This window comes from Cottoperca gobio, chromosome 2, assembly GCF_900634415.1.
Source record: "Cottoperca gobio chromosome 2, fCotGob3.1, whole genome shotgun sequence".
Lineage (NCBI taxonomy): Eukaryota > Metazoa > Chordata > Actinopteri > Perciformes > Bovichtidae > Cottoperca > Cottoperca gobio.
The window spans coordinates 6,482,618-6,553,158 of NC_041356.1; the positions used below are offsets into that span (position 1 = coordinate 6,482,618).

Consider the following 70,541-nt stretch of genomic DNA (forward strand, 5'->3'; position numbering starts at 1 on the left):
CATTCAATTCAATACATTAAGAGCTGCTATGAACAACGGGAAAACATTTGCTCAGTGTTTAATGTCAGGTCAGGCTTTAAGTTGTTGTCGGGGTATAAAAGGAGGAGTGTGGGGCTCGGCCATGTTCTTCTTTGAAAGTTGCTCTAACTAGGCCTTGCGAATTAGGTCCCTTGAAACTGTGTCAGGCTGTACAATATTTGGGGGCAATCAAATATCTCATATAGGACAGAATTTACTTTCTGAAGATTTCACATACAGAATGTGTTACACAGCGTGACAGTAAAAGACATATCAAAAGTCTAAAGTCCTGCTAGCTGCCCTATTTATTCAAACCATTTAGATAACACTCTGTATAGATCTCAAGACAAGAATCATCATAGCTCCTTATATTTAAGGGAAGGATCCTCCACTGAGCCAGTATTCATTTTGTTAGAGGTTCATTGACTGTTTGGGCACCAAGCTCATCTGGTGCTGCAGCGGTCGCTACTGTACAACGTGTCTGTGAGAAGAGAAGGGTCTCGTGTTAAAGAGCAGCTTTAACATTTTGTCTAAACATGCCAAGAAAAACTCTTCCGTCAAATATGGTCTGTTATACTGTACAATTCTGATATCAGAGAGCAAATCAGGAAAACATTTGATTTGATTTCGTTAAAAAATACATTTCCCTGGCAGTGTGCTTTTGGATAGGAAGGAACACTTACTGGTAGAAATTGTCAAATAAATAAATTGATTTGAAGTCTATTCTCTTCATTTATGTCAAAGAAAACGATTGATTCTTTTGTGGATTGTAACATTTTGTGGCATTAGAAAGGATATATCCAGTGAAAGGCTTTCATTTCAATATTCAGGACGTTGTCCTTCTCATCGAACAAACACACACTGCCAGGAGAACACATGAATCAGAGGACACACTTTACTCAGTTTTTCTCCCTTTTAAAAATCTACGGAAACCACAGGCATCCAAAAAGCAACATTACTGTATTATATCTCCACCGTACAAATTGTTCACATAACAAATTATGTTGTTGTGGCTTCTGTCATTACTATATTTTTGTCCTGCTAAGATAACAACTTAACTATCTCATTGTTTTAAGATAACAAATGTTGCTTACTCGCTTTTTTTTTTTTTAATGTTCTATTTATCCTGTTTTCAGGCTTACAATTGGCTAGCTAGAACTGTTTGTAATTATCTCATCTGTAGATGAGATAATTAAGTCGTAATCACAATTTGATATCTTAAAAGGAATAAGATATGTACAGTATATTGTGATAATGAAAACAAACCTTAAAACATTCTCAGCAACCACAGCAGTTCTCTGCTTCCATACAAAGTACCATGTGGGTACGGTAAACTCCTGTCCATGTTATCTTTAATTAACCTTGTTGTGAGGGCTGTTAGACAGTTCAGGTCACCTTCTACCTGCTAACATAATTCTGAATCAATAGAAACTTTTGTCATTATGGCGCCTCCACTTTTGAGTCATGCAATCCACTTTAAAACTCTCAGAATGACATAAACCAGTACTTAAAGTTTTCTGTTGAACTGTTTCAGTTTATAGAGTTACAGGGATCCAGAGATTATCATTTATCTGTAACTTGGGCCATCTTTTCCTTATCTTTTTTACTTTATTTTCTTTCTTTTTTTGGGAGAAATGTGCCCTATACTTCTACAAACATCAACTTGCTTACAGTAAGGTTCTATTTTACGTTTGGAGGGAACATGCTCTGCAGTCAGGACAACATGCCAGCTACACAGAGAATGAGCACGATGCAACCGATCCTGCCATGTCACATTATTAATGCTTTAATCCCCTAAAAACCACAGGAAGGAACCTCGATGGCTGTTAACCAATCGCGCGACTTAACCACCATTTGAACCTTTGTTTTAACGCTGTACGACTTTGATTTCAATGCTAATAAATGCAAATCAACCTGTAGTTTCGGCAGCAGATACTCTTTTAGGTCTATCAAGCAAAAACAAAAAAAACTGTTCCAAGTCCTATTCTTCACGCTGGCACGGCCAAAAATATCAGAGAACTTCCCAAACAGAATAGTTTTTTATGCTGGTCCACATCTCAACAACATCAAACGGCATCTCAAGTAGTATTTTGCTATTTAGTTTTACTTTACTATCGACAGACTGTCACAGCTATTGCCTTCTCCAGCTCTCTAAGTGCTAGCTGTTAACCACAGAAGCAGATTTGTCTTCTCTTACAGTGTAACTGAGATCTGATCCCAGCACCATCAGAATCTGCTCCGCTTGTGACGGTGAGGGTCTTCACCCAAATGAAATCCTAAAGCTATGCTACAGAAAAGCTGGCCTTGCTCAAAGTGACTTTCAAATAGCAAAATAGTTTGGGAATGTGAAGCACCAGTTTTCAAAACTAGCAGCCATATATCATCTGCACACCCCCACACAAACCCACCACCTCACACCTGTCCACACAATCAGGTGATTTAGAAAATTGGACCTCCGTATCTACACCTCATTATAAGAGAATCCAGAATGCTAGGTACAAAATATCAATGAAGTGGAAGCGGAGGTTGATCATCTATCAGCATGCAATAAGCTAAATGGTGAGAGGATTTATACACGGCCCAGGGTATGGGTCAGCATCCTTCAGCAGTCTGTGTGCAGTGGACTTCCCTCCGACCCGGTGCCATGTCCCAGGCACGTCGGAGCCCAAACACCATCACCATCTGACCACTATCCATAATTAGCTTGCTGACACAGGCAACAAGCACAATCTGCGCTGCATGTCTGCTGAGCTTTGTGTACAATCCCAAAAGGTCCCAGTAACATAAATGAAAGGAATTAATTTTACAGCATTAGTAAATGTTGGCATCCTGAAACTCTTGACTACTCGCGCTGTTGATTGACGGGGGTTGCCCTGGCAGCTTGATTAAAAACAAACACCTGATTCTGTTGGACTTTTAAAGAGAAAAATAGCCAGGTAGACAAAACAAATTAACACAAAACCGTACAATTTGGGACCGTCTTGGTTCTGTTGCAGCGTTTATTTTGGAATCTGGGCCATTTGGACCCTGGTGATGATAGAAGCCATGACTCAGAGCCGGTGCCGGGAGTCATGGCTGTAGCTGCCCGGAGAACTGCGATTGCGATGTGGCTTGTATGCATCCTGATAGGGGTCCTGGTAGTCCTGGTAGGGGTCCTGCTGTTCTCGGCTATGCTGTGAGCCAGACGACATGCGGTTGCGTCCCTTGTGCGCCCGCTCGTTGTGGTAATTTTCGTCTGACGTCATCAGGTTGCGTCGTTCGTTCGGGGTAGAGTGGTCTCCCGTGTGGTTGCTCTGTCGCATTCTTTGGCTCTGCTAATCACATGAACATACCAAGGACACGGGTGAGGCTGGAGACAACACGACTTAACAGACAAAGAAAGGACTGGACATCAATGTAAAGTATCTTTATGCCTCTATGTCTCTTACCTTTATCATCTCCTCACACAGTGTGGAGATAAGTATTAAATAACAAAACATTCCCATAAGGGACCCTGGGACTGGTGGATGTGTACCTGCAGTCCAGAGATGCTGGTGGGGTAGGGGGTGAGGGTGGTGGGGCCCAGGTTGCGTCCCAGCAGGGGGTTCAGGGGCGTTGCCATCGAGGTATGGGTTGCTTTCCAGTAGGCCTCGAGGTATTCAGCGAGATGCTCACAGGCGTCCTCCAGCTGGTTCTCGTCCAGGATGATGTCAAACATTTCCTGTTAGCAGCAGATGGTCAGAGGGAGGAAGGCAGGTATGCAGCTACTGATCTTCACACTGACCTTGTGTGTGAGGTCCTGTTGTGTTACTGTGTAAAGACTTATCATTCTATATTAGTATTGTGAATACAGTGAAACTCAAATAAAATACAACATTTAGGCTCATTGGTTGGACTGAACGACCAGATACCTGCCATGATCGGTTGTAACAATGTGAACGTCAAATCTTTACTGGAGTAGATTTTGTGAGCGGGAAACTGTGAATACATTTGGCTAGTTTGCTGTAATAATTCCGATAAGCAGATAGTGTAGCAGGGTAAAATAATCAAATCAATAATAATGAAAGTAGGTAAAAACAACAATAAAAAGAGGGAGGGGTTAAATTGATACAAGATAAGATAAAAACAGTAAAAGTATGAGGCGGTGTATATACGGATGGCCACTTACTGGAGGACACTGGGCCAATTTGTCAGCTGCCACAAGCTGGACATTCAGGTGTTTGCTCTGGGACTTCCCTCTGGACTTGACTAGCCTCTGCAGAACCTGGATGACCGAGTAGGAAAGTACATGATGCTCCAGTTACACTGAAGCAAAAGTATCGCAGCTCTGGGTGCACTCATTTCAGGTCACCCAGTACTCTCCTCATCACGTGATTTCAACATTGAAGGGATTCTAGTTCATAATGAGCAAGGAGAGACATTCTTTTTCAAAGTGACACAGAAAACAACTGAGGATGTCATTGTGAGTTCAGAGCTTTGATGGTGCTCGTTTGTCAGCACAAATATAGATGCAGAAATAAGAAACCGTTTGGGTTTATTATCTAGTCTTTATCTTTTATAGGTCTGAAATAAAGTGACCCGATTGATTTATGCACAAATTCCTTTACTCCCTAAGTTATTGCATTTTGTTTAAATAACCTGACTTAATTTATGTTTGTGTTGACAAATTATTAAATTTGACTACTTTTAAGCCAAAATTAATGACCCAAATATATTGAAAAAAGATCCTTTCTCCAGGTTTTACAGGCGATATTGCTGCTTCCTGTTTTGTCTGTAGACTGTGTAGCAAAACGAGCATTTTGCATGCTAGGAGAGGTGTGGTGTGAAAGTCACCTGACCAGGATGTGACTGCATTTAAACGGGTGCACCGTGTCAAACTTTGAAGACTGATCTGTGATAGTATTTGGGAGCAGCAGACGTACGCTTCCATGCAAAGGTGCAGATTATCGGTGCAGATTTCAGCTCTACTGACTAAATTAAAAGACCTTGCATGTTAGTCCGTGGCTTTACAGTACAGTATGTCATGCTGGTTTGTAGGGAACATTGTGCTTGCGCTAAGCTGCTACACCAGTGGAGGGTAAATAACATCCTAACACAGAGACCGTTACCTTTAACACGTCTAGCTGTTCTTCTTGTTTGTCTCCACCAACTGAATGACTCTGTGGGACAGTAGCTGTGGAGGTTATATCACATGCTTAATTTTCTAATGCTAAGTTTTGTTTTGTCCAGGCTTAACACTATGAGTACCCACTAAATAAAAAGGGATGGGAACCAGATAGCTCAATTAAACCAGCGGTTCCTTTAGTATTTGCCATCAAAAATCTATTTCAGGTAAATCTGCTAATGTCACAGAGAGTTAAACTGATGTTTGACTGTTTGGCGATGTCCTCCCAACCCTCAGTACCTTTGGCGAGGAGACTTTAACATGAACAATTATGGGGGCCAGGGAGGTCTTAAGGAGCTGTGCTGGATGGTTGATGGTGTCAGCGTCCAGCACCACCAGCTGCAGGGAGCGAGCCAACTCAAAGATCCTCTCAATCTCACTTTGCACCTCAGCTGAAGAGACAAGATACAATTCAAATACATGACACAACTTTAGACTTTATCTGCACAGTTCTGTGTAAACAATAAAAATAATTCGGTACTCATTATGGAAATACTCAAAGCTTTCTAGAAGTTATTTCCACGTCACTGTGAAAGACTACTGTATACTTGATTTATTTTCCTTTGCTCCTATTATCACTTTCTAATATGTAGACACATTTGGTTGAATTAGCTCTAGTAGTAAATAAACTGATACACTGAGCACAGTGGAACAGAGTTTTCTTACCTAAACTGGAGCGAGTGTTGGATCGTTCAATGATGGCCCTCTTACTGGGGTTGTTGAGGACAGACCTCTTGGCTAATGATATATCTGCCGTGACTCGTGTGATGGATATCCTGTTAAATGGTGAGAAAGAATAAGCATTTCTGAACCTTATATCACATTTACTAAGATGATATTTGCACACACAGTCATTACAGGGCCTAATCAGCTGTCACATTTGTCTTACCTGCCATCAAATCTGTGCTTGAGGAAGTCGAACAGTGCTTTCTGCATCATGTCTGTAACCTGCATAGAAAAGAAAGTTTGCTGAAGACCGTAAAAAAGTAGTTTTTTCTGTGGTTACTGGGTTTGTTTTGGGATTAAGATGACTGTATTAGAAATGTTAGTCATGATTTTATAATCACATTTTTGTTTGATTTGGATTTTGTAATTTCAAACAATGTAATTCGTTTAGCTCATTGTTTTGGTTTTAATAGCCCACGACTCTTCCAAAGATCAAAGATTTATTGTCTCCCAAGTTTAAAAATCCAGAATCTAACCTGTCCGCATCTAAACTTCCACCAACGAGGATTAATAGCTCTCTCGTATTCCCCTCATCATCTGTGTATACTGAGACAATTATAGAGCTGGATATTGTTCCTTTTGTGCATCCCTTGTACACGACACATTTAGAAACGGTAATGGAAGCAATGACAGTTAAAAGCCAAAAAGCTGCCAATTACACAACATATTTTCATCTGACCTCTTAGTCTCCTTGTTAGTCTCGCTGCAATCTGGATGTTACGTGGGCGCTGACACTCACAATTAACTGCGCCAACAGCGAGCTATTTTAGGGGACTCAGGGAAAGAGGAACACGACTCATCTCCTTTCAGTAATCTTGTGCTTTTTGCACCACAAAGGCCCTTAAATCAGTGACAAAAGTAAAAGGACATTTTTGATTTTCTGTTCAATCATAAGGATGGGCAGCTCACCTCATAACCCTTGAGCGAGGGTCCCACCAGCACCACAGGCCTCATGGAGGGCACCACGTCATACGGGGGGATGTGCTCCGTCTATTAACAGACACATATTAATCAGCAGCCTTAGATTCTTCACAAACCAAAATAACTTGAAACATAAAACCACAATATTCAGAGCAGACAGTAATGGACTGCTGAGTCAGCTGACCTTGAATAAAAAACGTAGCAAATGATAATGTACCTTGTCAAAATGTAATACAAACTAAATGATAATGTAGCACATAATTACAGGCCTATTATTTATATGGTAAATGAGTGACTTGATTTTGTTATATTTGAATAAATGTAAAGGAACATTTTGACAACACATTGTGTATCCTTTACTACATGGATGAATGGATATGACGGCTACTTGTAACATAGTCACAAGCCTAACCAATCAACACAATATTCTTTATGCTGATTGGTATTTCAGGTTCAACATTAAGTATTTAGTAGTGGTTACATTTCACTATTAGGTATTCAGTTGCTTTCTTTGCTTCCAAAGCGGCTGAAGGTATCTTCCTTGTCATTAAATTATTCTAAGGGGAAATAATCCATTTAGATTTTAAAAAGCCATGGCCTTTCTATTAGCACCTTCCTCAGGACACATATTTCCACCGCTGGCAAGGCTCAAAGAATAGAGAACATGTCGCTTGTTCTGCCCAGCACACCGCTGTCCTTAAAACTCTCAGTATTGTTTGTATTTATTAAGGTTTCCTTTGACTTATAAGAAACAGTTTGACATTTTGGGAAATACTTGTTCATACTTGTTGTTAAGCTAAGCTAACAAGATGCTGGCTGTAACTTAGCGTACAGATTTGAGAGCATTGATCTTCTCCTCACTGTTGGCAAGAAAGTGAATAAGCATGTTTCCCACAATGTCGAAACAGTCCTTTAACATCACATAGGTCTGGTATCCTCTACACTTGGGCTGAAAACACCATCTAATATGTGGAATGTATGAAACTAATAGTTAAATACCTACTGCTTTCCCTAAAACTTTATCCAAAGTAGCATTTGGAAAGGAAGTTGCAGTTATAACACTTGGCACTGAAGTACTTTGGCATCACAGAAATGATGACTTGGCACTGAATACTTCAGTAGGGCTGAAGTATTATGTGATATGAGGTTGTGACTTCCTGCCAGTGCTACTGGGTCCTGTCATTTTATGATGGCGGCAACTAGTCTAGTGGATGGTGAATGAGTGGGTTTTACCGTCACCAACTTACCACTTTCTGTTTCTGCTTTCCTGTAAGAGGGGAGAGAAGACAGTCGTCAGTAGCTGCTGCTCGAGGGGGCGTCACCATAAAATCTCAAAAACATGCTTCACATAAGCAACTTTTTATCAAAATTCTTAGAAAATGAAACCTAACAAGTATAACCGACATGATAAACATATACAAAGTATTTCTATTGTCCTAAGGTTATATTCACAAAGTCACATGAGTGCAGTTCAGGGGGGTTCATAGTCTTGTCGTTGGGTGGTTAGCCCCAGTCTCAGAACGCCTGCAGTCCTCAACTGGAGGAAGAGGAGGATCATGGGAAAATGTACCAACACCTCTATGCAGTGAAACGTATACTCTATGCAGGGACATGGGAAGGGTTTAGAGTCTTATTCTCTCTATGTTGTTGTGGTTGGCTCTAAGCTGGCGGCTGGCTATTAACAGCCCTCTCCCCTGACCGACGTCCTCACCTGCTGAGGATATGAGGGGTCGGATAGAGGCAGAAACCTCATCCTCTACACTTGAAGAAGAGTTCCCTCCAGACTTACTGGAAAAGACAAGAGGGGATAAAGAAAGACAGAAACACACCATGGTATTAATGTGGAAAATGTAAAAAAGGCTTAAACTGATCCAGAAGTGTGCATAATGTAATGCACATTTGTAATGAAAACATAAGTAATGCATTGCAATAATAATTAGTAAGCTAAAATGTCAGTCTAGTAGAGCTGTGGTACCGGCTGCATCTTTGAATACAGCATTTGCAATCACTATCGAATGCTTCAGTAATGGTTAAACGGTTTGGGGTTTGACTGTGAGCAGAAAACGTGGCTCTCAAACCAAACTGGCTGCATTTGAATTAGTTTTCCTTCTTTAATGACAGGTAACAGAATAACTTCAAACAGAGAGAAGATTGGAGAAGAAAATTAAAAATTAAAAAAGAAAATAATAATACATTTTATTCACCACTTTTCAAGAAGTAAAGATGCTTAACATGACAAATTAGGTAACAAAAAGCAGAATACAATAAAAACACTGATTTTAACAGTAAGGATAATCAGGCAGAATTTCCAACACCTCTGGAAGGCAGCATGAAACATGTAGGCCTACTGTGATTCAGTTTTACAGTGCAAATGTAGTCCTGGTTAACGGGGTTCAAATGCCTCTCCTCGTCTGTGAGGCTTGGTGACAAAAAGCCACAGAGGCCAAGCTAGTAAGTGAAGCGCTGAAGCCCTCCAGTCTGGTAATATTAGTATTAAACTCAACAACAGGGCTTGAGGAAGTGAATGTGAGTTACTGTACCAACTCTGGATGACAGAACCTTCAAGACACATTACACACACATGGAAACTAAGAGGCTGATAGGACCGCTAGTTACAGCTATTGAAACCGTTTCACTGGTACAGCCGGCATGAGTAGAAGTGATGGAGTAAATAGTCACGAGCCGACCTGGGTCAAAGTAGAATTCAAAATAAATCATACAGAGATTGAGAGAATCTGTGATCAGTGTCAGGAAATAGTGACTGACACAATTAATTGATTGTCAAAAACGTTGTTTTTATTTTTGGTTGCTCGACTAACTGATTAATCGACTAATTGTTTAAGAACTAGTTCAATGTCATTTTATTTGTAAATGGAATCCCTCCAATGACAGACAATAAGAAGTTGTTTGAACATAAAGGTGATACATAAAGCTTCAGCATGGAGATGAAAATAAAGGCAATGAATGGATAATATTTTTATATTTTTGACCAACTTCAGAAGGTCAAGTTCAGCCAGCGAGAAGCAAATAATAAATGCGTCTCTTTTTTTACAGAAAATAAAACAGATTTAGCCAGGGTAATCGATTCCTTTTCTTTCATTGAACTTTATTTGATTATTTTCACATATAAAACTGAAGACCAATTCCTTTTTATGGAACATTTTAAAGTTTTTATATAGCTTATGTGTCTTTTATAGTTTGTTGTACAGTTGTCAGTATACCACATTCCCAATTATTTCAAATAATAATATAAAGCAATTACCTCTAATACAATTTGAGTTAACATTAATTGTTGTGTGACCATATAATGCTTACTTTAAGGGACAAACAGTGAGACGATGTGTTTATCTGCTTACCCTTGGACTCGTCCTCTCTTTTGCTCCTGCTGGAGCCGGATGTTCTCGAGCTTCAGAGGGCTGGGGATGAAGCCGATCTCACAGCCCTCTTTCACTAACCGACCGATCCACCAGTCGTTGTTGAACTTCTGAACACCATAACATAAGAGAAACAAAAACACAAGGAAAATCTTTAAGCCAGTAACTTCAGGTTTCACATATGTTTGTATCACATAGCAGTGTAGACAGCAGGAGTCATGTTTAATACTTGTACCTCTTTTATGTGGAGGAAATCCTTGCCGTCAAAGGAGATGGCTGTGGCTGGAACTGGAACATCCTCATCCAGTGCGCCACAATAGCTGACGTTGGTCCTTACAGCAAATGCCACAGGTTTGGTCTGGAGGATGGAAACACACTCAGTGAGTGAGAGAGAGAACACACAATGCACAGGCACAGTTTCAGAAATCGAGGGTTACCATCTAGTCACAACTCTATATAGTGGAGTCAAAGTATCCCACAATGCATTGTAAAAAGTAGTGTACAACAGATGGTCACGAACCAAGCACTATATACCATCATGTACAAATGTATGAAGACACACAGCTGTTTTATAAAGAGTATTAAGAAGTATTTTCAATGTGAGTATAGTTTGTTTTTCCTTATGACGACGGCACGAAACAAATCCATAATATGCGAGCAGAGCAGCACGTCACAACATTAATGGTGACAAAGTGCTTTGTATTTATTCATTTGGGAAAATGTGGTCTTTATATCATGTATTTATCATGCATGTTGTTATTTATTAGGGATGGCCCACACGGATCCACCAGCTGATTCTGATTGGGCACGTTTTAATTGTGCGCCAGCAATGACATAGCAAACGAGCAGAGAAATTATCCGAGTAACGTCCAAAAAAAACGGTTTTTATTTTGCAGATGAGCTCACTATATGGGAGGATTGAATGTGTGAGTGATTTCGGTCACAGCCATTAACTCCAGTATGGTCAGTAGAAATATTAGTCTGTGTTTTTTAACATAGCAGCAGATTAATTTGGCTAAGTAGTCACAGGTTGACCACCTTGGCTCTCTCCAGTTGAATGGAGGCCTGCTGCTCCTTCTCCTGGCGGCTCTGTCCCGGTCCTTGGCTCTGGCTTGGGCTCTGGCTCTGGACCTGGGCCTGCACCTCCCGCTCCTCCTCCAGAGAGACATCTGAGTCTGATGGTCTGCTAGTATATGAATCAGCTGAGCCCTGCAAAAAGAAATCACACAGTAGGTTACTGGAACTGTATAGTTGGGATTTAAACCCACATTGTTTGAGCAGCAACAATATAGACTTGATTATTTGGAGATATTGTGGGGGATATTGGGAACATTCGCTGACCATCGAAGTCTGTCTCGAGATATTTTTCCATTGTTTCAGAGATCAGATTCAAGTACTACAGCCCTGCTAAAGGCAGTTAAAATAGTCTAAGCATTCATGTCAGCCAGAGTTGCCTTAATGTTCTTCTCCACCAAGTTCAGTGGGCAAAGCTACATTTGCATGTACAGGAAATGGCCACAGTACTGTAAATATGTGATCAAGGCAAGGCTTATGCAGATGAACAATAGCACCCAGCTCCAAATAGTGTCAATTCAGTGAGACCCTTTTCCAATATCAAGGACTTGAAATGAGAAAAACTGGACAGAATGATCTCAAATGTCCATCTGAAAAGACAAAAGCACATAAGCGCTGAGGTTATAAAAGAAGGATGTACTGTAGCTTCATCCAAGAGAAAGCCAAAAGATAGCACTGCAAAGCAAAAGGAGGTCCACTTAAGAAATCTTCTTTATGGGACCATTGACTGTCCAAAGTTTTAGGGTTCACATCAACTTGCATTGCCAAGTCCAGACTGGTGGCTTGGCACTCTGAATGCAGAAGAGGTGAAATGGATGATGTAGAAAAGAGCCGACTGCCAGAAGCATCTCAAACAAAGTGGAATTTCCATTCCCGTGCTGTCAGCAGTTTGTACGACTACACACAGCCAATCTCACACTTCCAGCCAATTCTGGATAGTGACGACTTTGATCACTGCTCCCTAAAGAGGCAGACCGATTTCTGTATCTTTTGGACCAGGAGGTTTCATTTTTCTTTCACTTGTCTGATGCAATCATTCCATATGGTCATGAAACGGGACACTGACACACACAGTGCAGCATATCCACGCCTAGACTAAAGCGTGTGGAAACATCAATGTCCTGGTTAGTCACGGTTATATGGAAGACCAGTTCCGCCAGGAAAAGAAAGAAATGGATGATAAAAATTAAAACTATGCACGGCAAGTCAAAATGATTAGATACCAAGTTAAAATAATGAAATATTTTGGCATAATTACGGCATATTAAGTCAAATCTTTTACTTTGTATCTGACTTTGAGAGTCAAAATATTATCATTTTTATGCCTACGTTTTCATTCTTTTGTTTTTCTTTTCTTGACAGAAGTGGGTTTTAGATGCCTCCTGCTAAACAAAGCCAACACTAATTCCTGGGCTGCAGCATCGAGTAGATGCATGTGTCTGACATCATGCTAAGATACTGTACAGATCAAACATACTGCATATACAGAAGAAATATGCATTTAAAAACACCCTGTGGTGAAACCTTTTATTGTCAGGCCTTTATTCATACATCATTTCTATTTGAATTCTGGCGTTAATTTGAGAGAATTCGCAGTATTTCACCAACAACAGAAGTATATCATGTTCAGCTCGACGGACAAATGTTTCCTCTGCCATTTGAGTTTGATGACACCAAACAACAACATGGAGACAACCCTCCACCCTCTTTATAGGGGAGGACACTAAAGGCTTTATCAGCATAAGTTAAGTTACTTTCAAGTTACTTTAAAAGGCTTTTCATTGCAAATAATGGAAAACTGAAGTCTAGATTGATGCAACTTTTTAAAAATCAGACACTATAAAGTAAAGGGCACAGACACATGATGTCCAGCATGAACAACATAATAGGAGCAGGAATAGTAGAAGGCCAAAAACTGTTAAACTGATACTTTTATCATTCAATTACATATCTCTGCATTTACTCTACGACATTTCATCCAACAAGGGATCCATTTTCTTGAACACTCTCAGGGACTTTTTCCCATTAGTGCCTTGAGACATGCTAGACTTGCAGTATTTAATCCTGCCACACAGTGAGAATTCCAGTAATGCAACCTTTTCTTTTTTTTTTGCTGGGCCATGACTGGACCAAGTGCTTCTTTCAGCTGTGTTAATCTAAACAATCAGCCACTAATGATGATTCAATTAAGGAAGACCATTAGTCTCAAGAAGATCAATCAAGCTAGTCATCCCAGCTAAGCACTTTTTGTTTTTTACAAGCTAGCAGCAGCCAGGTCTGACTTCAGCACACTCCTCGTCTTGATTGTGTGCATCCAATCACAAAGTGGCACCTTTGGGGAACTTAAATTCAGGAAATATCAAGCTTAGTGGGTTTTTGTTCATTCATCACTCTCAAGGTAAACATACAAAATGTTTCTGCTGGACTCTTCATGTTTTTGTTTCTTCTTTTAAAAAAAAGGGACATTTCACCAATTTTACAGATCAGGATCTGTCCACTCGTCATGAGAAGCACTAGTAGAGTCTGTGGAAACTGTTGTATTATGTCTTCTGTGGCTTTGTGAAGTCCTAGAAAATAACCCCTGACGATGTCATAGTGATGTCAACAGGGTTATCTAAGTGTGTGATTCATTTTGAACAAAAAGGCCCGCATAATTTCATTTCAATTGAGTTTGAAAGATGGGTATTTGCCAGACAAGGAGGGTATAATGGAAAATGATAACGAGTTGGATTATGGGAATTGTAGGATCCAATGTTTTTATGGTTTAACCCATACTAGGAACTAAATTGAGGACATGTCGGCCTCTGCTGCTTCAAATGTGACCAGTCTTTTAGTTAAATCTGTCTCTCGTAGGTCTATATTGACTACTACTTTTACAGTCACAAATATAATTTTGATATTGTGATATTACATACACTAGCACACATGCACGGATAAAAAGTGTTGACACCAATTACCCTACAATAGTTTTTTCTCCAGACCATTTTGCCTCCATTTTTAGAAATCCTTCAATCCAACACTAACAAGTAATTCTGAACATCATCTCATGGATCTGAGCGGAAGCTTTAAGGTTGCACCGATAGCATCCGAGCTATTATCCAATGGAGTGGCTTCAGCATGTGACTCATCAGCATCAGAATCCACTTAATGACATCACGATGCATGTTTCTCCAAGCCTTGGCAGAGCCTATACATCACGCAGTCGCAGGGTCAGATAAAAAATACTCTGCTGCATTTTCTTTCTTTTTTCAAAGTGATAAATGCAGAAATGTGATACATGACAATTTATCATGTGACCATGTAATGGGCCTTAGGGGAGAAATGGGTAATTAACATCTTTCCATCTTCCTCCTTGAATCACGGCTCGGTCCATCTCTAAGAGGTACAGAGTGTGATGAACACTAAATGGCTCCTCCTGGTTCTGGTGGTCTCCTGACGTCCGTTCTTACAGGCTTAAAGGCAGATATCAGCCATATATACAGCACAAAAAGAACCACACATCAAACGCACATACAGATATAGATATATATATACATTATTGTGTGAATGTCACACGTCAGTGGCCATCTTCCTAATGTGCACCCCCCTTCACACACACCACCAAAAACCACCCACCCACCCAACCCCCTTCCAGCCAAGCATAGCCCACGATCACGCTACGCTGTACCGTTGGCTAACCCATCAAAGGCCCTGTGTGTGTGTGTGTGTGTGTGTGTGTGTGTGTGTGTGTGTGTGTGTGTGTGTGTGTGTGTGTGTGTGTGTGTGTGTGTGTGTGTGTGTGTGTGTGTGTGTGTGTGTGTGTGTGTGCACAGCTGAGCTACTTTCATCAATAAACACACAGCAAGAGAGCGCAAAAGCAGATTCACACACACATCCAAACACTCACCGCCTCCGAGTCTTCAAATCCATGCAGGTACAAATTGTCATACATGGAGGTTTGATATTCCAACGAGCGCCTCTAGAAGAATGAGGGGGAAATAATGAGAGTGGAGGCGAAGGAGGAAGGAGGGGGCACCACAGAGAAAAAAAAAAGGATGGATGGGGGGATGACGACAATCCCTTCCCTCCACAGCAGAGAAGAATAATTCTTTTTAAAAATCTCCCCTCCTGTTGGATCACGCCTGGTCCTCCGGAGGCCCGTCGCTTGATGGATGCAGCTTCTCCCTGATCTCGCAGTGCTGCTGGCTGGCTCACATTATAGGATGGAGAGGCTCTCCCTGGAGGTAGCCCAATCCTGGCATTTCATTTCATCAGGCTTCCACGCACACACACACACCCACACAGACACACACATATACATATACACAACGAGCAGCAGAGGCGGCAGCAGCAGTAGCGGCAGCAGCAGAGCAGTGGATCCTTCCTCAATATCCAAGCCTGATGACAGAGCCAATGTGCAAGGAGCTGATTGGCTGGCTGGCTGTCCACTCAGCTTGGATGAGCGCTCTCCTTGATTTTTTTTTTTTTTGTGCGGGGAGGTAGCAAGGATGGGGGATGGAGGAGTAAAAGAGGGGAGCAGCATCCTCCATTTCCCTGTTAAAGCTCATCCTCATTCTGCTTATTTATTCTCAAGAGAGAGCAGATAAATACATTCAATCTGGTTCTGATAACTCGAGGAGGTCTAATGAATTTATACACTGGATCCATGTATTTAAAAAATGGCAGTTCATTTTCAAATGAGAATAAAATCATGAGTGACATTTCTATACTCACATTCTCTCGTCTCCATAGAAGTACACAGTATTTATGTTTTAGGGATATTTAGTGTATTTATATTAAGTAAATGGAAGATCTTGGTCCAGGGCAGTAGCCAGGATTTTAGAAAAACTGAGACCAAATTTTCCCCAGTGCACCCCACCTAAATGTTTTATTTGGATTTTCATATTTCATTTGTACAGTTCAATTCTGGTGGAGAAATATTGAAATCATTTATAAAGCTGAGTATCAAACCTCTATACATTATTGACAATTGAAAGCTGGTATTGAACAGTTCACAACCTTTCCAATCTAAATAAAAACATATTTATAATAATTGGCTCGATTTTAATTAGGCAAAGTTCTTTTTACATAATGTGTTGTTAAACTAAGAAAAGTTAAAAAAAAAATGTAATTCTCAAAAATAGGCTTGTAGAGGCACCAATATTAATTCATTAGTTCTTAATTAATTAAGATTGTGTTGGCTGAAAACATATTTAAACATAGTGGGATCAGCCTGTAACATGACCAACATCTGACCACCATGTGACCACCATGTGACCACCATGTGACTACCAAGGTGATGTCAAAATTGCTTTTATAAATCAGACCAACAGTACAAAACTCCAAGACATTTAAATTACAATTATAATAAGTAGAGGAAAGCAGCAAAATCTCACATTTGAGAAGTAATCAGTGTACCCAACGAATACCCAACAAATGCATAAGATATACAAAAATATAGCGTATACAAAATATCGGCAACACGCTGTTTTACGTTGATATAAGGTAAGGCAGTATTCGTTAAGAGCAGGCGGTGTTATGCTGGGGCGCGTTGTTGAACACTGATGTTTTGAGCATGTTCAAAATTACCGGACGTACCCGACGTGTGCTTCATAAGATATGCAGACGTTACGTTACGTTAGACATACGTGAATATAGAATACGTACGTGAATACTTACCTACATAAATACAGTACGTAAATATCTACGTGACTACGTTAGAGGTACGTTAGATATCAGCTACGTCGGCTGACGGTGAACCCTACAGCCAATGTATTGATAACGAGTGGATAACCTGTTCCTACCCGATGTTAAGATGATGCCTGACGACGGAGTCACTTATTAAACGTGTTTCTACAGTACAGCTAGCGTTCAGCATGTTAGCCGTTCTCCAGCATCAGCATGACGTGAACCAGATGGCACTGTTCCAGCTCCGTTGGCCAGACGCTCTGATACATTTTAAATAAGTAAGTGATACGCTATCAATATGTTTGACATACGTATAATAATTTGTTATGTATACGTCAGCTATAACACCGCTGTGGAAAAGTTGGACGTATTTGGACTATTTTGAGCTAGTTGCATATGTTTCTGCCATACGGAACTGTGTGACAGGGCCGTGTGTCTGGCGTGTTCGGCGTATCGTCTGCGTCCTTCAAACGATCACAACTTACCCTTCATTTATATCAACCTATTGCTGATATTTCGTATGCGCCGGCATACGTTTCTGTCATACGGATATGTTTGACAGGGCCTTAACATAGCTAGTATGTTGTTTTTAAAAATGTATGATTTTGGACGACTAAAACAGCATATATTTCATTGTATAGTCATTTTGGCTACATCACTTACCCTGGTTAACATGTTTTACTTTCTGCATTTGAAAAAAAAACATAAACTCTGACGCAAATAAGTTTTCAAACATTTGGTGAATATTCAGCACCATAAAACAGGCAGCCAAAGCAATCACTTTGCTGTTGACCATTACTACCTGGTAAAACGTGTTAAAAGAACTGAAGCTCAATGGAACCCTTCAAAACTCGTATGAACATCAAAAAAGCTCAATACTCAAAAAAAAACAGCATCCTTCAAGGACCTTTTCCAGAGTTAACACTCACTTTCTGTTGACAACTACTTATCAAAACAGAAATGGCCATTAAAACATGTCAAACACTTTTGAAAAAAACTACCATTTAAGTTATTTCCTCCTTTCCCCTCTACACTTGGCAATATGAAGCACTTCACATCAGTGGCAACTTGCAGAGCAAAGGGGGCAGAGTCTGCATATATCTATGCTGACACTACACTCATAATTTGATATAAAAGGAAATAATAAAAGCCCTATCTGTAATGTTTTCAGTTGTTTTGAGGGTTATATAAATTGCTTGTTTTTCAAATTAAAACAGAGAGACAACCTGGCAATAAATGTGGATATAAAATCTTAAAACATATATTGTATGTTTTTGGTCTGTTTTGTATTAACAAAATATGTAATATGTTCTGACACATGTCCTGGTAGAAAATGCATACAGCTGTAAAACACGCTCACCTAAACATTACTGGACAGTTTTAGTCGGCTAAAATAGGTTTTGCTGACGCCCCCGTCAACAGCAGACATTCAACAACATTCAACATTGCTTTTATCCTGTGACGGTTCTCCTGCCTGTTGCTCCAAACATGGGAGCGTGCAGACTGCCATCTACTGTAGGTAATAGTGGCAGACAGATTAATCAGGTCGATGAATGCCATTTTGAGATCATCGGCATCAGCGCTCACAAGTCCGATTATTGATTTATTATAGTATTTCACTGAGCCAACACCAGGGAAGGCCACTACACTGACATTGTATATTTATGTGAGTTTACAAAATGTCTTTGTTTTTTAGAAACAAGCAGCTATCTGCTGATACATGTTGTTGTTAAGTGCACTTAAACTCTATTTTTCATTCAGGTTTTTTTATTTGTTTATTTTTTACCAGTGGTCATTTATTTAAGTGCACTGCATCCTGCAGATTTACTTAAAAAGAGACAATAACAGTGTTAAATAAATGTAAAGGCTTTTCTTTGCATTTCAGTACCTGTCTGAGGATGAAACTGGTGGAGGTGGTGCTGCCATCAGATCTCTTGAGTCGGCTCCTCCTGGAATAAGTCCCTCGATTCACCTGTATGGTGAAAAAAAACAATATCTCAACCAGCAGAAACACTTTTTATCTGCATCTGTTACATCGGCATGTTTGCTATTATGTGAGAGAAGCATTCAATAAAGCCACATCAAGCTTATACACAATGCAAGTTGACATTCATTCACATCTACTTTAGACATTTGGCTGATGCTTTTTCACACACGTATTTAAATGGTTTTGATGTCAACAGTACAATAAGGTTAACTTTACAAGCACACATGTAAGTTTGAATCCCACAGCACCCAGAAGACACATGTAAAACGACCGAATGTGGCTTAAACCGGATGTATTTGCATTAGGGTACATGTTTAACTTGCCTACTTACTTTTCTCTTTCCCTCCTGGCTTTCTCTCTTTCAATCTTTTTCTCTTCCAAAAAGTCTAAATATAACCAGCAGAGTTAATCTCCAGGGATCTAAATTAATTATCTGCCAGTGATTTGCCCCATTTCTGTTCAAGTCTCCAGAGTTAATGACAATGTCACTGTTAAAAAGATAGAACCTACTTCCCTGAATTTATAAAACAGGGCCATTAATCTGGGTCACCATCGCTCTTCTGTCTCTCTCAATGCAAGCCAACAGCCAAGAAGAGATATGAAGGATAAAGTTGGCTAAATCTATGAATACTGTGCTATTAATATCAGCCTGTAGCCTCCAATGATCAATCAAGCTGAAACAAATCATCAGTTATCAGTTATCTATCAGGGTACGATACATTCCCTTCTCTAAACATACAGAAAACACTATTCTAGTATATTTGGTGTAAACTGTGGTATACCTAGCAGTATTTAATAATAAAGAAAAAGCATATTTTTACAACTAATATTTGTTATTAAAGGCCATTATGGTGCTTTATCTGAGGAAAGAGACTGGGACTATTAAATAAATGCTGCATGGTAAGAGAGTTGAGTCTTATAAACAGGAGTATATACATAAGTAAATCTTGCACGGATTAATACTTCAATTTGGTTACAGTATGACTTAAAACATCAGGTGAAATCATGTTGTATTTCAAGAAATACTTTCAAACGGAAGAAAAAATGTAGTCTTAATCAAACTTCTGTGCATATTTGAGTCCTTGAGAATAAGACTGACTGTCTTCTGAGTCATTTATTCAATCGATACCATTATAACACTTATAATAACCTTCATCTGATCCAAATGTTAAGAGGCCTTTTGAATGTCAAAAGGGTAAAATAAAAATAAAGTCTGATGCCTCCATTGTATCCTCTTGCTCCTCTAGACTGCGCTAGAGACTATTAAACAGTTTGGAAAGACTTTATATCACTTTCTCTGTCATATGTAATACTGGATCATACACCTTTATAACAACTGTACATATAACTTTTTATTAGAATATTTACATTTGATCTATAGGGCAAACAACACCTACACTTCTCATGTAACGTTAGTCAGTAAAAGTGACTTTTATGTGAAAGGGAGACATGGCGTATTTTCTGGCTAGCAACTTTTTAATTAAAAAGGTGTTACATCCTCAAAATAAAAAAAAGGTATTAATTCCAAGACTTTATCTTGTTTTAAAGTGTTAATTACACGAGTAAACAGCATTTATAGTATTTTCTAGTGTATTTTCCGCCGATAAACAGGAGAAACTGTCGTATTTTGGAAGTAATTATCCCAGAAGCTTAGCTAGCAAGAAATAACCGACCTGAAAGATGGGCGCTTGGATGCCTTCGCCAATTTTGTTCCGTATGTAGATGTGTCGGGACATTTCGGCCAGGACATCGGTCCAGAGGGCTGGCTGCTCCGGTCCAGTCCAGCGGAGGGGTGGCGGGTTCCGGGCTGCGTGCTCCAGCTTCACGCCACACAGCAGAAAATGAGCGCTCGCGAGCTGCTTCTTTCTCAACGGTCCACTTCGAGACAGGTGTTCCGCTTGTTCCTGCTGGCGCGCGCTGGGAGGTTGGTCATGCACACACTGCTGCCGCTCGAGCCACTCAAAACCAGATGCGCCTGAGTGATGGACGGAACTATTTTAGAAACCCGGAGGGGGGGGGACCTTAAATTATCTTCAGTAGTAGGCTAACCGTCTTAAAGAGGCACAATGAAACTATTTTAGACTAAGTTAGGAATTATTTTAGACTGAAACCAGCAACAGGGAGTAATAAATGATGCACATTAAAGATAGACATTTATAATAATAATAATAATAATAATAATAATAACGTTACCCACTGTGAAGCTACAAAGCCATACAGTCTGGATCAAGGATGCTACTCCAACAAAAAGGTCGTGGCACAATCTTATAATGTCCAGTATGTCTTATTCTTACCTACTTCTTTTATTTGTCATGCCTGAGCTGTTTTGTTATGTGTTGAATGATCCCTTAAAATAAAAAACATTGTGAAAGGTTGCGTAAAAATAAGTAGCATAAGTTTAAGAGTAAGTTTTAGAGGCTTGGGAAGGCAATATTTATTCAGTAATTCACAAGAAGAAGAAAAAGCAATTATTGGAGAAATGTAGCTTTTACAGCTCATCTGAAACAGAAAATATCAGTAATTTCTGCCATGATATTGAGCACCCCTGCTGAAGTCAGTTTCTTGAAGCCAGCTCGAATTTGCATTATGCTTTCCTCTCTTTTCCACCCTGAAAGCTGTTAGTTCAGAATAATTGGTTCATGCCTGTTTTGAGCTCTCACCACAGGTTCTCTGTTAAATCCTACTCTCTGTATGCACAGTTCTTCCTTTACCGCTGGCAGCTGCACAAAGCATAGGAGATCCATCCCCATCCTTAATGGTTGCCAATAAGTTATTTTATACCCATCCTGTTTCCCCCCAGACATACTGTTGGTAATAGTTGCCAAAGAGTTCAGTTTCATCAGTCCACAGAACTTACTTCAAGCAGCTTTTTGTTTGTTTGTGTTGAGATCACTGGCTAAGTTAATGCTTGATGATACTCCCATGCAGATTGTGCTGTGCAAAATCCTCCTTTAGATCTAAGATTCAAGGTGTCTTTATTTTAGCAATGTTAGAGAGTACAGAAATACAGCATGTTCTTCCTCCATGCTGTCTTTCCTTTGACCAAGCAGATGGCAGCATTATAAAAATAAAAGCAACCCTAAAAGCAGTTGAGGATGTTTTGAGGGCTCACCGCCATGTCCAGGGCGAGGTGTGTTTTCACTGCTGCAGGTCTAGAGGGGGGTGTTGTTCCTTCATGGGCTGCATGAAGGTCAACCTTACATCTGCCTTTTAACAGGAGCAATTTGTAGCCCTGGCTTTTCTTTTTCAACCTTTCCCGTGTACAAGAATAACCGAGAACACTTTGCCGTCGATCAGGCAAGTTCCTCCATCCATCTCCACTACTTATTCAGAATTCTGGGACGTTGAGTGCTCCACATCTGCGAACCGTTACCTGAGTGTCTCTGCACTCACCTGGCCAATAAAGCAGTTAGATGGACATCCTCAAAATATCTTAGTCCCTATGCTTTAAATAGCTATCTCCTCTGGTTGAACCTGAGGAATGGTCCACATATAAACCACTTTGTTACCTGACTGGATGAATTCCTTTAAACAACCACAGCATGCAGAAACCTTTTATAACTTTTATATATCGTCCATCAAACAAAAGGAAAATCACCAATTGTGTTTCATGGACTATGTCTTCACGTGTTCAGAGACACTTTGATCAGACAAATCTTCTAAGAGTGGATGTGGTGGATTAACAAAGTTTAAAGTGTGAGGATTAAGTTGTTTTTCATGGTCGGACCAGCACTTTGTTCCAGACTGGACAGACAGGAGCAGAATTTATTTTCTAAATACTTTTCTAACAGTATATAATCGAGGCCATGTCCACATATCATACTGATAATTATCGTGATAGGCCTAGAAGAAATGGTTATGTGTTATGGTACAGCTTTATGTTTAGGTATAAGGCTAAGAATGGATATAATTAGAAATGAGGTTAGAAAACACACCCCAAAAACTTCAGGAGTCAAATTTGAAGCGGAGTTTGTTGAGGGATTTTCTTGAGTGCATCTTCCATGTTATGTGTAATATTTATGGAATTTTGTTCTATTTCTTTCCAGTTTCTAAATGGGAGGGGAAAAAGACATTCAGATGAATAAATAAATGAATGTAGTGCCCATGTGACCCAGTGGTTTTACCAGCAGATTAAACCCTCAGATAGCAGAGTTGTGCTGTTCACTGGACTATGAACAACAAACACTAAAGTGCTGTTCAGAGCAATGATGTGAGAACTAACAGGTGTTAAATGTTTGTCAGTAGATGTGCAGACACTGTTCTTTTTATTTTATTTTAGTGTCGTGAAGTGGCTGCACTGCTGAACCAAGTACCCAGTGTCAAATGGAAACAGACTGGATTACAGCATCAACCATGGAAAGCAGGATTTCCTAGAACTGAGCCTTGCAGTGCCTTTTATCCCTCAGAAGCGTTAATCTCACCGGCAGGCAGTAAATTAACTGTGAACGATCAACAAAGCTGATCAAAGCTTTGTAATTCCACTTTATTTGAGACCTCCAAGCCCAACAACTAATTCACTAATTCAAACGAATAAATTAATAATGGAACAGGTAACTTTGTTTTTCTGGTTACATCTGCTATTTCCTCCACCTTCTATTGTTTCTATTATTCATCAGTTAAGATCTCTTGACTTGCCCACATGAAAAGTAGAAATAATCAGCGCGGTATAGAGGACAAAATGGTGGACTGGTGACTTACCTGCATGCCTGTCTTCTCTCAAGCAATATCAATTATTAAAGGCACGGGAAGCAGAGGGAGTAAAGTTACTAAAAAGGGAAAAGTGTTACCGTTGTCTTCCTGCTTGTGCATCAGTGAAACCACTTAAAATCCACCTTAAATAACGTGTGACTGGACAAAAAAGCTGTGCACGCTACATCTATGTGCCCATTTTGTTGCTTCTCAGTGGTGAATATTTTCAGGTTTTTTTCCCTAATCTTTAAAAGCCTGTTGGAAAGTGCACTCAAAGGTGTGGTAAGTTTAACCAATTCAGTATCATTTAGAATTATTTGATACACTATAAGTAGTTTACATCCAAAATATTAAAGAGTAAGATAATTAAAGCTACTGCAGATGTTTCAGAAAACAAAGAATATACATATTGCTCATCTTAATAAGCTTAAAGTTATATTTTAACAAATATATACATTTGAATACTTTCTGGAAGGTAAATTGCCCCATTTTTCAAGGTGATTGTTAGCATGGATAACCAAAACATTGCCACCAAAATTGATTTATTCATCTTTTTTTTTTTTACAGTGTACATTATACAAAAATATAGAGTACCAAAAGTTCACAGTGTCCAAAAGGCAGTGTTAAGTCAAATTCACATCAACCATATTATAACAGCAGAAGTGTCTTTTGGGAGCAAAACAAATCCATTTAGGGATCCATTGACAAAAAGGTCTTTAAATACAAAACACAACCTTTTCTGTCACAGCACAAGGTGAGGATCCCCCCCCTGGAAAATGAATATTTCCACTGTCGAGGCCAAATACATACAAACATATTTGTACACTTCACACCAACATGTACTGTATATTCATGTAAGAGTGTCCGTGCATGCAGTCACTTGTACACAAGCACCCAAACGTGAAGACATGTGATCAAGGGATGTTTGTTTCATGCTACATAACACTGCAATTGGCGAGAAACACCTGAATTCATTGCTTGGTATTTACAATTTAGAAACACAAGATATGCAATTTACATTTTGCAGCATGGAGTAACTTAAATATTAGCGATACGGTTCTGTTTTAATAGCCTACGACTTTGGGCTTTTTCTTTTTTTTTTTTTTTAGCAGTACAGCTTGTGAAAATGTTTTATTTTACATGTCAGAAACAATTCCAAGAAGTTTCCTGAGAATAACTCATTTCATACTAGTTATAAGAAAAACAGAGACGGTGTTTGATTGACATACTTAAGTATTTTCAATGTAAGGTCAGCTGAACATGCAAAAATGTAAAATGTATCTACAATCAAGCATATTCAATATTTATGGAGAATAAAGATTCTAATTAAATGAATTTACTTTGCTTTAAATGAAGGACGTTTATATTTCCACCATCATTTGTACCAAAGTACATTGTTTTCTTCAGGATGCTTCTTGGAAATTATTTTGAAATGACTGATCCCTAAAGAAGACATTGCCGAATTTGTAAATCACGGGGAATATGTAACACACCTGCGAGCATAATGCTTTCATAATCCACAAGCACCAGTGATGATACCTCACACACACACACACACACACACACACACGACACATTGTGTGAGCCAAATGTTCTCTTCAAAATGTCACACGATTAATTGTATTCAGAAATGTAAGAACATAACATGCTTTCCTTAATTGAACAGTGTTTAGCATATTTTATATTTTAAATGTAAAATAAGCCTTAAAGTTCTAACTCACAGAACATTTCCTCCAAGACTTTACTCCTGCCTCTGAGCAGCCATTGTTTCCCACTACATGCAGACACTTGAGACCTGCTTGACACACACTGCTGGAGTTACCTGTTTGCTGCATGGCACTGCAGTTCAAAAGTTTGTGGCTGGTTTATGCTCTGGATAGAGGCTCTGAAAAATACAGGAATTATATTTGGTGATTTCTGACCAATAACCGTAATGCATTTACATTCTGAAAATATGAGAAACATGCCCCATAATATCGAATAATATGATACAGATACAGATAAAAACAGCTGTGAACACACCTAACAAAAACATTATACAATCTGCTGACAGAAAAGTCAACAAACTTTCATTTTTAACAAAGTACAGCACATAGTGTATCGAGGCGTGTCAGAAATGTCTTCTTCGGGGTTGTCTGCTAAACTTGCTTCGTTCACACACTGTGAAGGATGAAGTGTGAGGATGTTTCAGTCTTACGTGTCCAAGCTAAATATTTTACAGTATTACTGAGTCCTCGAGGGAAAGGAAAATCCCCAAAACAAAAACCAGCAGATGAGTCTCTTCTCAGTTCGGTGCACGTCCAGGTACATACATTGTCCAAGAAGTGTACCTGAAGGCCTGGAGCTCTCACACTGCCCTGAGCACAAACACAGCAGCTCAGGGTGAAGTAAGAGGGAGGGGGCAGCCATCCTGTACTGTAGGTGCTGGTTTCATTTACCAGCATAGTTTGAAGAATGGGCAAGAAAAACAATCCTGACAGCTTTTAGGAGACCGGAAAGACTCCTTTGTGGAAAACACATTAGCACAAATGGATATTTAAGCCGGTACAATTGATAAATTCAAGAATGAGTTTCCTTTCTGGGGGTTTTGTTGGACAGAAGGCTAATGTGACCAAAAGTGTCGGACACAAAGTGTAATTGGTTTTACATGGTGCACATGGTGTTCGCTCTAAACCTTAAACTTATTTGCATGCTGTGGCAACTCATCCATGAAAATGTGTGTGATGTTAAGCAGACAGTTTCTGCAAAGGGCTGATTAACTTTTTTTTTTTTTGTTGGCACCATAAACAAAATTCAGATTCCTCAACAACTGGGCAAATAAAACTGAAACCATATGCACGGCAAGATATCACATAAGAGAGAATGATTTTGGTGTTTACTTTGATCTTTACCAACAGCATCTATCAAAATCTTGAAACACTTCATGGTGCTGTTTGGGGTGAGTGAAAGAGGGTTCCTCTCAGCTGTGCATGTAGGTCCTGCAGGGGGATTCTGGATGGAAGTCGTACTTGCTCAGGCTGGGAGGGTAGTAGGTGGTGGCGAACATATTGCTGGCGGGCAGCGGGGAGGGGAAGTGGTTGCACGTCTCGTCGTTCACGTGGAGATTGTTCTTGTTTAGCGTCTGTAGTGTGGAGACAGATAAAGGCACAAAAACAATCACTGTCTAATGAAGGAGACCTGGAGTATCGGTATATAACGACACAATTGAACCAGCCCACCTTAAACTCCATGGGGATGTACTTCTCATTCTTTGGCGTGGTGTTGCCCTGCTTGTTGTAGGTGAGGTGGTTGGGTGTGCTGGGGTGGATGACCGCTGACTCTGCTGATGGTCGGTTCAGTTGGTGGCAGTAGCTGTAGGCCAGTGCTGACAGTAACGCTGCTGCAAAGAAACTGGCTGAGCCCACAGCTACTAACTGGAACAAAGTAAAGGCTGGGAACAGAGCGGTGGGAGGGGAAGAAGGCAAAGAGGGAGGATGAGACACAAGCTATTCCTCATTTTAGAAGTGGAAATTGGTACTTTCAGGGGGTGAACATTGCAATCCATCCTCCAGTGATCATGTGTATCCACAGCAAATGTCTCGGTATTTACTTGTGTGTTTTATTAAATGTCAGAAAAGAGTCAAAAATCACAGTTTCTCGAAGTCCGAGGAGATGCTTTTAAATGTTTTGTTTTGTTTGTTAAATATAAAACATAAAAACGCACAAAATCTCCAATTTGAGAGGCTGAAAACAGCATTTTCTCATATTAATGCATGCACAATTACCTATAGTAAAATAGTAGGGAGATTATATCGATCGACTAATCGATAACTCGACTAATCGTTGCAGCTGTAGTCCAGACTATTATTAGGAACTATCCTTAGGGAACCATGCACAACCACACCACATATCAAAACAGTCTGGTTAGTAAATGATACACTTTCTCGCCTCAGACTTGGGGCAGGAAAGGAGAAACCTCCATCAGACTGGGACTTGATGTCACTATGTGGCTGCTATCTAACTTTTTTAAAAGACTAATACTAACCCACAACTTTTCCTAGTCCCATGTGGTATTGGGTAAAAGCCACAAACAAAAGTCAATATGGAACCTACAGTGTGGTACACATCAGGTGAGGAAGAAAGCCAATAACTTTGTAGCTTTGCAGCAATAACTGGGTGCTGCTGCAATTTAACTGAAGTGATATTGATTCACTGTAGATGCGACAGGAGAGGGAAGGTATAAAACCTGCCACATTGTATGTGGGGGGGATTGAGGAGGTGTGTGTGAGCAGGGAACAAAGTCATTTTGTGAGACTGAACAGAGAGACATCTCCTTGTTTTCACTCACTTCCACAGCTCTGCTCCTCCTGTCCAGGTAAAATAACTGGAGACAGACAGAAATGAAAACAGAGAGACGGAAGAAAAAAAAAATCAATCTAGTGAAGTGAAATTACCACAGCTCCAAAAGATCAAACAACAAAATAACGAGACAAGTTAATTTCTCTCAAAGGCTCCACTGTTCTCGAAGCGGCAGAATGCTGACATCTCCATTAATTCATCTTTTCAATTTCTACACAGACTGAAGTCAGCATTTACTGGGTCTGATTAAAGTTTTGTGTAACACAGACAGGATCTTTCCAGCTTAAATCAGCAACAGTCTGCAGCAATTTACTTTACGCAGCAAATGCGTTCCAGCAATTTATTAACAAAAGCTTGTGCTTACCTGGCACCTCATGAGGCTGGCAAGGCCTGGACTGAGTGATGTTACCCTGGCAGGGACCGGCCTCTGCCCCCGGGTCCTCACCACAGCGACGAGTGCGGTGCTGCAGACCCTGCTCATCACAGTCCCCCCAAACTGTCCATTCACCCCAATCTGGTGAGCAAAGAGAGGAGCGGGGTGATGAAAGTGTGAGGTTGAAACTGAAACAATTGTGAATTTATTCTAATATTATTATTATTTAATATTTGCCCCTCCTTGAAGAGCACCTGATTCTTTACTTCAACATCACCGACTCAATTTTGAAGCTTTTTTTTAACAATTTGCCGATTCTGTACAACAAACAAACACTATACATTGTAAAAAAGAAATCTCATCTCCCGTGGAACCGAGTGAGCAGAGAGACAGACGGTCACCGAGCGTGCATGTTGAGAAAGGTTGGCCAAAGCGCAATGGTCATCATCAGTCAGTCACAGTTCAGCCTCCTGTGTGTGTCCTACTGCGGTTCCTTTGTTTATTGAACAAAAGCTTAAAATAAATGAGGAATTGATGACACCAATTTGCTTTCCATGTGTCTACTCTTTCTCTAAACCCAAAGGAATAAACCTACATGCTAATGGTAACATTTGAGGCATTCTGACTTGCATCCAATGCATGCTGGGATAACGGCCAACGACCTCAACCCAAATATTGATTCATCACTTGCTGTGTGGAGGAGATTTCCCACCAGTGTCCATACAAACACAATTACTTCAATGTAGGGAGACTGGGTGAATCGAGGGAGCGTATTTATGGTGTAACAATTACGATAAATGACAAAAGTAACAAAGTACTTTACAAAGCAATACAGCTGAACAGAGATTAACAAGGCAACATAGGGAAACAAAAAAAGAGATTATAATTACCAGTATGCAAAATCATGAAATGATTCATGTCGTCCACATTAACAATAATAATAATAATAATAAGCTCTATGCTAACAGCTCTTCTTTTAATTATTAATTAAAACACTTTATGTATGCTGATCTACCTTCACAGGCATGTGTATTGCAGAGGGCCTCTTCAGTGTGCAGGCCTATACAGATGTCTCCTCCACTGGCAGGGGGAGGGTTGCTGCACGTCCGAGTGCGCTGGTAGTGTCCGCCCCCACAGCTGGCCGAGCACTGGGACCAGGAGGACCAGCAGGACCAGGCTCCACTCACTGGAACACATCATAAACTTAATTAATGTAATGTGCATATTCTGCGACTACACTGACAGCCAGAAGCTCCCTGTTACCTGGACACGGTTGAGTGTTGCAGTCCTGATACTCCACGGGGGATCCTACGCAGGCGCTGGGGTTCGTCCTGCCCTCCGCGGTGGAGCAGCTACGTTTCCGGGTTCGAAAGCCTCTGGAACACTGCTGAGAACAGCTGGACCACGTTTCCCACGATCCCCAGCGCACACCTTGGGGCTGGGACAGAGTTTGCCTGCTTGTCTTTACCAAGTCTTCAACCAGAGCTGGAAATACACAGAAAACACATTTTATTTGCTTTATTAGAAGCCAAATGCATCGAACACTAGAATCGCCAAGCGGCATCTTTACCCCCCGTGTGTTTTCAAGTGCATGTAACTGTTCAAATAAAACCCATAACTATCTCAGTTTGTGGCTTTTCCTAACATGAGTTTAATAATCATTATACCTCGAACTGTCGAGGAAAGGGAACAGCTTTATAATGCAACATTTGTGCCACGTCCGGTTGCATAACAACGCTGGTTGTTTAGTAACGTGGTCAAAACGTACGTCTGTTTTATGATTGAAACTTTTTTTTAATATATTCATGATTAGATTTAGTGCCTATGTCACGTTTTAAATGGTTGCACAGTTTATTCATGAATTAAAATATATATTTGCCTTAAATATTATTTAATTAATTAACAATTTAAAATGAATACACTTCATAAAATTCATACATTTTTAAAAGTTGTTTTAGTCAAGTCTTAAAAAAAAAAAACATTTACTGATCCCAAAATCTTTTCTCAATAAATCTAAACTTCTACATTTACAAGGTCAAACATGAACCGCAAGACAGACATCCTGTAATGACTGAATTCAGGACGAGCGCAGCTACAGAACCTGAGATGAAACAATAAAATGACATTTTCACCTTGTCAGCTTTACCTATTTTGGAGTAAATACCTAAACTGAAGAAGAAGATTCCATGAAAGAAAAGGAAAGAAAGGAAAAGCCATGTGTGTGTCGGTTCAATGATGTTTAATCAATCTGCTGATTGGTGTCTGATACTTCCTGCTTTTGAGGGCACCAGCTGTGTTTATTGTGGCAAACTGGGAGCTCTGCCACCAGCTGGCCCCTCTAAAGCCAAACCAGATGCAACCTCTACTCAGAAGGTTTTACAGATACAGTACATTACACTGGTCTGTTTGACTTCATTTTGTTTTTAGGCCGGTATAATCCAAAAGCTTGCAACTGACAAAAAGAGGGAACACATGGCTACATTTGTAATTTGTGACCAAAACTGCAGAGCAAGAAGTGAGAGGGAGAAGAGTTGTGAAGCTGACGGTCCCTGTTCATTCCCAGTACTCACAGTCAGTCTGGCAGGCTCCAGATCCGTCATTGGGGCAGAACCGGGTCTCCATCTTCTTCTTGCCCAGCTGGAGCTGCTGGGGGTCGGGGAGCAGCGCCCGGCAGGTGTACCGGAATCTCTGCTCTTGCCTTGACCCATCTTGACTGACGTTGACCGGCATCCAGGGGGTCCAGGGGGTATTGCGGCGCACCTCAGGGCAGGCCTCCAGGTTACACGCCTTATACTCCTGGAAAACAGGACAGAGGAAGCTCATCACCGTTATAACATGTAACATTTCCACATTAGACCTATGTTATAAATGTTGTTGTGTTGCGTTTCATTTGCTCTCCTGTCATGGCGTCGTATCCCCTTTGAGCAGCGTCAGCGTTGTGGTCGTCTGTCTTTTTATCCAGTTTTAAGAGTTTGTTACAATACACTTTCGATCTTGGTTGTTTTTTTGTGGCACTCGACACCCCACACGGGCAGGGCCGTGGCACAAAAGAATTGGTCATAAATATTAGGGAGAACAATCTCATATTCCAGCTGGTTACAAATCACTGAGCACATTCATGCTCTTAAGGGGATTAATCTTTGATTTTAATAACCCAATAATCCGTCCTATAAAGTAAAGCTTTTTATTCCAAATATAACTTCAATATAAACGTGAATGAGAGGTGTGATTGCTCTAAATGTCTACTTTTGTAAATTCATTTATGAATCGTCTGGGTTGGTCACGTTCATGAGATATTATATATAATATCTATAGTTAGAGCCAATGAATTTGCCTGACTTTTCAGCGTTGTTCTTAATACCTTAACCTCCTTTATTTAATAAATAAGCACGACAGTACCATGGAACATCCAGGACAGCTGTTTCCATTCTCACAGGTTCTGGTCCTGGAGTGGACCCCGCCTCCACATTCAGCACTGCAGTGAGCCCAGGGGCCCCACGCTGTCCACAGCACTGGCAGGGGACAGGGCTTCTTCTCATTGCACAGCCTGGAAACACAGAGACACTGAGATCACTATCCAAAGTGGTGATATGTTAACTCTGCCATGTATGTTTCTAACTGACAACATTTCTACCTCCGAAAAACTGATTTCCCTTCTCACCTCTCTTCTCGACCCTGGCCTACACAGATTCGACCACCGTGGCGAGGCGAGGGGTTGTTGCAGGAGCGCTGCCTCACTTCAAATCCGATAGCACAGCTGCTGCTGCACTGACCCCACGAAGACCAGGGAGTCCAGCCGCCATTCCTGAGGAACAGAATCACAAATCCATGCGTTTCATGGCACAGAAAAGCTCCACTCTCATCAGTCTTGTTACCAATAACAGCAGCTTTTAGCAACAAGCTTTCAAAGTTAGCAAACATTTAAGATTATGAGCCACATATTAACTTCCCAGGCTTGTAACTGATGAAGACGACTCCCTGTTCATATATATTCATAAAGAGACTGTACCTGGAACAGTTTGCCACCTGGATCGTCGGGCCTGTACACTCCACCCCACCACATTGTGCCAGAGGTCCGTCACACAAGCGGGACCGACACACGCAGCTGCTGATGGAGCCCTCGCCGTCATCGTGGTTACAAGGTTGCCATGGAGCCCAAGAACCAAAACCGCCATCCTGTGTCAGGTTCCTCACCTCCAGAGAGGATTCAAGGGGATTAAAGTCCACGTCATGCGCACATGAATAAGTAACATTTGCATAAATGCACCAAATCGGTGTGTGTGTGTGTGTGTGTGTGTGTGTGTGTGTGTTACTCACTGGGCACTCAGTGATGTTTTGGGTCCACTGGTTCATGTTGGAGCTCTCCTCAATGGTGGTGCAGCGCTTCTGTTTGTGATCCCAGCCACAGTAAGGGTCCCGAGCTTCCATGCAGTTACTAACACGAGTGCAGTTAGTCAGTAATTGTTGCAGTTGCAGAAAGATCAAGTTTCCCTGCGATACAGTTTTGTTTGCTGGATCAACAACTCTAGCACTCTGCACATTTCCACAGTGGACAGTCAGCAGGATGTTTCAGGACGATAAGTGTTTTCTCTATTAAAGGACTTCTATTGTGTATCAAGTCGAAGGACTGATACGGACACTTCATACAGTGTGTTGTAAGGTTGTTAACATATTCCAGTAGCGTCAACAGACTCATCAAATGCCTGCTTTTGTAAGGTCTGCTGTGAGTCTTGCCAAAATATGGATTGACATTTCAAAAGCAGTTTCTTTACAGGGAAAATAAACTGGGCTCTTAACATAATCATCTTTCTCAGCGTTTATTACTTGCCTTTCAGACTTGGCCGCCCACACGTGTTAATCTTTTCAAGTATTTTCAAGTTGAGTTATTAAATCTGCCACCAGCAGCGGAGCAACAAACTGAGCCAGCTCCCAGATTTAAACTGCAACTTTCTACTAAATGATCCACGCAGAAGTTGGATTCACATTTTTATTACGTAACAATAATATTGATGTTGTTATAGCTGTTAATCTATCTTTGTTAATCATGTGTCACAAGTTTCCTTCTATTCTGATCAATTGTAAAACTAAAAGTCTATAAATCTGCTTTTCATTATCTGAAAGCCCCGCTTGTTAAATCGTTCTGGAAGCTGACGTCATACTTGATGCTGCAGTTTTGAGGGTCTAATGGATCATACCTTTCAGTCGGATAGCTGGAGCAGCGCTCTAATGGGATCTTCACCAGTCTGTCATCAAGCCCTACGATCAAAGATCTGTCACTGTGGAGGATTTGCAGGCTCTTGATTGGTCCCATTTTCCCTTGAGGGAGGAGCCTGAGCTCCTCAAGGTAGCAGCCTTGAAGGCTTTTATTTGTTGTGGAGAGAACCTTCAGGATGGTGCCGTATTCTGATGAGACAAGAGGAACAAGGAGAAAAGTTATGGGATGAAAATAATCTACTCTTTTTTGTCTTCCCAGCTCTCTCTCTCTCGCCCTCTCGCTCACCAGTGCCGATGTACATGACATGGTAGAGGCTGTCTCGACCCTGCACAATGTCCACCACCAGCTTGGAGAAGCGCAGGTTGTCCTGGGTGAGCAGCGGGTTGATGGTGATCGGCTGGACCACATCATTCATGAGGAAGAGGCGCTGGGCGTCCTGGAGGCTGCGCTCTGTCAGGTTCCCCCCGGGGCCTCCCTCCTCCAGTGTGCCACACTGAGGGATTTGCAAACAGAGCCTTCATGAACGTTTCAACCTGGATGTTCTTTACTTGTTTTTTTTGCTTAAAGCCAAACTTTCGTCCATGAGAAATATCAATATGAGCTACAGAAGGCAATTACTGACATCCTAAGTAGATGTTAAATAAATGCAAATCTGAAATTAAAAATAACAAACCTATTGCATATGAAATGCATAGATTACATAAAACTGAAATGTCAACACAATGTCCCTGCAGCCCGATTTGAGTCGCATTTTGTTTATGCGTCGGGAAACTTGCCAAGCTCTTATTGTTCGAGTATATTTGATGCAGCGGAGCTGGAATCTTCTGTGTTATGCTGCAATAAGCTATTTCTGTACTCAGCACAGGATTAAATGTCAGTCGTTTGAACATTTGTTTTGGAGGGAAGGCTGGGAAATTCTGTTTCACAATTTAAAATCCATCACCATGATGTCGGAGAAGAACAGCGACATGGATCCAGTTTGTTTAAATATGCGAGTTACCTGAAAATTGGGTGTGGGGTTTGGGGTGGAGAGCCAGGCAGTGCGGGGGTTCTCCTGGTAGCGAAAGGGTCCATTGAAGGCCTGCGTGATGGAGCTCAGATTGAAGGCACACACAGCAGAAGCAGATATACTGTTCCTAAAGGGAGAAAGAGAATGGCTTAAAATCTCAGTTATTAACAAGGTATAACAAAAATAGAGATAAAATACACGTTGACAGACGAAACCTAAAAAAAAAACGTTTGAGTTTGACATATGATCAATATATAAATGATGATGCCTTGTTATAGATTGAATTAGTATACCATATAAAGCAGTTATAATCTCAAACAGCTAAAACATTAAAATGCTGCTTACATATTAATGTATCATGAATTATAATCCAGTTACATTATATATAATAAAGTAACATTTGAAATGGGTCACACTAGATGTAGTTTGTTGAAATTACTTCTATAGTTTTATTTTAGTAATAAAGATCTGTTTATAAGGATCTTTACATTGTGGTATCTAAATTCTCTGAAAGAACTAATCAATTAACGAAGAAAGTAATCGGCAGATTGCAGCCCTACACTAGTTTTACAGGAGAAAAGTATCTGATAACAAAAACATAAAAGAAACTATCGTTTCCAAGGACAATATTTACAGGCGGACTTCCAGGAAAGTCAAATATCAAAAGTCTTAATTTATTGTAGCAGTATAAAACCTTGACGCACGGTTTGGAGGGCGTTTATGATTTGATATCTCTTCAGTATGTACGAGACAGTTATAACACTTGCTGCTGGTATCTTCAGTCAAATGTATCAGTCTGCACAGAGAGTGTTTAATCTAGTTATTAATTATTACTCACACATTAGTGGTGAAGATACCGAAGATCAGGTCCTGCTCTGGGAGGGAAAAGGTGCTCTGCAGCTCGTTGTAGTAAAAGGGGATTTCTCCTGAGCGCGAGCAGTTGAGTCGGGCCTTCATGAAGGTGGTCCACGTGTCCTCCAAAAGGAAACGTCCGCCCATGTCGTTCTTACAGACCCGCGCCACGCGAGAGAACACTATCTTCCCACAGTCGTTCTCAACTGCTGTTTCTCTCAGGAAGAAGTAGGCAAACCGACCAATCTCATAAACGGACACGAAATGAGGCTCTAAGAGACGCACGAGAGCAGGAAAGAGAAGATGTAACAATGGCCGATATGAGGCTGGAGACAGGAGGAATCAGTGCGGCGCTCTGTTTACCGTTGAGCCATTTGGAGTTGTACTGGGCGGTGCGCAGAGGCGGCATGTTCCCCAGGCTCCTGTAGATGACGGGGTCGCGTCCCGAGAAGTCGATCACCGTCGCAGCATACAACTCGCCCTTCTCTGTTACCATGGCGGTGGAGTTGTGCCGCGGGTCATAGGGACATCGGGCAACGCCGTTCACTGTGTCCAACACCTGACTGATGTTCCCCATCTGACAGAGGGAGTAAACACAACAGTTGCAGTATTCAGTTTGCACTGTGGGATGCAAATTACATTTTGAACAAATAATGATATTACTTTTTAACACATCAACCCGATCCTGGCTTTTCTCCATTGGCTTCCACTTTAAAGCTTTTAAAGTCTGCCCCAAGCTACATAGTGCGTATAAGCCCGCTCGCAGCCGTAGATCCTCAGGCAGCTCTCTTCTGGCTGTTTCAAAGTCGAGGCTTGAATCTAAAGGTGACCGTGCTTTAGCCATCAGGGCCAAACGGCTTTGGAACGACCTGCCTGAGGAGATAAGTCTCGCAGAATCAGCAATCTCTTCTAAATCGCTTCTTAAAACCCACTTTTATAGACTTGCTTTTATGTGATATTGTCCTTTGTTGCTTTTTATTTTTATTTGTATCCATTTTATCGCCATGTTTCTTATCTATTGTGCTGTTTTATCTTTCATCAACATTGCTGTCTTCTCTCTACTGTGTCTTTATGTCATTAAGAAATACCCTTTTGACAACTTTTGAAACAAGTTTTTGTAAGTTTTAACACATTTATTATAATTTATGTGCACTTTATACCATTTTCAAATGTGTTTTCCTCCCTCAAGGCATTCATTTCACTACAGTACAACTTGCAAAAGGCATTAGATTTTGTGATCCTGTGGTGATTGGGTTGTAAGTATTGTAAGTATTTTGATGGAGGATGATCCCGCTGGCTCAAACCTGATCCAGCCGGTAACTGGCGTCGTCACTTCTCATGATGATAAACTGTTGTACGAACCTGCCTGGTTATGCAGACCGGGGTGAAAGCGTTAGTACCACACGTGAAGAGTGTCCTCCCATTTATCAACAGAACCCGGATGTAGTTTTGACACTCCTCCTGCAGACAAACACATCACAACTCATTCATAAATCAGTTCATCCTGAATAGAGTCAACAACGACTTCTGTATCATATGACACGTGACACTACCTCCGACTTCCCCTTGCTCTGACACGAGCGCTTTGTGTCTTCATCGGGTGCCCATTCTGTCGCCTGGAGAACAAAATGTTTTAATATTTTGCTACATATTAAGGACATGAACTTCTCAAAATGTTGAACTATTCCTCGGAGCAAGAAAAACAAACAAATGTATTTATATGAGAGACAAAAACATAAAAGCAGAATTTATCTATTTGATCAATTTTAAATCAGCCATTCATTTAAAAATAATAATACATATTTGAATAACTATTGAGTATTGGATTTTAAAATGTTTTTATTATTATTTAAAGTATTAGTTCTGCTGAAACTGTCAGCTATTTATCTTATTTTTAATATGAACATTTTTATTTACCTGCATTTTGTTACTACTAAAAGAAAATGCAATTTCTTTATCATTTTTAACAGCTTATTTGCTCATTCTCACTTTTTATTCTCTTTTAAATGCAATTAATTAATGTTGCAAAAAAAAAAAGCAATAAAATATGCATTTTAAAGAAATCAAATATTGTTTTATTGACTTTAAATTGTAATAATATCATATAAAAATGAACTGAACTAAAAACTGAATCATGTCACATCTCTAACGTGAGCTTTCGGCTGACGTTACCTGTATGAGCGAGGCGTTGCTCAAACTCAGTGTGAAGAGGAAGTTTCTGTAAAGACATATTTCATGTTAGAGGTGAAGCAGCAGAATAACACACACACACACACACACACACACACACTGCAGGCACTTTAATAAGCTCGTCCAATACATTTATACATTGTATATTGTTTGAGTTGTATTTGCTTTAACAGTTATTTGTCACCTTGCTCCCACAATGAGCTGGTTTCTGCTCAGGTCCAGAGCCAGCTGGGAGAAATCCTTCACTCCTGGATGGGAGAACTCTGACATCCACGGCCTCAGCGCTGGACAGAGGATGAACAGGATGAACCGACATGTAAGAGGGGAAAAAAGTTGCGCGGAGCCATAATATGAAGTGCGTGGGAACCCTTCTCCACCAAATGGCACCTGGCTCACAGCTCCAGCCTCACTTAAGCCCTCGGTGTTTTTACTGATGTGCCACATTTCTCTCCAGTGAATCACCTGATCCCGCAGACGGACGGCTCCGCAGCCTCCCCTGAACCTTTCCCCTCGGAGGATCATGGCTTCAAAACTTTACAGACCTTTTTTTTTTTTTTTTTTTAAATGTGGCGGGGCCGGAACATTATTACAGTCAGGAGGTCCGGTGGCAAACATGCATCAAGCCGGGACACTTTAAAAGATCTCGGGTAAATAGAGACAGGTATTGATATTTGTTCAGCAGCAGTAACTCCTGCTTAATGAGCCCTTTGTTGTAAAACAACCAAAGCAAATCAAATTTAAAATATGAATAGGAATATGAACAGGAGCCAACACCAGTCCTATGTCCTGAGTACATTTCATTTGATTTCATTCTGTGTACTTATATTTCCCCAGATTTATTTATTTGCACTGTTGAAATTAAATCTTCTTAATTAAAAAATGTTAAACTGCATTATTATAATAGATTCACTTAACTGGTCTCGATTTAAAACCCAGGCAGGATGAGCGCTAACCTAACCTCTAGAATAAACAACTGGTTGTGTGAACAAAGCACATAAAGTGCAACAAATGAATCGTCTCAAAGCAAAGGACTGCTGTTCTAACCGACTGCTGGTTTGGTGTACTGGACGCCCTCGCGTGTGGGTCAAATGTATTCAAAACAATAACAGCACGGCTTGCCATTCCAACACTTTGAGCTGAATGGAAGCGGACATCCTGTCAAAATAATATCCTCAAAGGCTCTTTCACAGTCGTTACAGCTGAAGAAGAACATTTAATGAGGCCGTGCTGTTTGAAGACTTTATTCATTTAATATAATCCATTAAGTCTGTTAAAAGGTCCAAGCATGAACCCCTATAACGCTAAAGATAAACTCTTTAATGCAGATTAATCTATATTATCTGTATATTAAACTCCAGCCTCAGGCTCTGTAATAGATACTGTTTATTTATCTTGTGTAAAAACATGAAACATTTTGAAAGCTGCAACCATATTAGAAACAAAAGTAAATGATTCTTGGCCTCTGTTCCACCTTGAACAGCTCTGAAAGAGGGCAACAATACAACAAGGAATACAAACCATCACTTTTTCAGAGGAGCTATTGAATTCAAATTGATTTTGTGCAAATGCCTGTGTGCATAATGACCTGTGGCAGACAAAACGCTCACACTCACAAACACTATTCCTGCAGCTCAGTGGGCGACAATGACTCGCTTTCCAGCAGCAGCCTTCTTCTAATCCCTCTCGTTTGACATTTGCTACTTGTAACCACAGTGTTCCTGCATTTTCAGGAAATATCTGACCAGCTTTACGACATGACGCAGAAGCATTAAGGACTGCGAGCTGCTTTCATCTACAGGAGTCTTCCACACATCGACCTCTGTTTGCAGTTGACACAGCTACGATAGTTAATGGTCATGTGGACATACTTTATGTAACAATATATTATAACACAAGTTGTGACAAAGCTTTTACGAGCCACATGTCTGTATGAGGTTCAATAAATCTGTAATAAACCAGATCTGCTCTGTTTTCCATTAAATAGCTACATTGTTTAACAAGCTGATTATTTCAAATTATGTTGCTACTAAAATATATATTACGTATTATATAGTTAGATAAAATGGTAACCAACGTTTGTGTTTTCATTTGATACCTGCGGACCACATGACGTCCTGGAGTGACACAGGTGACTCACCTTGGTAAGAGACAACAGGATGCTCCTTTCTGCCACACTCTGCTGGTTTGACGTGAGGCTGCTGGGACAGACACACAGACGCACAGATGACCAGCACGAGGCCACAGGGGGAGAGGGCCCGCGCCCCCCACCCTGACGTATCCATAGTTACAACCACATCCAGTCTTCTATCAGGTCCTCAGGAAACACCTGTTGGAACGGAGGAGACGTCCGTCAATTTAAGAATAACTAAGGATACAAATAATTAGTAGGGGTGTGAATCTGGATTAAAGCAAAGTGTGTACATTATGAACTGATTGCAATAATGTAAACACTAAGACAAATAATATATATATTCATATATGCTAAACTTGCACAAATAAACGCTTTTTTCGTACTTTGGTGTCTCAGTGACTTCAAGAACAACAAGTTCAAGTTGTACAAAAAGAAAATGCTGAACAAATGACATGTAAAACTGGTATTTTGTGTAATATTTTAATAAATCACACAATAATGCTCGACACAACTTGACTTGTGTGTAGGATTACTGTCCATCAGCAGCTAAATATAGGTCATTTTGTAAATAAAAGTCTTAATAATCTTAATAAATAAGAATACACATTCTTCTCCCATCGCTACAAATGAAGTCTTGTGACCAATATATAAAATCTACATCATCGACATCCATCCATAAACATTAAACAGTACTTCACACTTCTGCACACCCTTTCTCTCTGTCTGCCTGTCCATCCATCTAAATTAGTTTTGCTAGTCCCCCCCAGCCCTGCGGTGCTTCTGTCTGTCTGGGTGTCCAGCCCCTCAGTGTCAGCAGGACTCGGTCATGGCTAATTCACCTCAAAAGGCCAATCTCTCAAATGCCGACTCTCAGACCGAGGGTGCCATCAACAGAGGTCTGTAAGACTGAGGAGACACAAAGACGAGACTGGGCCCAGAGCCAAACAGGGGGAGTGAACTTTGAACTGTGAGCCACATGAAGGGTCTTTGTGTCAGCATCAAAATCTAGTTATGTACATCAAATCTGCTCACAGACGACAGACGTGTCAAATAGCACAAAAATGCTAAATGTATCTGATGATTTGCCAATAACAGCACCTGTGGACTCGTAGGACTTACGTTCCAACATTTGGTCCTGATGTCAAACAACCTGCAGTAAATTGCTGAGAAAGTTCCCTCAGTGACGCCAAATAACTCCAAACACAAGGCCAACAGGTAAAACACAGCTGACAAATGGAGCTCTGTTCCCACCACTGTGAGAACACACGGACATCCAGGTCAAAAGGGCGATGCCAACGTTACTGTTACAGCATTACACCGTATAGTTATTCTTAGTATGGGATACACAGCAAGGAGGACACTCACAATCCCCATTGTGTCTTATTTTCTGGGAGGGAGAACATTGGAATATGGATGCTTCATAAAGTTGTGGGCAAACTAAATAAACCATTTTCCACATTTTAAAGCCTTAGAGAAAAGGACTTAGAGAACACTTTGGATTATAAAGCAGGTGCAAACACTGTATTGAAATCGCGATATTAAAGCAGATAAAATGTCTTGCTTCCAGTTTAAAAGGGGAACTTTGCACACGTCAACTTCAAAAGGTGTTTGAGAGAACTACTGCATACATAAACAAGTTGTACAAAGCCTTTTGTGGCTCCAGAGGCAGCTGCGTACGGTCTGATAAACTGCCTCAAGTGAGCTCAAGACCTTTTGAAGTTTGAAAATGAAAAATGTGAAGTTAGAAAGAGCATTGTGGGTAATGTAGGCACCAGGTTTTGACGAGGAAGAAGAACGCGTGGAATAGAAAAAAAGACAGTAGCTGTGATTCTGCTGCATTTTGATCACCGAGTAGCTTCAGTTAGCTGAAGTACAGAACAATAAGTGGGACTCGAGGACACCTTTGATAATCCAATCGAACTAATTTAAATTGGCGTAATCTTCCACATTCATTGCAAAAAATTAAAGTAAATGAAGTTCTTCTCAGCTTCAGTTCAGTGGATTTGTTAAGCGTCTGCCACTCTCCTTTGACCCTTAGACCCGTTTCATTGCAGCTGCTATGAGCTCTGGAGAATGCAGGCGGTGAATGTCTGCCTGTCTACTGCTCACCAGGAGGACTGACTGTGTGTGGAGGCAGAGGTTTTTCAACCTGCTGGGTCTGACATTGGTGCTTAATGAAGCGACAGGATCAGAGCCTCCACCGCTGGCCTCGCCTTTGTCATGTGGCCATGCTCCTTTCACGGTGCAAAGGCTCGCCAGTGAGAGGCCTAGTGTACTGGGACTTGTTTATTAAGTACAATGAGCGGGGGCAGCGGCAGACGTCAGTCAGATTCTTCAGGGGCAGGAGGAAATGTTCAAATGCAGAGTCCCACTTTGTGATCAGCCTTAGCTAAAGACGAAGATTGCATGCTTACGTCCTCATATCTAAATATCTAAATAAGTGGGTTGTCAGTGCCCTCCAAACGACCTATATGAGCGCTTCAGATCCACCACCCAACACAGTCAAGATATTTTAGATTTGGGAGGAAAAGTAGGAAGTAAAGGCGGGAAAATATTCCTTCATGTAGCTGCCTGTGTTGGAAAAACACCAGTAAGCTTGAACAACTTGTGAGGAGATTAGAAATACAGAGTCTCCAATTCATGTGACCTGTGTGTGTGTGTGTGTGTGTGTGTGTGTGTGTGTGTGTGTGTGTGTGTGTGTGTGTGTTCTGTACTGTGGGAGGAAAAGCCCAGGAACACGGAGCGAACATGTGACCTCCACACAGAGAGGAACGCTGCCAAGATGTTAACCCTCTTACATCCACCGTGCATGAAGTTTAACTAGTTTCTCTGATTCAATAAAGCAAAACATATGACGTGTGTACTTTAGCAGCTCCGTTTAATCTCCCTCGCTTGTGTATCGTTCCTCTGTGAGAGGGAACAGAAAACTGCACAACTAAGATGCTGAAAGTTTTAAGCATTATAAGATCTACACAGAGCAGAAGGCTCCACATCCAAAGATTATTCTGTGTTTGCAATAATGTCCACTATGTTCTTGGACACTTCAATCACAGCTGTACAAAGTTTACACATTTTACGGAATTAAAGCAACATGGAACTTGACTATTTCCTGTGAGCTTCGCTTCTTTATTTCAAGAACTTTCTATTCAAGCACTCTTGGCTTTGTCTTCAGACAAACTGAAGCAGTAGAACATTTCAGTCTTTTCAGGAGCCTAAGGGATGGCCCTCCCATGGTGTGTGTGTCACTTGGATACCTTCAACCCCACACCGCTTATATACGACTGAGTTGATTCGATGGAGAGCAAAGCACGGTTGAATCTCTTTTGTGGCCATGTGACCACTAAGCTTACCACGTTTGAATACGCCAACAGGGCAGCCATACTGACACTGTGAAGGTGCCGTTTCTTATTCTGTCAGGATGAGTCAAATCTCTTCCGTCGTTTCTTACAAAACAGCTATTATAGGGAATTATAAGTCGTGATCGGACAACAAAAGATGCACAAAGCCCTGGAAAATGCTTAATAACGCTTGCACCAGGATTACACAGGCTACAGAATAAGCATGCTGAGACACTGGGTGTACATGTTAAGTGAGCTTCATTAAAATCCTCACAAATCCTCTTTGCTGAGATGATGTATGACAGGGAAATTAATCACAAGTAATTGTTTCCTCATTCAGAAGCCTCGTGAGTTGCCATCAAAAATAAAAGGACCAGCGTTTGACCTTTGTATATCAGCCTCTTGTCCAAACTCTCTTGTACTTGGACTTCATCCAAAAATCATTAAAAGAAGCAGTGACCCCCCCGGAGAACCTGGGAGTCCAAACTACAAAATTCCTCCTTAAATAAAGACGGTTCACAAAACAACAGCTGCTACCAGAAGCAAATCCCTAAAAGATTTCTCTCTCTGGCTGTTCCAGTTGCAGCTCCTGCTCGACCGCACCTTCACCTATGAGGCAGTAATATTAACGGCCAGTGAAGTCAGTTCAGTTGGAGCAAACGGACACTGAGAGGGCATCCAAAGTCTCTCCATCAAAATATTCAGGGAGGACCATTTCCGAGGCAGTGTTCTCAGCTCCTTCCTACCGGGGTGAATGGCCTCTCTGTGCAACCTGCCAACTATCTGCCAATGGCTGCTCTCTTTTACAAGTGAATAGACTGAGTTTAGACACAGTTAAAAAGACACACTAACGTGCCATGGCTGCGCCACAATGGCCGCTCGGGTAATTTGCCAAACCTAATGATGCCGGTTTGGCCCCGGCTAGAGGAGGTAGAGAGCAGGAATCCTAAAGAGGCACACAGCTGCGCTGATCCCTCTCTCCCTATCTCGCCTCTCTCATCTCCGTCTCCCTCTGTGCTCTTATCATAAACTCCATTTATTTTGCTTTCTGGAAGAGACACAACTGGGGCGTGAAAGCAAATGCATACCTTCTGCATTCACTCTTCACTATTAGGACTTTTCCCACATTGAAGGAAACACATCAGACACAACTTCAAATTTGGCTATTTAAAAAATATATCTAAAAATAATTGTAATCAATACATAAGGCACTAAGCAGAGGCTATACATCCTCTTCACATGGAGGGGAGGTTTTGAGGGTAGGGAATGAGCCCTTACCCCAAGTGAAGGAGTTCAAGTACCTTGGGGTCTTGTTCGCTAGTGAGGGGACGATGGAGCGAGAGATTGGCCGGCGTCTCCCTTAGAGATAGGGTGAGAAGCTCAGCCATCCGTGAGAGACTCGGAGTAGAGCCGCTGCTCCTTTACGTTGAAAGGAGCCAGTTGAGGTGGTTCATCTAGTAAGGATGCCACCTGGGCGCCTCCCTAGGGAGGTGTTCCAGGCACGTCCAGCTGGGAGGAGACCCCGGGGAAGACCCAGGACTCGGTGGAGAGATTATATCTCCTCACTGGCCTGGGAACGCCTCAGGGATCCCCCAGTCGGAGCTGGAGGATGTGGCCCGGAGAAGGGAAGATTGGGGTTCCTTACTGGAGCTGCTGCCCCCGCGACCCGACCCCGGATAAGCGGTACACGATTATACACCAGGAAATACACCAAAGATGCTGTTTTCAGCCTCTAAAATATGGAGGTGCTTTTCTCTGTTTCATATCATATTAAAGGGAATATCTTTGAGTTTTCGACCGACAAAACAAAACATTTTAATCCTCTTGGACTTTGAGGAACATACGGTACAACATTACAGCACAATCACACTAAAAACTGCAGCCAACAATCTGAATCCACTTCACTCTGATCTCTATGAACGCCTGCATTCCTTCACATTTATTAGTGTTAAAGATGATCTTTGTGCAGTACGACCACCTGCAATCACATGACATGTTTAGGTCATGTGATGACAACTGAGCAAACTTCACCCAGCAGCCCGTGAGAGGAGCTTCAAAGCTCTGGCTAATAAGTGCAAGATTGAGCTGATGAGTTTAACACCTGACAGTCTTTAAGTACCATAATAAACTTCACCAAGGTTGTAGCATGCATAGCTATTTCATTAGATTTAATTAGATTTTAACATAGTTTAATAATACTGCTGTCCCCTTGAGAAGGTCTAGTGAATGGAAGAAAGAAATTGACTCTATTATGCGTCAGTGCATCTAATTGTAATGGGGAGCTGCAGAATACAAATGATAGGTTTGTATTTTTATTATCTCAGTAGGATGAGCAGTTTGTATTCCACCTGCGAGCCCGAGCGTTCCTCACATTTATTAAATATACCTTTGAGTGCATACTCTGTTTAGTATGTCAATGATTAATCCATTGCATCTAATTGATGCTGTTGTCATGGAGAAGGATCTCATAAAACGTAGTCCTTATTACAGACCAAAGCACATGTGTGAAGATTATTGTTATGCCAGACACAACTAACATTTCCCAGTAATGGCCCGTACCTCACTCTCCATAAAAATGAATAACTAATTAAAGATTTGTAAGTCAGCCTTGATATTTCCTATTAGTCATTTGGGGAGCTAAAAGGAGAGAATAATTGCAATTTCTGCAAACAAATGGCGAGGTACAAGCTTGTAATCAAATCAGTATCCCGAGAACGTTGGGTTACAATCAGTGCAACATGTGGTTCTTGCTTGACAAAAGGCCAGTTGCTCATCTATTGAATAGTGAGGCTGAAAGAAATGACTCATTCAGACATCATTTTAGAATCCAGACTGAGGCTATTGATCCAGGTTTCACGTGTCTCCCCTCTGCTTTTCTCTCCTAAACCATCCCGATTACAGTTTCAGCACTCATGCCTCAGACAGAACAAAGGAAATATCTACTTCACATTACCTGAGCCCCCCCAATGTGAACACACGTCTATCCACGCTGTATGTCGTCTCCACGGGGAGAGACAGAGCGATATACGCCGAGGATGGGAATGAGAAGGGGGCAGGGAGAGGTGGCAGAGGTCATGTTATAGATCTTTAAAAAGGAGAAATTAGCCTGCAGAGGGAAAAAAGACAAACTGACCAAAAAAAAAAAAGCAGCCACAAAAAGTGGGCGACTTAGACACAAAGACAGAAAGGACCACACAAAAGAATAAGTAATTGCACTGAAACAGCCAACCTCCCCATGGGATCTATACATGCCTGAACACACACACACACACACACTCACACACACTCTGCACACAGAGATATACAAGAAAATAAACTCACTTGTTCATCATCACCAAACTGATCCGGGAGACAAACGTGCGGCAACAGATCCTTCACATGGTGAGAGAGAGAACTTGTTACACATCGACACACAGTCGCACGCTGACCAGAGTGTGTGCAGGGAGGTGGAGGGGGAGGTGAAGGGGTGTGTGATGTGGGGGGGGGGACCAAAGCATTCCTGTTTGTGCAGAGCAAACTTAACTCTGAATAGAGAGGGATGTCTGCACCGTGTGAGTGTGTGTTTGTATTGTTATTCTTGTGAGATCCAGTTTTAAGATTTTGGTATAAAATGAGGTCAGATTAGGTTCGTAACCAGCGGAAGTTGCCAAAAACATCCTTTTGCCGAAAGAAAAAGAAAACATCCAAGAATCCAGCAAAACGCCACAAACTGATAAAAGATCTTAATTGAATTCAACTCCTGCTGTATTTACACACCACAAGTATTGAAGTCTATTTGCACCGGACACATAGACAGCTTGTATCCTTTAAAGCCCCGTGACACCTTTTTTGTTCCAATTCAACTGCTTCGAGTCATTTATCGCCTCCAGATTCTCGAATATGAAAAGTCAGAACATTTCCCTTTGAGAAACTTCTCTGCAGCATGAAGTGCAACTTGTTCAAACGAACAATCGGCATCTAAATCCGAGCACATGAAAGGGATCTGAGGTCAATACAGATACAAAGTGAGTCTTAGTGTTGATTGAGCACAGCTGCGGTATCACGAACGTGCAGATGAACGAGGAGACAGAGTCAATAACAAAAGCAATTAGCTCAGACAAACATTTTGTTTTCCTAAACAAAGAAACCCTCCGGCCTCCAGAGTCACCTGGGACGGCCAGCAGGAAAAGTCAAAGCTGGTAAATTTGAGTGAACGCGAACCATCGATGACAAAAAGCGTCCGCTCCCTGAACGTGTTGAGTTTCATGACCTTGGGTCCATTTGACATTTCACAGACTGGTTTTTTGGTTTGTGATACATTTGTGATATTTACTTTTGCATGCCAACACAGCTGCTGGCGTTGTGTGTCATCACTGAACGCATCGTTCACAGTGAGGTGGAGGTCACAGGGATGGCTGAAATAAACACCATTAATACATGCGGGATTAACCGACAGAAGAGAGAACTACTTCAGATCTCAAAAGGCAAAGCATTAATTAACTTTCTGTACCCAAGGTCAAGAATGAAGCGCTCTTTTTTCACCTTCTGCCACACTAGTTTTATAAAAACGCCCTCCAGAGCGGATAAATCTGATAACAAGAGCTTTTGACCTGATCTGTTGGTTTTAATTGTTATTTTATTGGATTGTTGGATTGTTATTCCTACTTCTAATGATTTTAACTCACATGTAACTTTTATGTGTCTGTTGTTAATTGTGTTTACTCATGTCCCATGTTTTATCTTACAGTGTCTATAAAGTGTTGTGCATTGTGCAAACCACCTGGAACTAAATGTGCTTTATAAATAAAGTGTTGCTTGCTCATAAAACAACACATAGTGTTTTCAAATGTCTCAGTGTGGACATACTCTGTGTCAACAAGCAGGAAAGATGACTGTTGTTGTGCTGTTGACAGTGACACCAGTCAGCCATGGATACAGAAGTGTCAATCTGAGAAGGCGAAGAAGTGACCTCCCCATTCAGAAATTAATGCCACCAATAAATCACATCCACTAAAAACGACAGGATCGTTTAGCTTCCCGTGTGCCCAGCCGAGCGTAAGAGACAAATAACACTTCCCCGGCCTCATCCCCAACCTTTAAAGAGTAGGACATTCATCTCTCTCAGCCTCCGTCTCACCGCAGCAGAGTACCAAACCCCCCTGAGAGGATGAATGGCTCGTTCCTGTGCAAACTTCAGGATGACCTCCTCCGGCTCTGTTTGTACAGCCCTCCTGTCACTGCTCAGGCTGAATGATGACTGGCACAGTGAGACACAGGGGGGGTTGCTGAGCAAAAACTAAACATGGATCAATGAAAGATGGCAAGGTTTGTCCATTACAGTGGACTTCAGGGGAGCTGGAAGACGGCGAGTGAGTATAATAGTGACTTCTAAATCACCTTGTGTGATTCTGAAAATGTATCAGTACTTAAAGAGCACATTCAGCCACCTGTAACCGCCGACGTCTTTTGAACAGCCAAATTTATTTGTGGCGCGTCGACCTACGAGCACATTAGGTTCAAATCAAGTAGCTGTTATGAGAACTGTTTAGCAATTATAACGTACAATCTGCATTGTTCATATTTGATTGCTTGTCTTCTGTAGCGCTCATTTCAGTAGCATGCAATGTAAAGAAAATCAGCCAAATATCATGAGGTTTGGACTCCCTTTCTTGAATTCTTTGAGCGTTGTAAACTTGAAGCTGATACGTCCCGAATGTCGATCTACAGTAACGTATTTTTGAGCAGAAACATTGTGTCTTAAAGACGCTAAAACCCTCCGTAGAGATGAAGTTAATAATACACATCAGTTCATCTCCAATGATTCCCATTAATCCATGACCAGCTGCAGGAGGCCTACAGTGGTTACCCAAATACTCTTAATCCCCAAAACCAGCACCCGACCCCCACCCCCCCACATAACAGCCCTCAATGGATGCCTTGTCCGGCACATAGCGCTCCACTGTGAAACAGGTCGGTGTGTCTCAAAGAAATATTGACTTTTAATGCTTTAAACCTTCGGCTCGCTCCGTTTAAACAAACCTGGCTGTGTTGATGCTTTTTAAAACCCAGCGGTCACTGAGGTTTACCTTTCTGCTGGAGCAATAAAAGTGTGCTTACAGGAGTCACACACACAAGTAGAGGTGTAGTTTAGAGGTTAGACAAGCAGCCCAGTGAGGACGCTTAAAGAAATCCGAGGTTAAGGTTAAGTGGACAGTTTGACATTCTGGGAGAAATGCTGATGTGAAAAGTTATAATAAATATGCTAAATATTAGATATTACATTCCCCTAGCTTAGTGTAGATGTGCAGGACGTGCTTAGCCTAATTTGTTAACGCTGTCAAATGTGGGGAAACAAGGTGTCCAAAGCTCTTATTTACACTTCAAATCGTGTTTGTTTACTTGTGTAGAAATAGAAATGTAAAAATGAGAGATTTTGGTTTTAGGAGCAGTTAGCCTTTAAGCTATTTCGTGTCGAAGGGTGAGAGTTAGCATCTCAGGTAGCATCTCAAAACTGTCCCTCACTAATGATGGAAAGGTTGTTGGTTTAAATCTCTTAATTGGTGCTCTCCTTTCCCCCAGCAACTACTATCGTGGTCCTGTAAGGTGCTAAACTCCCACACACCGACATCGGAAGACTGTGGCTTTCTACTGAGTTTTCCGAGAAAAACACCGAACAACTTTCCCCGAATAAATGAAGGTTAAGCACACACACAGTCTCAGAGTCTGAATTCTGGGCTGTGTGAGGGAGAAAGCCTAAACACCCAGCCGCCTGTCCATCAGCCCCTCAGCACTAAACTTGCTCTTTCTCTCCTCATCCATCTTTCTCTCGTTTTTCCACTTCAGCCCGGCCTCATGTGAAACTGTGGAGGTCTGTGGGTAACACACTCAGGCTCCCAGTTTAATGATTTAATGCCACTTCCATTTAGGGGGTTATATTAGCAGCAGTACGTCTGTGTATGTAGTGAGGGCTCTGTTTCCAGTCAGGTTGTAAGCTGATGTTTAAAAAGTGGCGGATAATAAAATAATAAATACATCTTTTGTACAGTAATGTTTTTGACAATAAACTATGAATAAATGTATCTGATATCTCCTACGGGGTTGGTTGATCTGTTTATGGCCACTCGTAGAGTTTTACATCTCTGAATGGGATTTTCATCTACTTGACTTCCATTAATTTTACTGCACTATATGAACAATATGATAACTACCAAAAAAAAGGAAACATAAAAGGAATAAAGTTTATTAAAACTGGTAGTAATCTGCATTTTAAGACCAAAAGTTCATGACCCCAGACAGAAGACAGCAATTGACTATAGTTTATAATGTATTTTCAAAACGTCTGTCTAAACTACAATGTTTAGGCTCCACTGGTTTTATTGCTTAACCTGTTATTCCTTTGTCTGTATAAGAAGACAACTTAAAAGGATCCTATCAGTACACATATGACTGACAAAGAACAACAATGAAGACAGTAAGCTGTTTAAAATGTGACAAAGAACGACGATGAAGACATTAAGCTGTTTAAAATGTGAAGGGGAAATACTGGAGCGAATCGATGTATTAGCTTTAACAGGATCAGCTCTTCTCATATTATCATGCAAATGATACATCTTGATCTTGTCATAGATAATTTAGTGTAAACTTCTAATAATAGTTATTGCACCTCTGCAAACACAACCCCAAACTAGAAAAGGTATACCAATCTCTAATAAAATGTGGCAGTTTAATGTTTATTTGCCAGCATATAGGCGACCATAAACATACTTGTTTTAATGTTTATGAATAATGACGCATAATTACTTTTCGTGTAAACTTCCTCTACTATAATGCACCAACAGAAAACCCGGTCAAAAGGTAGAGATTTTAAGCACTGTTGATAATTACTTCTATGCGATGCCGAATTTACCAGAAGAGTTTAGCATTTAATATTATCGCCATAGTAAGATTTTTTTGTAGAAATAAATGTCTACATTACTTTCTGCTTGGTGAATGCACGCCGAATTGGAGAACGGACCCTAAATATAGGTTTGTTAAATGTTTCAGTTCAAAAGTATCTTCCGGAAAGCTCGTTACCGATAATAAGTTAATTTTTGAATGGAGTTCGGCGTTAATGCTCTAAACGCCGGGGATAAAAGGAACACAAACGACACTAGGTGAGCTACTATCTTTCAAAAGCTTACTCATGAAATAAAGTTAATACAACTAAATGAATCTCGAGCTTACCTTTCACTTTTTATTCATAATGGGTATCCTGCTGCTGGTTTAAGTTGTGGGGAGACGGAGATGGAGCAGGTTCACGGCAGCCCGCTACCCAGAGGTCTGGACTCTGCTGCGGCTGTCAACAGTGGTAAATTACAGGTTAAATCCAGACCAGTAGGGGTGCTGTCAAGATCCAGAGTGGACCAAATCTGAAATAAACTCTGTAGTAGCCAAGTAAATCTGTGAAAGCAGGAGTGAGTCTCGTCTGTATGAAATGTAAGCAACAATATTATTTATTATTATTATTATTATTATTATTATTATTATTATTATTATTATTGTTATAAATATTAATTATAATAGTTATGTAAACCAATCAATTTGCAAAAAAAAAAATGTGATACCTGTGGCACCAACGTTAAATAATAAAATTGATCATTTGATGCATTGGAAGATAATAACTAAACACCCTACTATGTTGAACAGGACAATAAAATAACATAGACATAAAGAAAAAAAGATTTTCCAAATATGTTGCAGCATATCTGACCTGCAAACATAGCTACAGGTGATTTTATTGGCAGAGATTTGCTGGGTTCATTGGAGGGAAAAAAAAAATGCATTGCAGACGCTTGGCTGCCACCTACTGGGACGTTGCCCTGCATTATATTGATATAGTTGGGTTGAAAACACAACTAGATTTAATCATATAAATCATGTGGGCTATACAATAGGTTTATATATGAAGAACACTTGATATGTCAAGGTAAGCATGATGTAGATTAAATAAGGTGTTGGAACAAACCAATATAATATATGTGATTATTTCTGTTTCTTACATTATACTCACCTTTTTCTTTTACGGTTTAATAGTTACAAAAAGAAAAATGTTTTTTTATATTCAAAACTCAATTCAATTAATTTCAAAATGTAATGTCCTTAGAAAAGAAAGAAAAGACAAAGATAGGAATACCAAACTATATCTAATCCAGCGTGAACTACTATATTTTTTACTTAAGCTACTGTAGTTTATTTCTTTTGAGGACATCTTAACTGTTTGGGGCTGATCCCAGTATTTTTTAAAGTTAATAGAGTATATTTACCATACCCAACATTTTACATGTAAAATACTATAAACAGAAAATTTACTTTTTTGTAAGGATACATTTAAATCCTGTGTTTTTCCATCCAAATTAAATGTGTGGAAGTATGGGAAAGGGTTTTCAAACAGCATGTGCTGTTTATGGTGATGGTATAACATTTTTAGAAAATATAACTGAACGGACCCTAACCCTAACTTAATAAATTAAATATGAAAAATCCAAATTATTTCATATATAGCCTAATACATATTTTGTTTTTTTATTTTATCCTGGCTACAATTACACATTTGAAGTAATTTAATGTAGGCTAACCATTATTATTTTCTATGAAGTCATTAACAATATGTGGTGGAAGAAGTAATCACTTTACTTTTGTACCAATTCCACACTGATAATATTCCAGAATAAATTGAAGTCCTTAATTTAAGCCATACTTAATTAAAGTAGTCCAGTGGCAAAATACACACTTATAGTGTTAAAGTGAAATTACATGTTCTGTAGTCACCCTGTAAGGCACTTAACTGAAAAGTAATTAAATTAGCTGTCAAACATAACTTTAGAGGAGCAAGAAGAACAATACTTCCATTTGAAATACGTCTAAAGTGGCATTTGTGTAAATACTAAAGTACCGCAACATTGTACTTAAGTACAGTAATTGAGTAAATGTACTTAGTTACTTTCCACCACTGCTAATAGACATGTACAACAGCAAAGCACTGCTTCTGTTTTGCTAGCACTGATGTAGTTATTTCCCGCGCTTTGGTAATTCATTATTAGCTAGCAGGAACAACGCATTCACTTTTCTGTGTCGATTCCATCCAATAGACGCTGAGAACCCGTGTGAGCCAATGGCGTGCGTTTGATGCAGGTCTCTGGTCCAATGAATGGCGAGTATAGTTGCTAAAGAAAGCCAATGGGCATTGTGTGACCGAAGCAGAAGCAGGCTCTGCCGGGCTCATTTCGCCGCTTCTCCACCCGGCTGGTCTTTTTGGATCTTACTGCAATGGCGGAACAGCAGCAGCAGTTCTACCTCTTGCTGGGTAACCTGATGAGCCCTGACAACAACATCAGGAAGCAATCAGAGGTGAGACAACAAAACGTAGCTGATTTCACGGGTGACAAGTTTGGCGATTGTTGAAAGCAGTGCGATCAGGTTAGCAGAAGCTAACCGCCTAGCTACCCAGTCTGGCCGCGCGCGCAGGGAGCTTTCACGTCAAGCTCGGTAGCCCACGTGCAATCTGATGCCGACACTGAGTTACTAGTCAGCTAACGCTAACTACCATCACCATGTTGTGTAGACATTGTGTAGCATTAGATCACATTGAGACGAGCACAGTCTTGACACTATGTGGTTGTCCGTGTTCGTGTCACACTCAGGCGGCTTGATTCAAAGTGAAATGTTCCGATTGTTGGGCACCAATCCCACATTCTCCAGCTGACAGTGAAGCTAGTCATATAGCTAGGGGAGTACAGGAAGTAGCATGAAGCTAAGGAGCTACTACACTGTTGCTAGTTTCATTAGCTAGCAGGGCGGCGCTGAACAGAGTGGTAAAAATATTAGAGAAAGGACTTTAGGAATTAAATGCAAACATGCATGTCACGCTATAAATTGGGTGTAATGCTGAGCAGCAAAATGAACAGGGTTACATATGGAGTGAGGGGTCCACCTCATTTAGAGGGCGAGCTATGTTGGCTTATGCAATGGCCTTCAGTCATTTTGATCTAAGTCAGTTCAAAACAACAGTTTAAAACGTGCTCTGGTTTGGTATAATGTAACTCGTGAAGCTATTTGTCTCACTTTCAGTTGCGTCACATGTGAAGGCTCGTCTCTGTTTATCCACTCACTGGATTAGCTTCTCTAGAGGATTTGTTTGGGGTGAATCTAGCTGGCCTATTCACTTTCCCCCACCACGATGAGCCTCTTGTCGCGGCAAAGCATTGTTGCCACAGTTTACCTCTTCAGCACCAGACTTTTGGATGAGGTGGTTGACTCTTATCAGACTCAGCCCTCACTGACAGTCAGCGTTTTTTCTTTACAAACCACAGACTGTCTGACGCGTTACTAAGCTCATTGGAATCCATCCTTTTATAGAAACTATCCCTTTCTGTCTTGCACACACAAAAGGAATTGATCCATCTGTAGAGGACTTTAAAGCCATATATTAACAGTGACTAAACCTTTGCAGGTGTCCAGATCCCTAGTTCAGCCCGTCAATATGTGATGCAAGGGATTGCAAGCCATGAAGTACAATATTGTTGCAGTCCTAAATAGATGGAACTTTAAAGTTGAGAAGATGGCCCTTTTCCACATATGCTTGGTGTTTAGTACAAGCCCTTGAATGTTTTTATTTTTATTTTATTTAAGGCCGATAACAGTGAGCCAACTGAAATCCGATTATTATGAGCGATCAAGTTATGGCAGGAGTTGCCCATATGTTTACAGCTTTTATTTAAACGTGTTTGGTTAGTTATCAGGTTTCTTTCCCTCATAATGTTTCCACAGTGATGCTCCTCTCTGTACTGTCTGTCATGGAAATGTATACTCTTAAAAACAAACACTCAAATCAATTTAAGGTTTTATGGTCACATAATCTTGTTTTCCCAGCCGAAATGGCCGAATAAAGCAATTGTTTATCATTGGCACCACTTGCTCATGATCATCTGATGTGTTCCTTAGATCACACACCCAGGGTTGCTCTGCATCACCATAGAGCATCATGTGTGTGTTTGCTGTTGCTTCATTAAAGCCACAAAAGAAATGCAGAGACCAATCCAAATGCACAGAACAACCAGCCTTATGTTACATTTCGCCCTCTGTGATTCATGTCCCATGATGTTGGAGATTTGAAGTGTCCAAACTGATCCTCAGCAATGAATTCAAAAGTTCTACTCAACTCTTATTATGATGTACAACTCTAAGTTTTAATTTATCCTGCTTATTTCACTACTGAAAATGGAATTTCTGGATTACAGTACAAACATGTTGTGAGGCTCATTTTACCGTAAACATAAGCTATTATTAACACCCAGTGAATGACTCAAGCTTTTGAATAGCCACACCCATGTCTTTTACTTCCTCCATAAAGTTTGATTCAATTATAAACCAATCTCAGCATCTGTGTGGAATTACAGGCATGTGCAAAATGCCATTTCTTTGTGACGGCAACAAAGTGAACACAACACTCACTGGTAGAGATTAATGTTTCACGGGGCTGAAAGTGTGCATCTGTAATGCGTGTCTCACCCAAACCACTGTCCATTTATTGTCTTTGCAGGAGACCTATGACACTATCGTGGGCCAGACCAAGATCACATTCTTGCTGCAGGCCATCCGAGATGCATCTGCTGCAGAGGAGGTTTGTACACGTAACACTGATATATGTGGGTTAGGGTAATATCTAACCCACATAGATAATGTCTCCGCTTTGGAAAAGGTGCCACATCGATGGCATTTTAAGAATGTAGTACTGCCATCACACGTGGGCTCTCGCCCCGGCCTGACACTAAGGCGTGTTATGAGTCACGGTTTTGGCATTTGGGTAGTTATGTTTACTCTTCAGTTCACCAGCTGCTGGGTCCCTCATGCTTCCTCTCCTTTTCTTTACCTCAAGGCTGATATTTTTAGAGTATTGAAATGGGAGCAGGCAGAGAGGTGCTGGGCCCAGGGAGAGTGACTGTGCCTTTCTGAGATGCTCCAGGTTTTGTCAGCGTGTTTTGTTTTTCTTTGACCATTGACTGCTGTATGTGTTTGTTCAGTGACACTTATTTAAATCATTGTGTTGGGATCAAATATACTACAAAAAACACACTGTCTAAACAAACCAGCAATTATCAGTCTGGTTTGTTAAAATAATAAAAATGATGTCTCATGTTGGGGCCACGGTAAGAAGCATGATGACAACTATTTGTTTTTGTTTTTTGTCCACCCAGGTCAAACAGATGGCGGCAGTGCTGCTGAGGCGGCTGCTGTCGTCGTCCTTCGAGGAGATCTACCCGGGCTTGACCCTGGAGATGCAGACGGTCATCAAGACGGAGCTGCTGACCAGCATCCAGCACGAGACCTCGCCGAACATCCGCAAGAAGGTCTGCGACATTGCAGCCGAGCTCACCCGCAACCTCATTGGTAATGCACCTCTTTACATTTTTTTCTATTTTATAATGTTGTGACAAAATTGTCAAATATAGGGTGTTGATTATAAAACTGATATTCCTCTTTTATTCAGATGATGATGGGAACAACCAGTGGCCAGAGGTGCTCAAGTTTCTGTTCGACTCCGTCAACTCGGACAATGTTAGCCTGCGAGAATCTGCCCTGCACATATTCTGGTGAGCCCCTGTTCGCTTCATCCCAAGTCTTTTATTTAGACCATATAGTTGCACCAAAAAGTCAACTTGCTTGTATGTCGAGTGGCTGACACTTGTGCGTCTTGGCCTCTTCAGGAACTTCCCAGGAATCTTCGGCAACCAGCAGCAGCATTATATGGAGGTTATCAAGCGCATGCTTGTTCAATGCATGCAGGACCAGGACAACCCACATGTAAGATCTCATAAGAGGGGAAGTTGATACCCTGATTTTATAAGACTGTACATTTTATTTACTTTCTTCAAAATCATCCCTCAGATTCGCACCCTGGCGGCCCGGGCTGCAGCGTCCTTTATTCTGTCAAATGAAAGCAACACGGCACTGCTGAAGCACTTCTCTGACCTGCTGCCAGGCATCCTGCAGGTAAGACGGCAGGACCCTCGCGTCTTCATCTTAAGTCAGTTTTGAGTGGCTTTTTTGATACGGTGACCTCAATTAGTTACGGGTGCTATCTAATATGTCCCAAAAGTTTAAGGCATGGTAATGGCTTTTAAGCAGTCGGTGTACATTTCTAAATGCGCCTCTTGAGACTCTGTAATGAAAGTTAAATGTTGCATATCCTCTAGTCTGATATGTATACATTAGCTAATGCTTGCTTGTCCCATACAGTAAAAGTGACCGCCTGTTTGATGTACAGAGCTGCAGCAAAGCTCTATTGCAGCTGTGTTTAGCATTTTCTTGTGGGACTCTTGATGGAAGGTGGCGGTTAAACCTGTGGTGTAAATCCAGCAATCGCAGCATGCCACTGCTGAATATGAATGTTTGAATTTGTAACGCTAACCATAGCTTCTGTTTTTAATCAGGCAGTGAACGAGTCGTGCTACCAGGCAGACGACTCTGTGCTCAAGTCCTTAGTGGAAATCGCAGACACTGCACCCAAATACCTGAGACCCAACCTGGAGCCCACTCTGCAGCTCTGTCTGAAGGTGAGTCAGAGCACCCTAATGCAAAAATAAACAATGTTTTTTGACTTGTCTCCTATGTGACCAACATGTTGCCATGTCTCTTCAGCTGTGTGCCGACACCAACCTGACAAACATGCAGAGGCAGTTGGCACTGGAGGTCATCGTCACCTTATCTGAGACTGCAGCAGCCATGCTGAGGAAACACACGACCATCGTGGCTCAGAGTGGTGAGGATATGGTTCACGATCAATTTAACCAAAACTGTCTCCCTCATGCATTCCGCCAAGTTGAGACTAATATTTGTGTTGTCTTCAGTGCCCCAGATGCTGGCTATGATGGTGGACCTCGAGGATGATGACGAGTGGGCCATGGCTGATGAGCTGGAGGACGATGACTTTGACAGGTAAGGCCTCGTACATCAGCGTTAACACTCGTGCACAAGGTTTGAAAATGTGTTCACGTGATTTGGTTTCTTGTCCTCCACCCAGTAACGCTGTGGCTGGGGAGAGCGCCCTCGACAGAATCGCGTGTGGTCTGGGAGGGAAGATAATTTTGCCCATGATCAAACAGCACATCATGCAGATGCTGCAGAACCGTAAGTTAAACCTGCTGATTAAAGAGATTTAAACTCTCACTTTATAATGTTTACCTTGAACATGAGATCAACCCGCTTTGTTTGTCGCCAGCTGACTGGAAGTACCGCCACGCCGGGCTGATGGCGCTGTCTGCCATCGGCGAGGGCTGCCACCAGCAGATGGAGGCCATCCTCCAAGAGATCGTCAGCTTCGTCCTGATCTTCTGCGCCGATCCCGTAAGAAACTACTTGAAACTCTATTGTTTTAATACAGCACATCGTAGGGCTGCTAATTATGCCATAAATCAGGATTTATTTTTGTGGTAATGATGAGCTGCCTTTTCCCTCCTTAGCACCCACGGGTTCGCTATGCTGCATGCAATGCTATTGGACAAATGGCCACAGACTTTGCTCCGACCTTCCAAAAGAAATTCCACGACAAGGTAAATAATACCCCTCTGCAATCTAATGCAATAGATTAGAGAGGAAATAGGATGCAGGTTCACATTTCACATAGTAAATGTTCACTACTGTGCACCCTCCTCCCTTCCAGGTAATCTCAGCCCTGCTTCAGACCATGGAGGACCAGAGTAACCCTCGGGTGCAGGCGCACGCTGCCGCCGCCCTCATCAACTTTACAGAGGACTGTCCCAAATCACTGCTGATCCCTTATCTGGACAGCTTAGTGCAGCACCTTCACGTTATCATGGTAGCCAAGCTGCAAGAGGTACCAATCTTCACTTAAAAAAAGATCTGTAGACTTGTAGCCCCTGCTAACACACTAACCTCAGTGTCCTACATTAAATGTGTCCTCTTCTCTCCCCCCAGTTGATCCAGAAGGGCACCAAACTGGTCCTGGAGCAGGTGGTGACGTCCATCGCCTCGGTGGCCGACACCGCCGAGGAGAAGTTTGTGCCGTACTACGACCTGTTCATGCCCTCGCTCAAACACATCGTAGAGAACGCCGTGCAGAAGGAGCTCCGGCTGCTGCGTGGCAAGACCATAGAGTGCATCAGCCTCATCGGCCTGGCTGTCGGCAAGGAGAAGGTACGTCTGCTCAGGATGGGGAAACTAGACTTAAAATAAAGAGGCTGCCATCTACACATCTGCCCCTTTTGTTACTAGTTCATGCCAGATGCCTCGGCCGTCATGCAGCTGCTCCTCAAAACCCAGACAGACTTCAATGATCTGGAGGATGACGATCCTCAGGTGGGTGGACTGGAACAGAACATTGAACAATCCGGTTTTGTCTTTTTATTTATATTAGTTAGTCAACCTGATTTTTGTTGCTTGTGTTTTTAGATCTCCTACATGATCTCCGCCTGGGCCAGGATGTGTAAGATCCTGGGGAAGGAGTTTCAGCAGTACCTGCCTGTGGTGATGGGTCCCCTGATGAAGACAGCCTCCATCAAGCCTGAGGTGGCCCTGCTCGACAGTAAGTAACAGGTTTTCAACTACGATGTCAAATAAACAAAATGAAAGATGCATTATTTGACTTGAGTCTGTCTGGCTTGTAGCCCAGGACATGGAGAACATATCGGAGGACGATGGCTGGGAGTTTGTCAACCTGGGAGACCAGCAGAGTTTCGGCATCAAGACAGCCGGCCTGGAGGAGAAGGCCACTGCCTGCCAGATGCTGGTGAGTAGTCCAATCCACTACTGGCGTGGCAGGTTTGGCAGAGCATTGATGTAAAGCCATTGTTTATCTCTATCTAGATATTGAGCTCATGTGTGGTTTATTTATTTTCCAGGTGTGTTATGCCAAAGAGCTGAAGGAGGGCTTTGTTGAGTACACGGAGCAGGTGGTGAAGCTGATGGTCCCTCTACTCAAGTTTTACTTCCACGATGATATCCTTTCACTACAGACTCTGACTTCTGACTTTATTGAACTATAATTGTTCGGCATAAGTATATAATAGACTGTGGGGCTTGATGGTGGCGTTTCCTTAACTCTCTCACGTGTGCGGGTGGCGGCGGCCGAGTCCATGCCCCTGCTGCTGGAGTGTGCGCGGGTTCGAGGGCCCGAGTACCTCACCCAGATGTGGCACTTCATGTGCGACGCTCTCATCAAGGCTATCGGCACAGAGCCAGACTCTGACGTCCTGTCAGAGATCATGCACTCTTTTGCCAAGGTAACTTTGTCTTCCTGAAATGTTCCCTTGCAGCATTTTAATAAAATGTTAAGAAGTGGGTTCGGTCGCTGACCTGAGTGATTGTTTTCTCTCTAAAGTGCATTGAGTTGATGGGAGACGGCTGTCTGAATAATGAGCATTTTGAGGAGCTGGGCGGCATCTTGAAGGGAAAACTGGACGAGCATTTTAAGAACCAGGAGCTCCGACAGAGTGAGACTTAATTTATATTTATTACTTAGATTAAGATAGATGGATTTAAGTTTGACATTTCTTCTCCAAACGAACTCTCTGATCTCAGTCAATACAAGGAAAAGTGTGTTTATGCATGATCTTTACGGAGCATTCTTTGTCCTTTACAGCCAAGAGACAGGATGAGGACTATGACGAGCAGGTGGAGGAATCGTTGCAAGACGAGGTAAATATTTTTCACTGGTTAAAATCTTTCAATGGTTTGGTCCAAAACGTATTCCGTTAAAATGTGAGCCCTGATTTAAAAAAATAAAAAATAATAATATTTCTACAGGACGAGAATGACGTGTACATCCTGACCAAAGTGTCGGACATCTTGCACTCAGTGTTCAGTAGTTACAAAGAGAAGGTGCTGCCTTGGTTTGAACAGCTGCTGCAGCTCATCGTCCAGCTAATAGTAAGTTTATCTCTACCTAAAAGTCCAATGAGAATTAATTTTTTTAATACTGAATACTAGATGGTGTCACTCTGTTGGATTATGAGTTTAATGCTAACTGGACTTGTCTTTAGTGTCCCAGCAGGCCGTGGGCAGACAGACAGTGGGGTCTGTGCATCTTTGACGATGTGGTGGAGCACTGCAGCCCTGCCTCCTTCAAATATGCCGAGTATTTCCTGCGGCCGATGTTGCAGTCACTGTGTGACACGAGCCCTGAAGTTCGGCAGGCGGCCGCCTATGGTGTCGGTGTCATGGCTCAGTATGGAGGCGAGAGCTACCGCCCGTTCTGTACAGGTAAGGCCTGGCCAGGGTCTTCACTTGTGGCGTTGTTGGCAGCTTGTTGCTTTTTGTTAATTTAATTTCTTTGTCTGTTTCCTTATCCAGAGGCCCTCCCCCTGCTAGTCGGAGTCATCCAGGCAGCTGACTCGCGCTCCAAGGAGAACGTCAACGCCACAGAGAACTGCATCTCTGCTGTCGGAAAAGTCATGCGGTTTCGACCGGAGTGCGTAAATGTCAACGAGATCCTACCCCATTGGCTCAACTGGCTACCGCTCAACGAGGACAAAGAAGAGGCCGTGCACACGTTTGACTTCCTGTGCGACCTCATTGAAAGGTGGGGTGGCTTATGTAAAAAATAATACCTCAAATTATTTGTAAATCAGGGGATGTACAAACTCCTAATTATTTTTCTTTCTCTCCACAGCAACAACCCCATTGTCCTCGGACCAGACAATGCCAACCTTCCTAAAATTTTCCTCATCATCGCAGACGGAGTTGCAAACGAATCGGTTAAGAGTGAAGACGCATGCAGCACACGTCTGGCAAATGTCATCCGTCAAGTGCAGGTGAGCCTTTATCGCACACCACTAAGTCTTGCTAGAGGATTAGGAAACCAAAGAATCACACGACAACCCTTTTTTCATGTGTGTGTCCCCCAGGTGTCAGGAGGTTTATGGACGCAGTGTGTATCGACACTGAACGAGACTCAGCAGAAAGCCATACAGGACCTACTGAATACTGCCTGAGCCTGAACCCCTGGACACCTCCCCGCTCTTTAAAAAAGCCCATGAAGAAAAGTTGAGCCCCTGAATCTCCTCCATACACCCTCTTCTTCCTCCTGCTCTGATCTGTAGTGTGTATGGATGCCGGTTTCAAACGCCCCTCCCCCACCCTGACCCCACTATTATACAACGTCACCCCTACTCAGCCAAATGGGGGAGCAGGTTGGATATTTATAACAATGGAGGACATTGGCATCCACCTCAAAGACTTTCACCCTGTACCCAAGGAAGTGGGAACCAGAGTAAAGTGTCCCTGTCTTATCAGTCTTCTATCTGGACGTTTTTCTTTCCAACCATTCCCTGATGTTGATGCCCAGAGGGACTCCACACACCCAACACAAACTCATTGGACAGTTGGACTCAGAGGGGGCCACAGTGGGGGGAAATGGGGACAGGACATACTTGTGGACTGAGCCATTGAATTTCACTGCCTGTCAGCTGTGAAATTCTTTTTTGTATTTTTTTTTTTTCTGGTTCCGTGTGCCCAGTGGAAACGACCTCTTGTCTGTCACAGCTCAGAGGGTTTGTTTCAAAAAGTAACGGCATGTTAAGTGGCTAACTCTAGAAAAACATAGTTAGGAAATTTACATTGTTTTCTGGGAGAGGGGATTTAGGCAGCTTCCCTCATTAGCCTTCCAGGTAGCTGTTCACAGGAAATGAGTCTGAAGATGAAATGTTTTGCTTAATGGTTCCCAGCCCTTTTTTAGGTAGCATTGTAAGAGAAGGGGCTCTCAGAAAATCAGAGCAATAATCTGAAGTTGGTCACGGCCACACGGTGTAAGTTGGAGGAACATGAATTGTAGAGTATTTGTGAAATGCGTGTTACCATACTCTTAACTTTATGGTTTTGACCCTTTGCAGCCCTGCAGGTATGTGATGGAATTCCAGAAATTACCAACAATAAAATTTCACTGGAGAATTCTGATTTCTTTTCATTTGGTTAAGTAAATAATTAGCAGATCGATACTACTCTCTGCAAATCTGCCTGTAAAGAGACTTGACGTCGGCTGTCTCCACATTCAGTATGTCCCACATACTAAATAAAGTGCCATTACCAGCAGACGGTTCACGCTAAAGTATGCTACAACAGTCACGTGCCCGGTGGCTCCCATAGCGCTGAAACACAGCAAACTTCCCAACAGGCGTTGTTTGGATAAACTGACCACATGTAGGGAAATTAAAATATTTAATAGCCTTTAAATTGTCGCTGCTAGCTTCGGGGCTAACAAACCATTTCACTTTTCACAGCATGTCGTTTATTCACCGACAAATAAACTACACACTGGCCGTTACTACATACTTACTGCGCACACTTCGCGGAGGTATATTGGGCAGAACTGAGATGATTTGCGGGAGGTGGACGCAGATTAATAAAATCACATTTACTAACTCGTTCCCCTCAACCGCAGTTGATATTGTTTACGGAAGTAAAAACTACGCTAGCATCTTTGAAAGTCCGATTTGCACAAACACTGCTGGACTACTTTAGTGTAGCGCAGTGATTCCTGAGGTCTCGGCTGGTTGCCTGGCAATGACAACTCCCGGAAGTCAGTCCTTTTTACAGTATGCTAAGCTAAGCGGCTAAAGTGTTTATAAATGCGTATTTGAGATTGTCTACTTGTCTAGAAAACTGACTATGGTGTACATAGTCTCTTCTATATACCAGTTTGTCGTAAATGGTGTTGCATGTGTTAGCATAAACAGAATTTGTGGCCCCAGGCATTTGACACATCAGTTGTTTAACAGCAGCCATGCTTTATTGGAACATCTATACCAACGGCAAAGAAAAGTTTAAATTAAAGCTTTCAACCAAACTCAACGTCATTGATGGTGACCCCGGCCTCTTCTGTAGACAGCTGGAAATGCATTTATCCAAATTTACAAAACTCAAATATACATATGCATGCTGTACAACCTATAGTACACTCAGTTGCCAGTCTATTTGGTAGCCAAAACTAATGCGGTAATACTTTAAACTGGCAATGGAGTGGTTCAATAAGTTGTTTCAGCATGAGAAAAATGTGATCTCTGTACATAAAGAATAGTAGGTTACTCTTTTTAAATTCCATTGGGGATGTTTGCTTAAGTTAAAATTGGCAGTTTAAATCCCCAGACCAGCTGGGAACACCTGGCTAGGTTAATCGGATGACAGGTTTGTCACAATTCTTAATTACAACTCTTATCCAAAGGGCTTGTATCCACTAAGTGCAATTTATTTACCAAGACCAGCTTTTCAATATTTCATTTGTGAAGAAGCCTTTTACACAAACTATTGGTTTATTTCTAGCGTCACTGATCGCTCACGTTATGATCAAAAAGGCCATGATGTAGGGGAAGTGTTCAGGAGGGAGGGTGGATCAATTCTAGTGAGCTAGTTTAACTATCATGAGTGAAGGTAGTCTGTCTATGGATTGCATGGCTGTCTAAGTGACAATTGATTAAACGCTAACTGCTTGAGCAGATTTGTGCCACAGAAATAAAAAGGTTTAATTTAACACTACCAGACCAGAGGTGTATGCCAGTGTCAGAAGAAATAATACAGTATTTACAGTGATCTGTACAAGCAAGTTGAACGTGCCTGATAGGAAGTTTAGCGGAAGATGTCAGAAATAAGGATCTTCACATTAAAATATTGTGATTCTCACAGGACAAATGTCTACAGAGTCTCCACTCTTCTTCTCCCTTTCAATTGCCACCATCTATTTAGTCTTTTCTCACAGTAGTCCTAATTTCTTCTTCACTCTCCTATTGGAGCATGTCCACAAAAGCATCAAACTCGTCTATGTTTTTCTCATAAACGGCAAGTTTCTCCGGCAGTGAGTCCTGTAGACAAGATAAAAACAGAAATCGCTGTTACGGCTTGCTTATGTTTTTACAGTGAAAAATTACTTAAAACATTATCTGAGTAAAATAAACGAGCGGCGTGTTACCAGGTCATCGGCCATCGACTGGGCGCTGATGTGAAGTGAGAGGCTGGCCAGTTGAGGAGGGTTCTGAAACTCTCTGTAGAAAGTGCCCAGATCCATCGGCAACAAGTCGTCTTTAGAGAAGGCTGGACGCTACACACAGTTAAAGAGACGTTTAAACTTTGAATAAGTGTATTTCGCAAAATGTTAAACTTTTTCTTTAAGATCACAAAAGATTTCTTGTTAAAAATCAAGAGCATATGTCTAGTCTATGACATGATGCATATTTCACAACATGTTTGTTATAACCCTAGTGGAAAGCCAGGAAAGTACGTACAAAGTCGACCATGACAAAGTCATCCTGCTGCCCCGATCCCTCTGAGCCCTGAGAATGGAGGCTGGCCTGCAGGGGTGACGGGCAAGGAGGAGAGTCTGGAGGCTGCACCTGGACACACAGACACACACACACAGAGAGAGGATATCCCAACTGTATGAAACACAAAACACGACTCCAAGACTCAACTTTATCTGTCACTTTCAGTAATTGTTATCATATTATCCATTTAAAGACAAACCAAATGCTCCTGCGTTATGAAATAAAAACATCTTTACCATGGGATCATTCTCCTCTGAGTCCAGGCCTCGAGGAGCAAATGCAGCAAATGGCAGGTCCAGACTGGCTGCTGTTATCTACACACACAAGCAAATGGCTAAATTCAGTGTACTCTTACATTTACAACAAAACAATTATAGGACGGTTACAGACTTCAGCACTCCTGGACGAAGTTCATACGTTTCAAAACCATTACGTCATCTTTGAATTACCGGTGCGTTAGGTTTATTGACAAAGGCTCCTATTTTCCTCGTGAAGGCGTTGAGAGACTCCACGGGGTCAGAGGGAGAAACACTCCTCCCTTCAGCCCTCCTTCTTTCTCCACTGCGCGTCGGGCCATCGTCATCACCACTGGGAAGAGAGATGACCAAGTTATTGTTAGATATTGATTAACAATCCAACACCTGCTATGTTTTATGAGGCAGGAACATTTAGGGAGAACTACGCAGCAGCTACACAGTTGTTACTACACAGTTGTTACTACAGTATTTCCCTCATGCCAGTTAGCACGATGCTGAGTTGAAGCCATGTCAGGAGAGAATTACCTGCTGCCAGGTGTGTTGGCGGCGTGCTCTACTGTCAGGTGAGCATCAGCTCCATGAGAAGGATGGGCAGGAACCAACACAACCCCTCCATGCTCCTTCCCAGCATGCAACACCTTAGGAGGAAGAGCAGATTTATAGTGGCTTTAAAATAGATATACTTTATTTATCCTGAGGGAAATGTAGGTATCCAGTAGCTTATATGACACATACAAAACACTGATACACACAGGGATAGATAATAAAAACTGAAGAATAAAGATTACTATAGAAAATACGAAATACAAATTGTGCAAAGGCTGACATAGCCAGTAACTGACTGGCAGTCCAGCTCATATTGCCCACTGCTCTGTAATAGAAACACGGTCTCTCAATGTCCACAAACAGATCATTTGGAATTTCTGCTCCATTTCTTTTGCTACTTATCAGGCGATATATCACCGATATAGCTGTACGCATCAGTGCATATGGTTCTGGTGTATCACCTGGTTTGCAGCAGGGTGACAGAGCTCAGCAGCTCCTGCTGGAGGATGATATGATAACCTGGAAGCATACAGCTACAGAGACAGACAGAAAGAAGAGCGAATGTTATTCACACAACACTGCAGCGGAACAGTGGAGACACACACTGTGTTGTCACAACGTCAGAGTTATGCTCTTGAGATGGGTCAAAGATGAATTGGGTTTACTTCTGTGGCACACGATGAAACAGGAGCTACAGTGCATAAAGCTCTGCGCTGACGTAAGTGATGGATTCCACACACAGTCTAAAGGCATGATGGTAAAAATTAATGACACACACTCCCAAATCAACCAATAACGTATGAGTCAGCAGAGCTTTTCATCACACTCTCACAGTGGCCAGTATAGACTCACAGTGTGAGTGACAAGTCCAGGAGCCAATGGAAGCGGCAGACTGTCCAGAGGGAGGGGCTTAGACAGTTTAGAGGGCGAAGGACTCAGTGTAAACACACACTGACATAACGCGGCAACACACACACATACACACACACAAATAAACATACAATAAAAAGACAACAGGAAAGAAAACAGACAAAGAGAGAAAAGAGAAAGTGAAATAAAGAAACAGGTATGAAAATGGAGAGAAGAAGTCACAGGATAAAGAAAGACGTCAAAGAGGAGCGAGTGTGTCCTCTTACCTGTGAGGGAGGGGAGGTGGAGAAAGAGGTGGTGCAGACCTCCTGTGAATCCTGAACCCCTGCATATGGTCCTCCGTCCTCATCATCTGGAGCTCTGAACACACACACACACACACACACACACACACACACACACACATATATAATTTATAATTGTTTGTTGCGAGGCTGAGACTCGAGTGCAGCAGCTGCAGCTCTGCGCAGATAATGTCAGGATTTTAAAAAATGAATGGTTGCCTTCATTTCAACAGCTTTCTGTAGCTACCTGTAGTTGCAGGGATGTCCCATGTTTGCAGGACGCTGGCCGCTGCCGGGAGGATCCACAAAGTGATCCACGATGATCCCCATGATAGGAGCCGACCTCTCAAACTGTCTGCAGAAGACGACAATTCAACACTTTACTACTAATGTTCATTTCATCTTAAAAAAGCAAATATTCCTTTTCTTTGTAAGAAGACTTTGTTGTTTCATCTGCAGTGTGTTAGTTACCTGTTGGACATGAACGCCAGGTTGGTGCGGTAAGCACACGAAAGTGTGACCGTGCCAACAGGGGTGCCAACGACACCGACGCGCACCGTCTGAAAACCTTAAAAAAACAAAACGTTAGTGAACATTCAAATCAGCTTATGTAAAGAAGTTCATGAATTTATTAAACAAGTTGGAGACATTTTCAGTGTAATTTCTAGTTCATTTATCCTCAATATGCTGTTTTTGGCATAATATGTTACAATAATTTATGTATTTAATTAGGAAACTACTCTAAATGGTCTTACATGTTATTTGACTGACTTTACAGTCTCTATGTTTGTATGTATTTATATTATTTCATTTTATTCTAAAAATGGAGCAACTGTAACGAAACCCAATTTCCCCTAGGGATCAATAAAGTATTTTTATTGTATGTTTTTATTACTTGCAAGACTAATAAAATTGTATGATTAATATTTCATTTGGTTCCTTGGCAGTTCAGGATATTTTTAATGTGGCAAGCACCAGAAAGCAAAAAAGACACAAAACTACATTTATTTTCCAGAATAAATAACTGAAAAATATTTTTGCACCCTAGTCTGTAAGTTATTACACATACGTACACCTCTGTGTAAAACCTTCATTTAGTTAAGTCTACAGTCATATAAATGGACCTGTGACTGTAAGACCAAGTCTTGTTTTCAGTGATTTGCGACATGCCACAGTTTAAGGTTACCTTCTCCTAATCCACTCAGCTGGACTTCCCCAAAGTAAATCCTAGACATGACAGAGGCAGAAACAGATGGCGACACATGTCATGCATGTCATTCAATGAAACAAGAGACAGTACAAAGCTGCTGTAGTTTGGCAGTAAAGCAGTTGAACCAGCTGTTTAAGACCGTCCACTCACCTGTATAATATGACATAGTCGTGTCCCTGCTTTCTAGACAGTTTATAGGCGGGTGTTACTCTGGTGATGGCCAGCAGAGACTTCAGAAGGACAGACAGACGGTTGTAGACGGTGTACGACACCTTGATGTCCTTATCACACCTACAAAAGAGACAGACATTGACTCATTGCAATTCAGCAGTGTGGCGCTATTACAAATAAACGTCAATCTAATAATAGGATAAAGTCTGACATCAATATGTCTTACAGCTAAATATACAGCCAGAATCACAGCTTTCTTTCAATGTCTCATTTAGTCTTTTGTGTTCATGTATTGCCGTCGGGATCTATTGTGGACCAGCTCATTTAATCTCTAGCATGAACAAAATACAAAAATTTAACAGCAGTTTTCAAAAAGCAGCACTTCAGACTACAAAATGACACTGGCAGAGACAAAGTGGGCCATTTATAACTTAAAGCATCTGACACACTGTCAGAATCAGCACTTTCTTTGCTGAAAATGCTGCCTGTGATTCAATTTGTGCACATCTCTGAGGTCCATCACCTCAGACACAGATCTGTGGCCTTCAAAACTAATCATGTGCAAACTATACAACTTCATAGAGGCACAGACACACTGTCAGCACTGACAAGCGTATTATTTTCATTAACATTCTTTAACCATGTAGCCACTAAAACAAGCAAAATTCACTCACTTTTCATTCATCTCCAGACACCAAGTCTCTAACTCCATTGAGTCACCCTGAGTGAGACAGAAAGGTGAACATTAAATTGGACTGAAAAATAAATGTTTTTTATTGATTTTTAAAACATACAGGAGTAAATGAGCGGTCTGTTTACTATTCAAAAAGTCCGAGGGAGGTCTTACCTCTGACGTCTTCAGAGAGATCTCGACACACATGGAGCGTCCGATGCCTGGAAGCTGTCCAGCCAGTGCCTTTTTGGCTTCATGAGTCACCTCTGGGATGTCTTTGATGGCCAAATTAAACTACAAGAAATAATAATAATAATAATAATAACCAAAAAGACTTAAATTTACACTTAAACATATTTACAGAAGAAGACCAACAGTCCAAGCCAGCTACATATTATGAGAAGATCTACGGTGAACTGTAAATCCGCTCAACAATTTTAATAGCAAAAGGTAAAAGAATTACAAAATGATTTTACCCAATCAGAGCCAGTAGGCGATGAGGACGAGCGAGTGCAGATCTTCTCTCCAAGGCGAGCTTGGACAATCACCTGGACAGTCTACAAACAGGACATAAGAAACCTTTACTAGTCAGCAGTAAATGAGGATCCAGAGAAACAGCAAAGATGGAAAGACATGTTTTATTCAGTTTTAATGAACCAACTCTTTAAAGAAGTGTGGGAAACAACACTACTGCTACAAGAATGCACCCCAAGCCATCAGAGACCTACAATCACAGACGCTACATTCATTTCCTATGTTGGAAACAAGAACATCATGCAGGCTTCTTACCTTCAAGGCAAAGAACTTAATGAACTTGTCCAAGTCTTTTTTATCCTGGGGACTCAGGCCACTCTCCATGTTGTCACGACCCTGCGATCAAACAAGACAACCCATTAGAGATTAACATAACTGAAAACAGTGATTGTAAACCACTCCTAAAGTGTGTCTGTTGACATTTATTTCAAGTGATTTGAGTGATGATGGTTGCTGGGCAGGTCAGCAATGTAACACAATAAATAAGGATACATGTTTATGTATATAGAACTTTTCAAAAACAGCAGTATCAAAGTTCTTCACAGTTAAAGATACAATAATAGTACACAATGCAGCATGTAAACATACACAATATATAGCATGGTGAGCACAGACTCATTTTGCCACTTACTGCAGGGAAAATTATAATGAATTGAAAACGTCAAATA

The 70,541-nt window shown here is 41.4% G+C and overlaps 4 protein-coding genes across 9 annotated transcripts in view; 1 reads left to right on the forward strand and 3 right to left on the reverse strand.

Moving 5' to 3' along the window:
- Positions 1-1,097: 1,097 nt before the first annotated feature.
- LOC115019250 (voltage-dependent L-type calcium channel subunit beta-4-like) lies at positions 1,098-20,791 on the reverse strand. Of its 3 annotated transcripts, XM_029448723.1 has the most exons (14): positions 20,584-20,791; positions 18,812-18,895; positions 11,221-11,391; positions 10,418-10,540; positions 10,165-10,292; positions 8,520-8,596; positions 8,056-8,075; positions 6,797-6,877; positions 6,051-6,109; positions 5,828-5,937; positions 5,402-5,553; positions 4,166-4,261; positions 3,533-3,718; positions 1,098-3,332 (listed from the first exon to the last, which is right to left on the reverse strand). In XM_029448723.1, exons 1-14 carry the CDS (start codon positions 20,644-20,646, stop codon positions 3,069-3,071), a joined length of 1,614 nt encoding a protein of 537 aa, XP_029304583.1. In that variant the 5' UTR covers positions 20,647-20,791; the 3' UTR covers positions 1,098-3,068. The 3 variants fall into 3 exon arrangements, with proteins under 3 accessions (XP_029304583.1, XP_029304591.1, XP_029304599.1); XM_029448731.1 differs by lacking the exon at positions 8,520-8,596 and having other exon boundaries at positions 8,056-8,074; positions 20,584-20,789; XM_029448739.1 differs by lacking the exons at positions 18,812-18,895; positions 20,584-20,791 and adding an exon at positions 15,143-15,624.
- Positions 20,792-24,618: 3,827 nt separating this feature from the next.
- On the reverse strand, positions 24,619-51,380 carry LOC115019147 (semaphorin-5B-like). Of its 3 annotated transcripts, XM_029448546.1 has the most exons (23): positions 51,248-51,347; positions 46,367-46,417; positions 39,714-39,902; positions 37,761-37,860; positions 37,559-37,604; positions 36,940-37,002; positions 36,749-36,847; positions 35,750-35,963; positions 35,373-35,658; positions 34,526-34,661; positions 33,811-34,018; positions 33,506-33,713; positions 32,628-32,745; positions 32,320-32,504; positions 31,972-32,115; positions 31,710-31,857; positions 30,881-31,106; positions 29,574-29,795; positions 29,326-29,496; positions 28,302-28,451; positions 27,927-27,962; positions 26,818-27,029; positions 24,619-26,720 (listed from the first exon to the last, which is right to left on the reverse strand). In XM_029448546.1, the coding sequence occupies exons 3-23, from the start codon at positions 39,856-39,858 to the stop codon at positions 26,559-26,561; spliced, it is 3,279 nt and encodes a 1,092-aa protein (XP_029304406.1). In that variant the 5' UTR covers positions 39,859-39,902; positions 46,367-46,417; positions 51,248-51,347; the 3' UTR covers positions 24,619-26,558. The 3 variants fall into 3 exon arrangements, with proteins under 3 accessions (XP_029304406.1, XP_029304415.1, XP_029304398.1); XM_029448555.1 differs by lacking the exon at positions 46,367-46,417 and having other exon boundaries at positions 51,248-51,380; XM_029448538.1 differs by lacking the exons at positions 39,714-39,902; positions 46,367-46,417; positions 51,248-51,347 and having other exon boundaries at positions 37,761-38,169.
- Positions 51,381-53,245: 1,865 nt separating this feature from the next.
- kpnb3 (karyopherin (importin) beta 3) lies at positions 53,246-62,966 on the forward strand. The gene is made up of 26 exons (XM_029448603.1): positions 53,246-53,410; positions 55,602-55,682; positions 56,257-56,449; positions 56,550-56,652; positions 56,767-56,863; positions 56,948-57,052; positions 57,493-57,615; positions 57,701-57,821; positions 57,910-57,997; positions 58,083-58,189; positions 58,281-58,405; positions 58,522-58,611; positions 58,722-58,895; positions 58,997-59,215; positions 59,294-59,377; positions 59,471-59,603; positions 59,686-59,807; positions 59,920-60,016; positions 60,128-60,300; positions 60,399-60,510; positions 60,660-60,715; positions 60,824-60,946; positions 61,060-61,279; positions 61,370-61,598; positions 61,689-61,830; positions 61,924-62,966. Exons 1-26 carry the CDS (start codon positions 53,330-53,332, stop codon positions 62,008-62,010), a joined length of 3,285 nt encoding a protein of 1,094 aa, XP_029304463.1. The 5' UTR covers positions 53,246-53,329; the 3' UTR covers positions 62,011-62,966.
- An 814-nt stretch (positions 62,967-63,780) lies between these two features.
- Positions 63,781-70,541, reverse strand: part of atg13 (ATG13 autophagy related 13 homolog (S. cerevisiae)) — a 7,439-nt gene continuing 678 nt past the window's right edge. The window contains exons 2-18 of one of the 2 annotated variants that reach the window (XM_029448703.1): positions 70,129-70,209; positions 69,816-69,896; positions 69,514-69,633; positions 69,341-69,387; positions 68,646-68,786; positions 68,472-68,512; positions 67,757-67,853; positions 67,533-67,640; positions 67,268-67,361; positions 66,984-67,082; positions 66,593-66,664; positions 66,111-66,223; positions 65,778-65,916; positions 65,565-65,642; positions 65,290-65,397; positions 64,977-65,105; positions 63,781-64,869 (exon numbers count right to left, since the gene is read on the reverse strand). In XM_029448703.1, the coding sequence (XP_029304563.1) occupies positions 64,792-64,869; positions 64,977-65,105; positions 65,290-65,397; positions 65,565-65,642; positions 65,778-65,916; positions 66,111-66,223; positions 66,593-66,664; positions 66,984-67,082; positions 67,268-67,361; positions 67,533-67,640; positions 67,757-67,853; positions 68,472-68,512; positions 68,646-68,786; positions 69,341-69,387; positions 69,514-69,633; positions 69,816-69,896; positions 70,129-70,197 (1,614 nt within the window). In that variant the 5' untranslated portion in view covers positions 70,198-70,209 and the 3' untranslated portion in view covers positions 63,781-64,791. The remainder of the gene's footprint in view (positions 64,870-64,976; positions 65,106-65,289; positions 65,398-65,564; positions 65,643-65,777; positions 65,917-66,110; positions 66,224-66,592; positions 66,665-66,983; positions 67,083-67,267; positions 67,362-67,532; positions 67,641-67,756; positions 67,854-68,471; positions 68,513-68,645; positions 68,787-69,340; positions 69,388-69,513; positions 69,634-69,815; positions 69,897-70,128; positions 70,210-70,541) is intronic. The other variant, XM_029448710.1, reaches the window with a different exon arrangement.

What these genes read in the sequence shown, in the direction of transcription:
- kpnb3 (XM_029448603.1), top strand. Translation starts at nt 53,330, where the DNA reads ATGGCGGAACAGCAGCAGCAGTTCTACCTCTTGCTGGGTAACCTGATG. An exon ending in TGGAGGATGACGATCCTCAG is followed by an intron (nt 59,378 to 59,470) that starts GTGGGTGGACTG and finishes TTGTGTTTTTAG; the next exon opens with ATCTCCTACATGATCTCCGC. An exon ending in TCATGCACTCTTTTGCCAAG is followed by an intron (nt 60,301 to 60,398) that starts GTAACTTTGTCT and finishes TTCTCTCTAAAG; the next exon opens with TGCATTGAGTTGATGGGAGA.
- LOC115019147 (XM_029448538.1), bottom strand. Translation starts at nt 38,098, where the DNA reads ATGATCCTCCGAGGGGAAAGGTTCAGGGGAGGCTGCGGAGCCGTCCGT. An exon ending in CGGTCTGCATAACCAGGCAG is followed by an intron (nt 35,964 to 36,748) that starts GTTCGTACAACA and finishes TCCCTCTGTCAG; the next exon opens with ATGGGGAACATCAGTCAGGT. An exon ending in ACATCCCCATGGAGTTTAAG is followed by an intron (nt 26,721 to 26,817) that starts GTGGGCTGGTTC and finishes TCCACACTACAG; the next exon opens with ACGCTAAACAAGAACAATCT.
- LOC115019250 (XM_029448723.1), bottom strand. Translation starts at nt 20,646, where the DNA reads ATGTCCCGACACATCTACATACGGAACAAAATTGGCGAAGGCATCCAA. An exon ending in AAGAGAGGACGAGTCCAAGG is followed by an intron (nt 8,597 to 10,164) that starts GTAAGCAGATAA and finishes TGTCTTTTCCAG; the next exon opens with TAAGTCTGGAGGGAACTCTT. An exon ending in CCTCGCTCAAGGGTTATGAG is followed by an intron (nt 6,110 to 6,796) that starts GTGAGCTGCCCA and finishes TTTTCTATGCAG; the next exon opens with GTTACAGACATGATGCAGAA.